A 72089-nucleotide genomic window follows, 5' to 3' on the forward strand; every position below is an offset into this window, starting at 1 on the left:
CAGTGTGTCAGTGCAGCTGCCGCCCGACATGTGTGTGAAATGTCAGACCTGTGTCAGTTTAATTTGCTCCCCCCCTCGGTGTTTTACCACCAACTTGAATTAATATGTTTAATTTGATAGATTCATATTATATATTGTGAGTAATATTGGAATTCAACATTGTGAAAATTTTCTTTTAACATACGTAATGGATGAATATTAATATGTATGAAAATATATGAATTTTCAGAATATTTGTCCAGAGCAATAATGAAATTTTTCGTTTTTGTAATATACGAGAAGCGTCGGTAATATGTCAGCTGTGTTGCGTTGACACATTGAGTTATTCAGGGCATACTTATATAGTGTGTTGACTCCATGATGGGCGAATAACTTAACATAGTTTTCATCTTACATATGGTCAGAAGAAAGGATTCTTGGGTTGTAATGAACGGGTCGCTCGTATTTCATTCGGGTATACCAAGTTATTCCCTGGTACAGTACATGTTCCTTAACTTGTAATACCATTATACTAGAGCATAACAAACATGTACAAATTTAAAGCAGGTGTGTCAGTTTATACTTAATGCACAGGCGGGGTGACTAGTCTCTACATATATCTTCGGAATATCACTAACAAACTGAACTTACATTTTACCATCATTTAATTATCCACTTCAGAGTTTTATGAGTTTTCCTTCTTATATTTATTTTGATAATAGAGACTATTCACTCACACACAGTCAATGAATGTCTCTATACACCAATTAATGTTGGATTATCAGTGAAATTTGAAGAGTCATGTTGCATTAGCTCCAAAAGATACTAACAAACAATTTCCATTTGTGTTTCATGTGGATCAACTTTTAGGAAAATGCAATATACTGGACAGTCATGCTTATGGGACTCAATTTCAATATCATGCTGACCCTGTTAATAAAGGTCAAAAGGCGGGGTGCAAAATACTGGTTAGACTGTGAGAGATGAGAATCGGTTTGTTGCTTCTAGTACCGTTTACATAATTTTTATTTTTAATGTGTTCGAATAAACAAAATATACTCTGTGAGAATTTTTTAAGATGATCACTATGTTATCAAAAAGTTAATCTGTATTTTGTTGTCAGTCAAGTATAAAGAACAAAGTTTACTCCAGAAAATCACCACTAAAAGAGCAGCACTAGATTGTAAGATAACCCTGGCTGTGTAGTCTCCTGGAGGTTAACATTACCCTTTATAGCTATAGTGACACAGCTGTTCTCATATAAGGTGAGGTAAAGGCGCACAGTCTGCCGCCAGTGTTTTATCCTTACTCACATCTCCGATATTATCTTCATGTCATCGAAACTTCTCCGTATTTACTCCATCTAATAAGTTACTTCACTTCATACAGCAGGATGGTTGTGCAGCATCACCTCTCAAAGACACAGTCACCAAGTCTCTGAACTCTCAATATTATTCTCTGTTTTTCATAATGTTGGTACAAGGAAGATGTGCAATACTTAACCGGTGTTTACTGAACCTGTCTACTCTGTTATTAACAAACTCGTCTGCATTCTTTTGTGAGTCAGTCAAGTTCGAGGTGCAGTGGCTTGTTGCGCGGCTTTTCCTTCTGGGTACAAGTTAGAAAATGAAAAAGGGAATAATAAGTAGACTATTAGATGCAAGAAAATAATTATTAATTTTATTTTTAACTAGAGTGGAGGATTGGGTTTCCCCATTGTACTCTAGCTCATATTCACTCAACAATAAGTGGATATAATATTGAACACGCTTAATGATGAAACAGCCCTTCGGTGAACTTATATCCGACCAAACAACCAGGGCTTTAGGTAGTCAAATGAAGTTTGAGGCAGACTAATGGAAGCAAACAGTATTGGAGGTAATTACTGTTTTAGGCAGCCAGTGTTGTATATTGACAGTGTTGAAAGCAGACAGTGTTGGAAGTATCCAGTGTTGGAGTAAGACATTGCTGGATGCACCCAGGAATGGAGGCAGACAACGTTAGATTCAGCCAATATTGGAAGTAAGCAGTGTAACAGGCACAATTTATTAGATGTAGAGTCTTGGAGGCAAACAATGCTGGAACTAGTATTGGAGGTAGAAAGTCTTAGAGAAAGACTGTATTGATGAAGACTTTTGGAGTTAAGCAGATTTGAAGGCAGGCAGTGTTGGAAGCATGCAAAGTTGCAGGTAGATACTGTTGGAGACACACAGGGATTGAAGAAGCCAGCATTAGAAGTGACCGAAGTATCATGCAGCCATTGTTGGAGGTAGTCCATGTTGAATGCAGCCAATTATGAAGGTAGTCACTGTCAGATGCGGTCAGTGTTGGAGCAGACTTTTAAATCCATTCCGTCTTAGAGAGACATCCAGTGTTGGGGGCAGCCACATTGCTAAACAGTCTCTGTGGGAGTCGTTCGGTGTTGGAGGCAGTCACTTTTGGAACAGCTGGTGTTGGAAGCAACTAGTGTTGGAAGCATCCAGTGTTGGAAGAAGCCACAATAATAAAAAAATCTTTGCGGGAGACAGTCAATGTTGGAGGCAGATGGTGTTGGAGGCAGCCACTGTTAGAGGCAGCCAGTATTGGTAGCAGCCACATTTATAAACAATCTTTGCTAGAGACAGTCAGTGTTAGGGGCAGCTGGTGTTGGAAGCAGCAGGTGTTGGAGGCAGCAGCGATGGAAGCAGCTACATTGCTAAACAATCTTTGCTGGAGACAGTCAGTGATGGAGACAGCCAGTGTTGGAGGCAGGTGTCCCAAGGGACGTCATTAAAGCCAACTACCAGACCTGAACGACAGTTGGGAAGTGGGCGTTAAAAATGTTATGAGAGGTTCACCTTGTGAGACTTGACTTAAATACTTAATGAACGAGCCGGTCTGCCAGTCGTCCTCCCCCAGCATCCATCTAGTTCTTACCTTGTGTGTGGAATGAAAAAAGAAACAATTCATTCTTGCTTTGTAGGTTATAGTGTCGAGACTACTAAGTCTCAGACCGAGAACGAGATCTGACTGGCGAGACCGAGCCCATTTTAGTATTTATAGATCGTATGAGTCTTCAATATTGACGACTTAAGCACCCAAATAATGCGCGCAATAGACTCTTTCCCTATTCTTCATATTGTACAGTATACTCAGTGGCTTGGCTGGAATCCATCATTCATATGATGGGTGCAGGTACATTCTTTTGTATTTTATAGGTATGCTATTTTAATCTTATGGTGCGTTCTTTTATGTTGATATTGAAGTTCAAGAGGGATAAACAGGGTGGTTGATCTTCAGTTAAGTTAGACTAAGCGAACAGCTAGAATCGATTGTGTGAGGAAGATCAAGTGGAAAGTAATGAGATAAATTTTACTGAGAACAATTATTCATTTTAGATATGAGAAACTGTCTCAGCGAATGCCAACTCTAAAACAACTTTGAAATGGTGTTGTGTAAGATTTTTAAAGCTAGGACCAATTGTGCTGGAACAGTCAGGTAATTGTAGTAATATTCGAACACTGCTTCAGGATTCTTCTGAAAGTGAGGGAGGTAATAGTGGTGCTTATGTGAAATAACTATGAACTGAGTTTCTTTTGGCAATTTAAGTTGATTACTGATGGAAAATAATTGGGTAGTTATTTTATTTTACCGGGAATATTCAGGTAGAAATAATATGATCAATAACTGTGGAATCTGTATTTGTCGTTTCTCTTGTACAAGAACTATTCAGGTAGAAGTAATTTTATCTTAAATAATTATGGAATCTGTATCATTGTAGGGGTTGTCCTTGCAGGGGTTAACTTAGCCCCATCTAGTGTAAATGCTCCGTATGATTTAATAAGAAATGTAGCGGCCGAGTAGATGCATCACTCGCTTCCTGTGCTTAGAGTAGCATATTTAGCCATGGGCACACCCACTTCATTTATTTTATGCTTGGGGAAGTGAAGGTGGTCGAGTGCAGTGCCGGCTACACTGCCTTCTGTGTGTACCGAAAAAGGCTTTCTGCATCAGTCTGCTGTTTCTCTATTGCTCATTACTAGTCGTCAGGCTTATGGAAACTTATAATTTTTTAATCGCAAAATATTACCAACAAACTTTTTGGTGGCGTTTCTGCTCATAACTTGAGTGAACATTATAGTCCCGCTTGAGTGATCAATTCCTGGTCACAGTTGTTTAGCTACATTATACATCGATGGTATTGGCTACAAGTCCTGGGGTGTGTTATATATGAGTGTGTGTTTGATGGATTGTTGAGCTCAACACAAACCAAACTTTTCCCTGCATGACTGATACAAGCTGGTTGTTGGTACAGTAGCTGGAAAACTGTAAAGTTTGTAAGGGGTAAAAAGTTAACCAGAATGAAGCACTTACCTCTTGAGAACAGGCTATGGCTGGTGGTAAATCACAACACTCTCCCGGCCTTTCAGATATGTGCGGATTTCGTTCTTCTTTTGTATTATATACAGGTATTTTTTATAATTTCGTATCGTTGGTGCACAAACTAAAAGAGTATTTTCTTCTGTAGGTCGAGCTGATCACTTATTTGGCCTTTATTGGTGGACCTGATGGTCACAGCGCTGCCTCATACTGACACTCAACTGCTTTGAGGAAAAATATATCTATAGCATGTACCAATAGATGTTGCTGTTTATCTTAAGGGTTAATTAACAAATCAGAGATTGTGAAGATGCGTATTTATGAGAAAAGTGTTAAGAGAAGGGAGGGCCTGAAGGAAAAGAGGAGAGAGAGAGAGAGAGAGAGAGAGAGAGAGAGAGAGTGTGTGTGTGTGTGTGTGTGTGTGTGTGTGTGTGTGTGTGTGTGTGTGTGTGTTCGTGTTCTTGTGGAAAGCGGGAGCGAACAGTTGGTGAAGAAGTCTTGAAAAATGTTGACAGGGTCGTGAGGGCGAGGGGGAAGACTAGTGTGGGAGAAAGGTGTGTGGGGGAGAGGTGTTAGGGAGTTGAGAGTTTTTCTGCGGTGAGGAAAGGCAGTGCGGTGACAGAAGGGAGTTTTTGGGTGTGGAGACGGGCGTGTACGGGAGGACGTATGCTGGACTTGAGTGCACAGGAGTTGGGTGTGTAGGACGACAGAGTGAGTGTTGGAAGAGAATTGTGTTATGTCATGTTTGTGTAGGTTCAGCTATTGTGTAAATATTCCTGAAGTGGTGTCGCGTTATCAGTAGTTGTTTATTTAGTTTACGATCTTAATGGTGTAAACAGAATTTCGTGAATTTTGAATTAAAATAATATAATTGAGTATTTTCCTTCACCAAAGCAATTCCTTATGGTAATAGCATTAGAACTGTGGCCATGTTTCAATTGCTTAATTATGTATGATGAGGGAGAGAGAGAGAGAGAGAATCTGCATAACTCATTCCAGGCACTGAGCCACACACTGTTATTCTATTATTGACTCACACAGTCAGCATAAGCCTCACACCAACCTACACATATTCAGCCTCACACTGACCTACAAACTGTAAGCCTAACAGTGAGCCGTATTGACTCACACATTGTCAGCTTTACATCGGCCACTCTGTCAGCAACACAGTTACCCTCACTCTTTCAGCTTCATACTAGCGCCGTGAGAACCGCCACAATCCTCGACATAGGCTATATTTTAGACTTACCAAGCGTTCGTTCGCCAGTAAAAGCATTACAGGAAAATAACGAGTCTCTGAACCATTTACTGTAATTCAAAGGATGTATCACGCAAGATGGTACTGGGATGACCTGGTACCGTAGAATAATGTATACAGTACAGTCTAGGTCAAGAGGTCGGAGAACTTGCCAGTCTCTGAAACATAAGATAAGGCATTGATCGAGTCCTGGGTTTGTGTACCTCGGGAAGAATCCTTCTTTTTTCGTCTCGCTACCGTTTAATAACTTGTGTTTCTCTCTAGCTTAGATATATAAATACACTCAATCGTTTTAATTTGTAAAGCGCTCATAACTGGCAGGGTCATTTGTTAGCCCGAAAAAAAGTAAAATTTACTTGTTTGGTTTTCGATGCTTCCATTGTGCGAAAATATTCCTTTAAAAACTGTTGTGAATGAATTTAACAGGGACATTTTTCACAACGTTTTACCATAATGGTACTCGCACATTAGTTATTATTTTTCGAATATAACCAACAAACTGATAACACTTCTCAACAACTAATGTTCAACCACGGATAATGTCGCTTACGTTTTAAATTTTATATAAAATTTTCGTGAACACTTTGTTTTATATCGAGTACTTACCACTTTACAAACTACAGTATGTCAAGCTGCACCGCCAACCATTATTCTTACTCATCTTTTATACATAACATTCTGCCACCTGTGTTAAGCTACATCATTCTTACACACTGGTTCACACACCATCAAATATCATTCTTACACATTTTTATCAACACCGGTAGGAATCAGTCAATCATATTTCCCTCGTAACAGCCTGACATACCGAGTCGACTCACCACATATTTTTACTACACCAAGTTATATTTATACAAGTACACGTAAAAAATTGGAAATGGAGCTCAAATATAACAAACCTTTCTTATGAATTTAGATCGTGTTAAGTTTAGTCATTATTATTTCATGTGAATTTAATTTACTGACAGGGCTTTTAAAACTTTTATAGCACTTGATTTGAAACACTAGTATTGTGAGAGTATATATATTTTTATTTGGAATAATTTTATTATTTTTTATTCCAGTTATCACTGATGTGGTTTAACCAAATGTGAAATTAATCTGTGAATTGTAACACTGTTATTATAATACAGGCATTCACGCGATCTCCACGAAAATCTGTAAGGCAGTATGTCTATGGTACACTTTTTTTCTTGAGATGCAGTTCCCTGCATTTGTAAAATTTGGTCCAAATGGTTAATTTCGTCAGTCTATTAATACATCTTGCTGTAAAAAAAAATATTAAGTGAATTGTTACGAATGAAGTTCCTACGTGATCAAACAACATATATCTAATAATGGTAATGGTTTTATCCATGGAATTACATCATTAGTAAAGAAGTTTGAAGACATCAATGTTAGCCATGGCTGCAAGAGGATATTAGAACTTGGTAAGATAGTGACACAAGTCATGGTTCTGAACCGGTTACGATTAGTTTAGAGAAAAGGGCGCAGTTGTTTACACTCATTACCTCTTTATCTTCATCTTTAAATCAATAATTAAATGGATTACTTAGTACGATGAAATGAAATCAAATTAATTTCCCAAACATCGTCTTGACGGTAAATTAGAACAACACAAGGGATCAATATTTCCTCTTTGGCTATTTCTTTTAGTAAACCAAATTTCATTTTTAGTGGAGGCTATTGTCGAAGTTTAGGGCATAATCTGTAAAAGTTAAGGTAATATGTCTTAAGGAACTGTTTACAAACTCGAAGTCTTTTAACAAGGATCATACAAAGTTTGGTATTACTGTAAGTTCTTAAACAGTATCTCAAATATTGGGAAAATATCGATAAAAAAGTTTTGATTCTAGGGAAAAAAGTTGAAATATATATATATATATATATATATATAACTGGTTATTCCAGATAGAAGTAGTTATCAAGAGAGTAATTCACTAGCATTATAAAACTAATCTTCAAAGTATACATTTATGCACTTGGATTGTGAAACAAGAAAATCTTACCAACTATTTTGTAGATGTATGGTATTTACAACTATACCCTGAGCTTCATCACTACCCTCACTATCGGTGTACTTGATAATCCATTCTGATAAGGGTAATGTCACTATTCTGTTTCACCGCCAGTATGACATTTGTAAAAAGAATGGCTTATTACCTGGTCGTTCTAAATTAAGAAAAAAATAACATTAATTTCTTTTCTGGATTTGGAGACATCAGTGACATTTTCGTGATCTGCCTTTTAACCTTGAACGGCGGGCAAATCAATGTGAATTAGATGGGGGGTTGACGGCCATCAAAAGTGTACGCTTTACGTTCCTTGCGTGTTCCATTCTGCGCATATAGGGGCGGAGTAGGGAATCCTTAGCCGCAGGTTGAAGCAAATTACTGTACTGTACTTGTATTTAGGAGTCATTTATAGTCTAGCCAAGGAATATACCGTCAACTATTGTCAACATCTTATCTTACCTTCTCTTGACACATCCAATTTAGATATTGATATTTTTTATTCTCGTTCTGTCTCTTATTACTAAAAACGGTATAACGTGGAGGGTTTATTCGTTTGTAATAAAGGGTTTGTTTAAATATGAATGTCCTATTAGGCCAGGTTTATGACTTTTGGCAGCTGCTAACTTGATTTTCGTCTTAACTTGGATGAAACCACCGAGTTACATAAATGGATTATTTGTTCCATTCGAACTTCATTTGGATACAGTCAACAAAAAATAAAAAAATACTGATGATTTTTACAACCATTAACTGTTTGTTGATTGATAATAAAAAGCTTAAAAAAACGTACGTACGGCGTTAAGTGGTTCGTTATTCTTGACGTTAAACGCATTTAATATCACGAACATTATGTTTTCAACGCTGTTAAATCGTTGAATTACAATATGTTAACGAGACGTTTGTTTACTTAAACATTTCTCTTATGTAAATTTGCAGCATAAGCACGTTAGATTTACAGCGGAACAGGAGAAAAATTAAAAGATATCGTTCCTAGATAACAGGCAATTCTTTTGCTACGGCCATTCATCGTATACCCATTTCACAGAACTGTTAACTAAATTTTGACATTCCAAAATTAATATTTTTCTTACTTTGTTACGCTGGCAAACTACATTTATTCAGATTTCTATAATTAGGAACAGGAGTTGTAAGTTATTTAAGAAAACAAATTTATCCAATGGTTTCCCCAATATAATTTTCTGCTCTGTGCAGTGGCAAACGATGAACTGACTCACAACAGCAACAGACAGCTCCCAAAGTCGGGAGTACAGGTACAGGTATCTAGGCTTGGCGTGATATAAATAAAATGATTTAATAAAGTGATTTATATCAGCAATTTTTGGCACCAAAAATTTTCATAAATTAATGTTTTCATATTACATACATTTTAACTGTTCTTCAAATGAACATTATGGGAAAGCAAGGAATATATATATATATATATATATATATATATATATATATATATATATATATATATATATATATATATATATATATATATATATATATATATATATATAATATATATGTGTGTGTGTGTGTGTGTTTACCGGTCTTTTTTAACGTTTAGTGAATCTCGTCAACGACAGGCTCCTTGGTGGTAAATATAAATCATTATACCATGAAGAAAATGGAAAACTGTCAGCCTTAACAATTGTTAAATAAATACTACATTGTTCTGCAGATAGGGTCCATACGGTAGTAGTTTATTAAAAGTATCTTAGTCTCGATTAGTCTCCCGGGTCAGTCTGCCGTGGTAAGACGTGTGGTAGATATTGCTGGCAGACTCTGGTCTTCCCTGAGTGCCTCTGTTGGCAGCATCTCGCGAGCGTAACAAACTTTATCTCTCTCCAACATGAAATATTCACGACAACAAACTCGGCTGGCCAGGTCCACGTCTCAGTTGGATTGTGTTATGGTGAGAGAGACCGCTGTCCACTGCCGCCCCCCCCCCCACTCTCTCTCTCTCTCTCTCTCTCTCTCTCTCTTTCTTTCATGTGCACGAGCGAAACTATAAAGTCAATGGTCAGTTTAAAGCAGAAAAATTGCAGTTATGAATCTCATATATTGGTATTTTGTGGATAACAGTACCGATATTGAATTAATATATCATAAAATGCGGTGAAAAAATAGATTTCAGGAATCCACGTCGTTATCCCTTTGTTATTGGAAACCCCGTATCGGATTCATTGTAGAAAATTGGCTAAAATCCACAACAAATATTCATAGTTTTTTAAAGAAATCCTCTTATGAATTTGTGTGCCTGTGTTTATTATTTTTTATATTTTTGTTTAAGTGTTTTCCTTCGATTTTCTAGTAAGTTGCTGGTACATAAGTAGAACAGTTTAAGGGTACAGTACCAGTTAGTAGATTATACGTCCCTTACTTAAAATGTCAACATAAATACATTTCTTTTGTCTACCAATGGCGTTTTGTTAATGTTTTATGGAGTCTGTATTAACTAATGTGGCAGTCTCTTGATAATTTGTGGGTCACAATATAGTACAGTATGAATGTATTTGCTTGTTCATTAACAATTTAACTAATCCCTTCATAACCTTTCGCAAGGTTGAATATTTTCATTGTCATTATTTAAATCCATCAGAATATTCATTACAATTTATTCAAAGTTTTATATCTAATTTGTTACATATTTTTCTAATTATTTTATTTTTTTACTTGCATAATAAAGATCTCCAGTGATGTAAGTCTCCTGCAATTCGTAAACATATTGTGTACAAAAGTTGTTTTACTATCTACACTTTCCATCTGTTGCGTTCATTTGTTGCTTCAGTAACCTTTTGTCAATTTGAATCAAAGGGTCGAGTTAGCTGGCGATAGAGCAGCAGCCAACTCTCTTACCTTCTGGGCTCTCTCATATGTACACTCTGTATCAGCTACTCTTTGATTCCTTAACTCCACCACCTGTCAGCTTCGCCTCCTAAATTTACTTCCTCTCCGGTTGACAAGTTCTGGGGTTCTGATGTTCCTCCACACTCCACGGCCATTAGGTCGGTTTCGACATCCTAGGGTCCCGTCATTCTCGACTCCACGGTCCTCGTTGCATTTCAACTTGGACTTGCTGACTGATGTCAACACCACTCAACTCTTCGGTCACCATTCTCGACTTTCTCGACTCACTTCCCTCTCCCAGGGGTGAGTTACGCTGCACATAAGTCCCCCAATAGGACGATTTTACCTTCAACCTTACCGACCTGAAGGTGACCGTGCCATTCTCCACCACCAGCACCACGTATTTATCTCGAGGTTTTCAGACTAAGAATACACTTTATTGGTGAAATGGTTATTGCAGTGTTGTAATGGTAAGAACATTACCAACAACCGCGATACCCGATTCTCTCATTAACAGTGATGACAGAATTGTAACTATATGAACACCACCAGCACCTGTTATACTCGTACCTGGCTCTTCATTAACAGAATTGAGGATGTTGTAACAATGTAACTGTAGGAACACTGCAACTAAACAATTCTTGATGCCTTGCTATTGTGCTCTCTGAAATATTAATGAATCATGTTATGTCAAGGTAACATAACATATATTGTTTAAAATTACACTTAGCAGATATAATTTATACATTTTACTGAACAAGGGTCTAAAGTTAATTGAGTAATTTTAAAATTGGTTACGTGAGCAGGCAGTAACTATAGGGATGTTAAGCAGGAAAAATAACGGAAATCAAATTAAATATAATGATTTGAAAACAGGAACTACATCAAAACAGTAGTTAAGTACATGTATTTTACTTCAATATATTTCTTCTTTGCAAATTGAAGACAATATCGTTGTTGCATAAAAAAATATCAAAGTTTCCAAACTAATTTCCATCAGATAAAATATCCTTAATTACTGTGAAGCTTCATAGAATAAGTTTTTAACTTTTGAAGACAACTTTGCCAGTCATTTATTTCTGCTGATGGAGTACGGCTCATCATTCATGGGCCATTATTTTCATTATAGTTGGAACTTTAATGATCTTCTCATTCCTACTGCTGAATGAGTTTATATGTAAAAAAAATATAATCTTTTTGACATTTCACTGTGTTTTATAATACACAGTTTTGCATGATTTTTACGTAATTAAGAGTTGTTATAATATAAAATCTTAAGTATCATTTTAGCTTTGCCAGAAGTTTAAAGATTTTTTTCTATAGGCGTCGCTCTTCTCCAGCTGGTTATGGAGGTGACGTCAGGGCACTGCCAAACCTGAGGTCACAGCAAGACCCGCAATCGTAAATAAATAGCTTCACTGTGTAATATTACCAAACACCTACGTGTCGATCCTCAAATATCGTCTAAATTTAGCAATTTAAAATATTGAAATAGATTTACAAATTAAGTGGAAGTGTTTTGATGCTAAACGTTAATACGATTTATTAAATAATTTGTGAGAAAATATGTTCAAGGAGACATTTACGGAAGATGTGTTTGTTACACTTGGGTGATATTTCTGGATAATTCCTTTAAAGTTTTTGGGACGATTCCGGTTCCTCACCTGCTCGACTGCAAGTGTAATATATAGAGGCTATGTGATGCATTTAAATAAGAATTTCAAGTGTAAACAAAACCAACACAGTTTGCTTCATTAATTTATAGTTTACTACGTACAAACTGAAATACTGGTGTGATGAATAAGGAAAAAAAACAATGGTTCGAGTTGTATATAACGAACGTCCCGCCACAACATGCCATGAACAAAATATGTACAATACTAGTCAAAACAAAACAATAATAATACGAGGTTTTTAACACAGAACTTGTTCAGTTTGTGTACAAATTTTGGTTTCTTAGATTAAAAACTGCCTCAGATTTGACCAAGAAAAAACTTTAGGGTTGCACCTATAGGTATTTCTTTATGCTAAATAGTTCAGGTAAACACAAAGTGCAGCTGGGTCAGAATGGTGAGACTGGACCACAGTGTGGCAACGGCAACGTCTGCCATTATAGTATTCGATGATACACTTACTGACAGGTTCACTTGGTGTTACCTGGTTGCTTTTTCTCTTGGAGATTCAGTCAAATCATTTAGGGTGTAGGTCCTGCGGCCTCTTCCACTTGGAATAATATCCTCGGGAGGCCTAACAGAGGTCTTGTTAGGATGAGGTGAATGTTATAGTTACCTTGACGTATGAAAGATCTCCACCTCCAAGTATGATGTCACTGTTGACGTGAGATTCCTGTTCTGGATGAGTGTTAGGCTGTGGTCAGAGGGACGCAGTAGGCTGTGTTACCAGCTGTCACTTCTATACAAACTTATTTCGAAACATGTGATGAACAAGAGCAGCTCAATAATCATGTTAGTACTGAACCTTGAGGCGTAGGAGACCTGATAAAAAACCCTGCCTAAGAGCTGCGTACCAGCTGCTTACGAGCTGATGTCGCAGCCACACATAAGGGGTTATCTGGGGAAGGTGGGTGACTGTGTTACCTGGGGAATATTAGGTTACCTAGGGAAGATTGGACTACGTGGGTGGGAACTGGGATGAAGAAAAAAATCTGTGTTACCTGGCTAAGACGGGGTTATCATAGGTCACTGGGTTACCCGTGACGACTTACCTAACAAGTGTTGGCAGTTGCCTCGCTCAAACTATATTTAAGCTTTGTTAAGCGAGCCTCGTGTTAGAGCCGTGACAAAGTAGTTGTGCAAGTAAACAAATGATATTTGCATCATCCAAGTATTTTACTGTGAATTTTAGTGAACAAAAGACGTTGACGGCGACAGTGCTGATGTTGTTAGAGTCAAGATAAACTCCGTGCTACTCAACTGATAGTGTAGTCCGCGCGTCTCTCGGCCACCTCGTTGTCTGACCGACTCACAAGAGAGATCAGGGAGGCCGGAAAACACACCTGTGAAGAAACAAAGACATGTATGACGACACTGATTAAGGTGTGTTGAGGGATGGTGGGGTGTGTTGAAGGAGGGTGGGGTGTGTTGAAGGAGGGTGAGTGAGTGTGGTGAAGGAGGGTGGGTTACTGTGAAGGAGGGTGAGTGAGTGTGGTGAAGGAGGGTGGGTTACTGTGAAGGAGGGTGAGTGAGTGTGGTGAAGGAGGTTACGTTGGTGTGTTGAAGGAGGTTACGTTGGTGTGTTGAAAAAAGTTGTGCGAGTATGGTGATGATAATATTATGTAGGTGTGGTGAGGGATGATAGGTGGGTGGATTTAGTGATGGATGCTAGAGCGGTGGATGTAAAACGGTATACACTGCAGCCACCGCCGACAAAATCGTTATGTAGTCTTATCTCAGAAGAAAACTCAAAGAACAAGGGATTAGTGGGCTCATTTTATTAATTTCCTTAATGACTGATGTGGATCTAGTCCAAGTCTTAATTACTACCTGAGCTGACTAATATTTTATGTTGAGAGAGAGAGAGATTCAAACTAGCTCAGTGGCTAGAGCGCTCACACCTTCAGCGAATGGCCACATCATCGATTCTCGACCGGAGTGGAGGATTGGGTTCCCTCCTTGTGTACTCAGCAATTAATGAGTACACGATCGGGTGCGCTTCCCGATGGTTCAACAACCCTCCTCTGGACCGAGATACTGCCAAGGGGGGTAGAGTAAACCCATAAGGTGATGAATTCTGAGAATCAGGAGAGCAGGACACCTGGTCCACAGCTAGTTTGTATTAATGAAGGATATATGTATGTTTATATGCATGTATGTATGTATGTATGTATGTATGTATGTATGTATGTATGTATGTACAGTATGTATGTACACTAAATTTTTTACGTGTGGTGAGCTATAAGTACCTCTACAGTCAACTTAAGTGTGTGGTGAGTTATAAGTGCCTGTACAGTAAACTTAAGTGTGTGGTGAGTTATAAGTACCTCTACAGTCAACTTAAGTGTGTGGTGAGTTATAAGTACCTCTACAGTAAACTTAAGTGTGTGGTGAGTTATAAATACCTCTTCAGTCAACTTAAGTGTGTGGTGTGTTATCAAGGGAATTTCTTAGTTACACAGAATAAATACTTCATCGAGATGACGTTGACGGTATGATTATCAAACATTCCGAAAAGTTGAGGTAATTAGCTCATACGTAGTCTTGTTTAAACACCTAACACAGGAAGAAGAATCGGCGCGTTACTGTGAACACGACTACATATCTCGCCAGCAGACAAGATCGGTCTAATTAACACCGCCCATCTCTATAATTAAGCCCGTCAGAATTTTCCAGGTAGTCCCTTCTATGTGCAATATCCTGCCAATGATCGTCATAATTAGTCACTTGGATGCGCGCTAAGAACAGATCTAATGAGGCTCGAGGGTTGATTAACCAAGTGGGACAAGATAAGGGTATCCAACGAGATTGAAACTAAGGTCGAATAATAGTGTGAACGTTGAGGGGAATTTCACACCTATAGAAGTTTAATTATGTAAAGTTCATTAAGATTTTAAGTGTGCTCCTGTGGGTATGTCGGTGTACCTACTGCGACCAACCACTGAGATCTGCTGTTTATAGTACCTCGTTGTTATTGTATTTTGTGTCATATAATAATAATATTTCATACTAGAACACGCCTCGCCGTCTCTGTTTAAGTGTGTGTGTGTGTGTGTGTGTGTGTGTGTGTGTGTGTGTGTGTGTGTGTGTGTGTGTGTGTGCGCGCGCGCGCGTTTACTGATGCCACACCTTGAGCCCCGCAGTGATCACGCGATGGTCCTCAGTGTGGTTTTGACAATACGAGGGAGTTGTATTTAAGGTGGACTATATAAAACGTTGAACTCTAACCAGTATTGATCCACTTCGATAAACGTCCTGAGAAAAATTCTTCAATCATGCCAAAGTATCAACAACCAATGTGTATAGTTACTGAGAGGGAATTCTGACACAAACTGAAAGAGGAGAAGAGATATGTGAGAAATAAATCGCTAAATGGACACGGAAGCTTATATCAGATAGCACCAAACTGTTAACGCCGTAACATTAGAGCGAGCGTGATTTTTAACATGCTGAACTGAACCCGTCGTCGCTAGGCTGAGGGCAATAAATAAATCGAATATGATCGTGATTTTTTTTAAACTATATTTTTATTTTATAAATTTGTGAAGTTCACGACTCTTAACTGATTGTGTATTATAAGGCGATATTATACTACTGAGACTCACTGTTGTGTAGTAAATATAGGTTAGAGTATGGAAAATAAAAGGAAGGAGAACTGAAGCACGGAACTGAAATAGCGTTACGGGAGTCCTTCCGCTCCTCCAGTGTGTGAATTTTCTTTATTTGTTTCTCTGTGTGTTGGAATATATTGCTCTGTGAGTAAACAAGTGAATTTAAACTGAAGGGTCTTGTTGTGATAGTTTGTTGACAGGAATTTGAATTACCAAAGAGGATGATATCAAAATTGTATAAAAAAAATTCTAGAGACTGTTAGTATACCCAACACTCTTTCGTTTACTTACGGACTTGCAACAATTCAAATTTTCTCTTTTAACTATACTGTAGCGAGCAATGTATTTACAGTATGGCCTACACACCTGGGGTATATATATACTGTATATATATAAATATATATATATATATATATATATATATATATATATATATATATATATATATATATATATATATATATATATATATATATATATATATATATATATATCAGCAGTGGTTGTTGTACAAGATCACTCACTTCGTAATGATGTTATTGTACGTTTAAATTAATTTACTTCAACTTCATTTTTATACTAGCTCAAAAGTTCTTAAAAATTCTGATATGAACACATTTAAAGGGAGGTTCAAGATGTTTTTTTCTCTTTCTCTGTATAGTAGCGGAACAACGAGAGTCCGAGTCTGTTTTCTTTCAACTCCAGAAGCAAATGGAGATGAGTAGCCTTTGTTGCTCGGGACAAAGAGATTTGTTCCTCCTTAAACTACTTGGAAGGAAGGGGAGATCACAGTGTTTGGTTTACGGCAGAGGATCCGGGGAGTGTTTGCGTCTTCCCCTCGCTTGTTATTTCACTCATCCTTACCTGACTGGGTTTACCATTAACATGTTCCCTGGGGTTGTCTTAAGCCTTTTCAGGAGCTGTAAACCTTTGCTGTAACGTTTCATGACTGACCACGCCATTAACACATCACCTTTGGTTGTAAGTCTTTAGTGTGACTCGTGTGTTTGACCACGTTTAGAAGCACATCCTTTTTATTGTCATATTATATTACACCACACCAGTGATTGATTATATTACAGAAGGACCTCCTTTTAATGTCTCTCTCAGGGTCATAGCTGTTCTTGAGCGTGACTTAAAGACCATCAATTCCTTCAATACTTTTGGTACTGCTTCATTTTAGCCAAGAAGTACCGCGGCCGGATTAAGTTTTTTAAGCTTAATCGAGCGATAATCCCAATCTTATTTAGCGTGACTTGAAGATCTCAAGGACAGTGTAACAATAATACTGTAACTCGAAAATGCTAAACATGTTAGGCGTTATCTGGCTGGGTTATAAATTGGTGAGTCTCATCTACAGGAGGGTGAGAAGAATATTATTATTGTTTTGTTTTGTGTGTGTGTGTCTGTTTGTGTCTGAGTCATACATTGGCGTACTGATTCTGGTGAAGGTTGGACAGGTAAGTTGGTCGAGGTCGTGTGCTGAAGTAATTATGGAGGAAGTAATCAGAGGTCAAGGTAGAGGGAAGGTTACGGGTCGTGTGGTACAAAGGTGTTTAATATGGTGTAAGTTGGGCAGTGTAGGTTAGGTTAGGGCCAAGACCTAACACTGATTAAAGCTATTTCTAGTGATGAAGTAATCATATTTTAGAGATTTAATATTTTTTTTTTGCTCACAATTAAAGAGACGAAAAAGTTTTCAAGTAACAAGAGGAACGGGAGTAAGAAAAATCTACCCGGAGAAGGACTAGTCAGGTTGACCTTCTCAATTCCTATGATAAAGCGAGGAGATTTCACTCCATCAGCTCAAAGGTTTCGATGTCTTCCCCTGTTCCCTGTTCCCTGGGGAGAGCGGCAGTGACATAGTGTATCACTTTGCGACGTCTGTCAAAAGTCTCAGCTGAAAGACGTGGCTGAAAAAAAAAGTAGTGTATAGAGGGTGTCTTAACTCCTGACTTAACTCCTGCGTGATTACTTGCCATGACTCACCATTATTGGGCACTGTTTATGACCTAATTTGGGGGAATTCGCCAATAACAACTTCACTAAAAACTATAAAATAACAATATATAAACATTTGCACAGTGTAAGATAATAGTAATTATTATTTTTCAGTGTTAACGACAACTCAAAAACAGAACACCATTTTCACCAATTAACATAAGTACTTTAATTTTTGAGTGGGTCCGACATCGACGTACTGTACATGAGGTGTTGTCATTGTCCTGCCTTCATTATGTTGCCTTGGTCCAGCGGCTTTATGTCCTTGTTTAATTAATACTATAAACTTACGTCCCCGCACATATTACACTACAGGCACAAGCATACACGTTTGATGTAATATATGTGTTTGCTTTTGTTAGAGTGTGTTAGCGCGTGCTTGTGTGTGTGTGTGTGTGTGTTTCTCGTACACGTTCGTCTCTAATATATTTCAAGAAATGGTTCTCGGAACTGAAACATAGGATTAGTTACTTAAAAATATCAAGACATATTTATGATTTTTTTTTTCTGGGGGGCTCACGATGACACAGACCCAAGTTTGCACATTTACCGTCACACACCTTTAGTACCTAAAGCTCATCACCTCAGAGAGAGACGGATCACGTGTTCCCCAACAACATTTTATCAACATCTATTGTTTACACTTACCTGCTGCCACCGACTTTCTTCACTGTTATTACAGATTCTTCAGTAAATTTATGACTGAAAAAGATTGTTTAAGGTGAACACGGCTCCTCGATCTCCACTATTAAAAAATGAAGGTTCCTCACCCACAACAACACTCGTGACTTATTCCTATTTATCTCGTGACCACAATCGGCGGTGCTGTAATGGTGATGGTGATTTGGTGGAAGCCTGTGACTCTCTCTCCCCTGTCGCAGTATTTACCATTTTCATTTATACAGTATCTCTTGATCCTGTCTACCCCTCCATCTTCCTACATCTTCATCTGTTCATTCCTAAGGCTCGTCACCCTACCGTACACAGCTTTCATTCTCCAGCTCTTCATATCCAATCACTTTCCCCTGTGCCTTCACTCACTTCATTTCCTTCTCTCATCTGTCGTTCCATTCCCTCTCCCCTGCTCCTGTGTTCTGCTTCTCCCGCTCTTTCAGGACCTCTGTGGCTCACATGATAGAGTCCTTCAGGGAGGCCGCTGAGGTTACAAGCGTGAAGGAATATTAAGGACAACGACCAGGGGAAGGAGGGAAGTAAGGGGGTGAAGGAGTGGTGGTGGACGAGGATGAGGGTGGGAAGAGAGGGGTGGATTACGGTCGGGGGAAGGAGTGACTGGTGGCGGACGAGGGTCAGGAAAGGAAGAGAGGGGTAGATTAACGTCAGGGAGGGAAGAGAAGGATGGATTAGGGTCAGGTAGGGAAGAGAGGGGTGGACTAGGGTCAGGGACGGAAAGGAGGAAGGAGGGATTGATGTACGAGGATTAGTGAGAGGCTGTCCAGGTGATCACGAATGAATAGTTGTTGACGACACTTTAATTAAGACTTAGATGGTGATGGAGTCTTTTCTCTAACCTACAAGACTCTGTCAAGGGTGGGCGGCCCAACTATCATATATACATACACACACATCGGCACGAAGTTACTCAGGCATGTTGAAACAAAAGAAACAAACGGACAGAAAAATAACATGAAAAATGTTGGGAGATGAGACAGGTAAATAGTGATACAGAAGGACATGTATGAAGAAAGACGAGAGACGAAACAACAGAGCAAACATAAATAAATGGAGGTGGGAGGAGACATGAGCATAACACGTCAGTCAGAAGGTGAAGTAATAACCTGGTGTCACAATAACGCTGTGGCAGCTGACTGACAGCTGTAATATTACTCCCATGACTTTACTATTAATTACCTTTGTACACACGTTTTTATGGATTATATAATAAGAAAAAAAGCTGTTAAATTGCCAGGTTTAATTGGATCATTCTTATAATCGAGGTTGGCCGAGGAACTGGGGAAACAATTATCCTTACTGAGGTTGAGTTAATATGTAAACTCTTTAAGGACAGACTAATCATTCCGCGCCACCCAAGGAACCGCTTCAGAAATAAAATTATACCAACAAAGCAACAATCGAAACAATTCATTAACAGCACATTTTGGTTTATATTTGAGTTGTATTTTCTTCCATTTATATTTTGAACAAAGTCAAATAGTTTCATTTAGGTGGAAAATAAAAGGTAGACATGATTCATGTATTATAAACTAACATAGAAAACGTGAATTTTTAATGTACATTATCATAATATCAGTTACGGAACGTTACTCTTAATAAAGAGTTTTTTTTATATAAATTTGTTCGTTCACATAAACATTGACTTTTAAAGAGCAAAATATTCGTTCATAAACTGTGGACGCCGCAGTTTTACGCTGTCCTCATGAATAACAAATTATTCTGATGTGGACAATTTTTTGGGGGGGCTAAAACATTATTAGTTCCCCGTCTACTGCCACTAACGGACAAAGGGGCCGACCAAATGTTTTATTTAAACCCGTTTTGAAGTGAGTTTTTCCGATTTTTATATCTGAACAAGTTATCAGGACCATTGACCACTGACTACTGCCCCCCTACAACTGCAACATTCGTGGCATAGGTTCCTGTACTCTGCTGCCTCTTGGTTTTCCCTTGAGGTTCCTGTCCTGCTTTCTCCAAATGCACTGTGGGTAGAGGGGAGGGGGGGTTAAGTAGGCACCAAGGTGGAAGCACAGGTGTGGTCCCACAACAGATGTTTACCATCTTTAGAGTTGGGTCAAAACTTCCTTTATGTCTTGCATGCCAACCCCGAGACGAGAGTGTGCCTGCCATAGCGTGTTGGTCTGCCCACTCTTTAATGCCGATACACTTGTAATAGAGACCTCAAGAGTAACACAAAGGGCATGGGGATAGGCGGCGAATGCCTAAGGCGGAGTTTGGTGTGGCCAGTAGAAAGTCCTCGGTATGAGGAGCACTCACTGCCTACAAACAAGCTCATTCCAGGTTATTTGATGTCCTTTCAAGCACTTCTGAGGCAGTTATTTCAATGATACATTTATTTAGATACGTAGGTGATGTAAATATGACTTTGGCCATATTGTGAGAACTCAAAAATTCTTCCACCACTACTGAACGACTTAGCCCCCTCCATCAAATTCACTGTGGAATTTGAAAGTGACTATAAATTGTCATTTCTAGACTGTTTGATCCACAGAGTAAGTTACACATTAAATTCAGTGTTTATAGGAAACCTACTAATGTGTGTTCATATGTTCATTATTATTTAGCCCACCATAAGAGAGCCAAACAGTCAGTATTTTCATCAATATTTTATGTGTTCTACGAATATGCAATCCGGAATTCAGTGATAAGGAATTTTAATATATCTGTAATATTGGATTGAGCTTAAAGTACCCTAGACTTTCATAGACAAATATCTTAACATGGCTTAAAAAAACTGATCCTGCACCTCTTCATGGCAATAAGAATCTCTTCTTAGTTTTGCCATTTAACAAAAAAAGAAAAGAATGGAATGTAAATTAACTGTTCTTAGCTCTCTTAATCTGGGAATGTTAGGAAGGTAATTAAAACAACAACTGACATTCAGTTTTTCCTTGGGAAAGGGATTTTTCACGTGTATGTATCAGAAATATTGAAGAATAATGAGACGCAATAGATAATGTTTGTGGTCTGAGATTATAGGGAAATATATTGTATTATGAAAACCAGTTGATCAGTAAGAAAACAGGTTTCGCCAACTGTGATAACGAAGTAAGACTATAAGCCATAACAGTATGAGAAGTCGTTCAGGCAAGCTGTCGTGAACGCATGAAATTTCCTCATTTATCCCAGATAGACTTTGCCATTAATGGTGTCAATAAGCGAGTATTAGTGCTTACGTTTCGGTTATGAGTCTGGGTTCAACTTACTCAGACTTTTAATCCACTCGGAATGTAAGTTTAGTGGGAAAATTTGCATGGGATGATGGCTATTGAAATTTTTTTCAGACCGAGTCACTTTGTGTGATACTCGTTACAGCCAGATTTTTTTCTTATTGTTGTATAAAAATATCAGTATAAAATAAAAAAAATTCATTGTTTTACATTTGCCTGTGTAAGAGTATTTCTGTACTAATAAAATAATCGTGATGGGCTAAATTCTTGATATATTCTGGGCTTATGAAAATGTAGAATTCTCCAGACATTTCATGGGTTCAATTACACGTCAATCATGTCATATAAGTTTGAAGCTTCTGCATGTTACCTATCATGTTAGCAAGACAGCATTATACTCCCTGACCGAAGGAACGGAGACTGAGGTGTTTAAGTGACATTATCAATAGATATATATTACTAATGTACACCTTTGTTAAAAATTTAAAAATATACTCGAGTTGTGTTGATAGGAAATAATTATGATTTTTTTTTTACCTCAGGACAATTATTCCTATACTCCTAAGAGGGTGGTATTTTTTCTTCGTCTTTTCTTCCTTTCACTCGTGTTTGTTGGCGGTGTCATGACGTCCTCTCACACAAAGGTAAACTTTGTTGTTCCGTGAGAGAGCTTCCTCAGGCAGAGACCAGAGAGTGGATTCTCAAAAGATTTTTGCTTTATTTCTTTTTCTTAACAAGAGAAGAAACGACACATCTTGTTACGGTCCATTCTAGGTTTAATTTCGACGTTTGCTTGGAATACAATTTTCTTTTACATAAATAATCAATGAGCCAGCTGGTGATGTTCTTATTTCACCAGTACAGGAGAACGCTCATATACGGGTCTTTGGTAATTGGTGGCCAGATTTATCTCCATGAAGAGTGGTGACCCCAGATTTTCCCCCTGATGATATGTTTATATTTTGGTAATTAATCAGTGTTAACCCCCTGGAGGTTTGTCTGATTGTTTGCTATTATTCAGACTCCCTGTGGCGTTATTTTTTTTATTTTTTTTACCTTGACGGTCTAAGCTGAGATGGGGAGTCTTAATAATCTTAGTTTGACAGCTTAGTGAAGTCCATCGTAACAAACGGTGATGACCTTTATGATGCCATGTTGTTGTCTTGAAATATTCGATAATTCTCTTAATGCTAATCATAAAATGGTTAAAGGATTGAGTCGTGTATGTCTGGATTAGGTGTCAAAGAAATGGAGGATGAAGATAAAGTCTTTACGATAGAGCTGAAACACACACACACACACACACACACACACACACACACACAAGATTAAATAGCGAAATATAAATACAATGCAGATAAGTGGACAGAAATACCTGTGATTATACCATAAAACTCCGTAATCATGTAAGGCCCATATAAATCATACTTGATTATATACATATTGTTAATCCTGGTCCGGTCATATCTTTACTTTTACATTTTCTTTATAAGAGTTCAATTATGTAAGAAATATTTCCTCACAGATGAATATTTTTACTCTTCAATTTTCACTCGTTCATATCGTTCACTGTTTGGTTTATAAATTTTTGGTATTTTCTACATTCTTGGACTCCGGGACAAAACCAGTCCTTTTCCCGGGATCCTGGGATTTTCCGGTTTGAATAAATAAGGATACTTATGAGCGAATATTAACATATCCTGTATAGTTTTATTGAAGAAAAAAACACCCACCATAGGACGGCATAATGTTTATATATTTGTGTTATAATCATGTAATTACAACAAAAAAGTATTCTCATGAAGTTGAAGACAAAATATTATTATAGCTCTTGGACTCCGGGTAAACTAAATGTACCTACATTGGTAAGATAGCCCATTGATTTCATTGTTACTGTAATACATTCAGTAGCATGTTCTTGATTATCTATGTCGATAACAATATAATGGTTACAAATACAGTTCAGTACTTTACTTCTATCTCTGTATGAGTCGACTCGTTGTATTAGACTACTTCACTGAATCACTACATCCACATATCTTTATGCAATTTGTGTTATTGTATAATTAATATGTAAATATGCCTCCATATAATGTCAATTTTATTATTATGTATTATTTCATGATAAAATTATGGCTAATACAAACTAAATAATAGATTTCAAAACATGAGGCGGATCTACTCGTTTACTTCGGACCGAGAAAAAAGTATGAAACGGCAGCACTGTGATGAAACGCGGGTTATGTGACTCAACAACAGACGTGATGTGAACATGTATTTTTCTTGATTGTGTTCTGTAAGAGTTAACGGGTGTGAAAGAGAAAATATTGCACCAGAAATACAGTAGGCTATTCTATTAAAAAAATAATGTCTTCACTGCTTGCAAACACTAGGAAATCCCGGGGCTTTTGGTATTTGTCCTGGGAAATAATGTATCAGTTCATCCTCCGGGATCCCGGGAGAGAAACCCTAACAACTTTACTGTATGATTGATTTATATTACGTTAAGTACAACGCTTCAAAGGCTGGACCACGTCATGAAGCCAGATGGTGTTATTCACTCAGTTCTTTAAATAGAACATCTCAGGTAGTGACATTCAGCAGCTAAGAAAAGCCAGTGATCGTCATCCTCTGTGAGCTCTTGAATGGTGTTGTCTCTGGTAGGCTCTTTGAGAGTTGTGGAACCCTAGAACATTCTGTAAAAGCCTTGAGAACCACTGGGAACTAAGGTATATCTCTGCAAGGCTCTAAAGCCCCAAGGTAACCACTGAAGAACTCTGGCACCTACTGAAGTTATAAATTAATCTGAGAAATTCTATTACATGAGAGTTAAGCAAAGCCTGTGAGAGGTTTTGAAAACTTCTGAAATCATTTAAAAGCCACTAGACGTATATATAAGCTAGCAGGAGCTTCTGAAATCCTCTGAACTCACCGAGAACATACTGGGGCAATTGGAAACTTGTACAAGACTCGGGTAATTACCAAGAGCCTAACCCTCTCAGTAGCGTAATGGTTAGCTCGTTGGTGTGATGCTCTACTGGCCTGTGTTCTATTTCATGGCACATTAAGCGGTTCTCACAGCGATTACAGTCAAAAGAAGGGGCAGGAAAACATGATCCATATGACCCTACATGAAATTGACTGTTATCTAGCCTACGTAAGGGCAACGTTAAGCCTCGAGGAACTGTTGAAAGCCTCTGGAAGCCTATAGGATCCCTTGAGAACCACTGACCACTGGGAGCCACTGGACATCACTGAGAGTGTCTGACGGCGACTGGAGAACTCTTTGATCTTCCTGGATCGATTGGGCCTCTTAGAAACTGCAGAAACTGAGGAGCTACTGGGAGCATCAAGACTCACACACACACACACCTACATATTATATATAAGGGCAAACTTACAACGACGCAAACAAACCAAAATATACTTGGGCACACTCACACATACAAACAAAAACACACTTACATAATGACAGTATTCATAAACAAATATACATTAACTTGGAACAGGAGAAGTAATATCATCAGACAAGGTCGAGATCGCTCTGCCATCGTCCTTTCTGAGATTAATGAAAGTCGGTCATGTGTATTGTCTTAATGGCTGGCGAACTTAATCCCCTATATCAGAGAGCTGAGGCGACCAACTAGGGCGAAGGGGGATAGGGATAGTGATGGTAATGGCTACAAGGATTAGGATAATGTAGTTGTCGTTAGGTGGATGGGAATGGTACTGGTATTACTATAGTTAGGATTACGAAGATACTGGTAGCAGCTGGGAGCATTGGTATCATTCTGGTTAGGAAGAAAGTGAAAAGATACCAAAGAAATGAAAGTGGAATTAAAATTGGAAAGACAAGAGAAAGCCCGAGTTGGTTGGATTGAAAGACAAGGGAAAAATGCAGTGGAAAGACGCAGCTTGATTAAGACAATTTGAGAAGACTGTAGAGAGAACGATTGTGGGAGGGGGGAAAAACCCGAAGAAAACATTACGAGGAGCAGGAGTAAAAATAGAGATTTTAATTGCTTCAAAGGGAGGGGAGCAAAGATAAACTCAAGCGAGAACTCCCGAAGCTGGTGTGAGGGAGGGAAGAACCTTGATGATTATATATAAGGAAAAGAGAGGATCATTAGTGTAAAGTGAACATCGTGAGCATTAATTTATGGACAGGTGGACAGAGGGAATGATGGACAGGTGCACACGGGGAATAATGGGCAGGTGGACGCAGTGAATGATAGGTGGACACGGGGAATGATGGATTGGTGGACGCAGTGAATGATAGGTGGACACAGGGAATGATGGACAGGTGGACGCAGTGAATGATGGTCAGGTGGTCATAGGGAGTAATACACAGGTGGAAACAGGGAATGATGGACAGGTGGACACAGGGAATGATAGACAGGTGGACACAGGGAATGATGGACAGGTGGACAGTTAAACAAAGGGGAAGGAGAAAAGACATGAAGATGAAATAGATAAAATAAAGACTAAAGTAGTAAAATGGAATGTGGAAGTGGACAAAGACGGTGAGTGAACATTGAGTAAATCGGGTGATGGATAAGTCAATAAGGGAATTACTCAGAATTAGACGAAGACGATGATTAAAAAGGAGGAGGGGGAGGATGTGGCAGATGACAACCAAGGATGTTACACAGACTGAGAGAAGGTAGAGGTGGCGGATAACGAAGAGGATTGACTCGGTAATAAAGTAAGGGGTAAAGGATGACTGAGGGTGGATGAACAAAAGGGATGGCATAAATTTAAGCTAAACCTTTATGAACGTTTGTTGGGGTTTTGTTCTCTGGTGGCAGAAATGAAAAACTGATGATGACGTCATTCCAAATGGCATCGTTCGCTAAAATCCCGCATGTCATCATTTACAAGATACTCGGTTATTCGTACAAATTTTACTAAAGAAGTAGTAAGCAGAGTTTGGTGTGCTCTCCTCCCTCACACACTACTTCGGTCCTAAGGAAAAACTTGGATATATGTAAATTTAATTTGTCGAGCAGCCAGACCAACAGCAATGAGCTGGTTGTGTTTGTGAGAGCCGCTCCACAACACAGGCTTCTGTTTCTTCTATTTTGGTAAGGCTGTGTCATGTTGGCTGTCTTAAATGATGTGAAACTTTGTACTGTAGCGGAAATGCTGGAACATATATATATATATATATATATATATATATATATATATATATATTTGTGTGTGTAAGTATTTCTCCTTGTACATAACCAAGAAGAAAGAAGACACAACAAATACTAAAATGTTATCAGTAATAATTGACGTGACCAGCCTGGCGCACCACGTCTAAGGAGGCTCGCATGTTTGGTGTCGTCTCCACTTTTATGGACGTGGGTGGTGGACCTCCAGCCCGGTAATCTTCACCTTAAAATGTTGTCGAGCTTCAGGGCGACAATTCCCAGGACTCTTTATGTTCCTTTAATAGACTTTTTTTTCCGGGAGGACATATTGATATCATTTGAGTGGTCAGGCCACTAAACTTGCGGACTAAATGTGCTGACTGTTGTCACTTACTGGTCTTATGGGACAATTGACTAGAGTTGACCAGAGGGAATATAGAAATATGAAACGAAAATCTTGTCGATTTCTGCTTCTTGACAGAAGGGTTTTTTCAGGCTCTCACTTTAAGCTCACCTGTATTTCTTAGTAAATTAATTATTTTTTTATGAACAATGTACACCAGTTTGATACCCTACTCCTGCAGTACAAACAAATAAGAGAAACATAATTCTATAGTAACATTTTCAGACATTGTTTATCCAAAATCGTGTCTTAACATGTAAAGAGGTCAGTATCATCATATACAGTATATTTGTGTATAATTCAACAACCAAGTATAGTATATGATATAGTTTGCAGAGAATAATCATACATACTCTAATAGTTTATTAGTTTATAGTACAGTATTTAAATGGCCGTGTTTATCGTCATATTTCAACGTCTAGTTTTACTCGTAGTGCTGCAAGATGAACAATTTACGTAACAAACGTTCACTACTGTTACAAGGTAGCGTCATTTACATCCACGACTCATAATCTTCTAATGCCAGGTAGAGTTACAAGATTTGCTGGTTACGTCCATGAGTTATATCTTTATGTCTGTGTGTATGTATGTGATGACAGATGATGAATATTGGGATTAAGAGTGTCAGTCAACCGCTCCAGCATATGCAGTAAATACTTTAACTTACTGTGTAACCTTTGTGTTTAGTCAATGTAATACGACTTACAAATTCCCTTGAATATTACTTAACCTAATTGCACCTGAAGATTCTAAATGATATTACTCTCATGTAATCTGAAACTTCCCAAGTTTTTATTGTAGCTCAGAAAAATATCGGTGGATTTTAACTCTTGACTATTGAGTTATATCCAACGTTCGTCTCGCCTCACCGTGAAACAACACATAAACTAGATACTCTGTGCTCCTACAACTGTACACCATCCTGTTACCTGTACTTTACGACGCACTAAAAACACCCGTAAAATACAATTAACAAGAATATACCTTGTCTTGACACTGCCAGGGGGGGTCACTGCGTGTACAGTCATTATGGTTCACCAGGCCCTCACGTAACACAAGGTCGTCTCCCCCGCGCTTCACTTCCCACCTCTCTGATGCCTCTTCCTCTCCCCGCGCCTCATCTTCCCACGCCTCTGATACCGCTTCCTCTTCCCGTACCTCATCTTCCCACGCCTCTGATACCTCTTCCTCTTCCCGTACCTCACCTTCCCACGCCTCTGATACTCTTATTTTCACACGACAACAATATATTATTTTTCCCCGTATCGCTAATTCCTAAAACTTCTTCCCCACATCATGACACCTGGGTATGTTTAATATACTCCCATGGGTCCGTCCGTGTGTCTGAGCGTCCGTACGTCCGTGTGTGAGCGTGTCCGTTTGTCTGAATTGTGAACGACGTATCTCAGGAAAATAGTGAACAAGTGTCTCGATTAGTATTTTTTCAGCTTCATTTTGGTGAGTGACTAACTACTTAATACCTAAATTGTGAAGGAAGTCAGAGCATGATTCAGTTGCTCAGTTGGTTATGTTCTTGGGCAACCATTCAATGTATCCATTTGGGACCTGGATGTACTGGGCTGTGTGTGTGATTCTGGGTGTAAATTCTTATTAACTGTGTAGAATACAATGCGATAGTGGTCACTTTGTTCGTATATAGTGGAAATTAAGAACGCTGGTTGAAAGAGAAGACACACAAAAGTTCAAAGAAACGAACAGACAAAATTATATTTTGTTTTGCTTCTGTGGAATTTGTTCAGTCGAAATGAAAGTCAAGCTGTTTTTTGTAGTTAGAATGATGAAGAAGAGAGAGAGAGAGAGAGAGAGAGAGATTAAAACGGAGATGAACAAAATAAACATGAACTGAACTTGTGATAATTCTACAATAACGATCACATTTTATCATCATCAAGCTCACCTGTTCAATACTATGTTAACTGCTACGGGATCATGCCTTGTGGAGACGACCAAGTCAGAGGCGGTGTGACGCAGGGATTAGCTCCTCTCTCTAAATTTTCTCCTGTAGTGAACGGCTACCTCATCCTCCTGCTGTTGTTGGTACGAGTGTCACCGTTGCTGTTGCTAATGCCGTTGACTACTGTTCCTGCAATAAATACTGTCGCCATCGTTCTGTTATTTCCGTTGTTTTTATTAGTGTGGTTGCTTCAGCTGTTGCCTTTTTTCTTTTTTACTGTATATGACTTCATGTAACTTAATGGTTTAATGTTTACTGTTATCTAATAATGTGGGGGCGTTCATGGATTGGCGCTCCTATCGCTGATTGGCTGAACCAGATCACGTGGACAATCAATGGTGAAATCAACACCAGGGGGAACCTGTCACTCAAGCACCGCTCAGTGAGGAATACAGGTATCGAACATTGGGGCTGCTGAAACTCCTCTGTGTGACACCAGAGGGTAATAGTGATGATTCAAGTTCGCGCCACAAGGGTTATCGATTAGACACGCTGACGAGACCACTGATTAATTCAGTCCAGGCTGTCTATCACAACTGTTGATACCAAATACATTACTGTATGTTTCCCTGGCTGAGTCCTCGCCCTCATCCCTCTCTTTCCTTACTGGTACCTTCTCTTACTGAAGACACCCATGGTCCTTCTCATTTTTCTCGCCTTTTTCAACCCTTTAGGCCTTGTACGTCCTCCCGTTGTGTCCTCCCACCACTGAAGACTCCCCCCTGGCTCTCCATGTCTTCCTTGCTGCTTCTCCGTCACCCTGAGAACCCCTTCGTCTTACATCGTCTACTTTACTGGGTACCCGCACCCTTCTTCCCCCCATGCCCTCCTGGATCGTATTTTTGGTTTCTGCTCTCCATAATATCCCATAAGAACCTAATACACTCATCTCGTGTGTGTGTGTGTGTGTGTGTGTGTGTGTGTGTGTGTGTGTGTGTGTGTGTGTGTGTGTGTGTGTGTGTGTGTGTGTGTGTGTGTGTGTGTGTGTGTGTGTGTGTGTGTGTGTGTGTGTGTGTGTGTGTGTGTGTGTGTGTGTGTGTGTGTGTGTGTGTGTGTGTGTGTGTGTGTGTGTATGTGTGTGTGTGTGTGTGTGTGTGTGTGTGTGTGTGTGTGTGTGTGTGTGTGTGTGTGTGTTAGTTACTAATCACATAAAACTATTTATTAAAATTATATGACTCAAGTTATTGAGAGTTTATCGACGTCACATACGCTAGTATTCTCGACAGTGAGTCAGTCACTCGGTGTACTGTACTATTGTGAACCAGCCGTGTCACCGTGTTGATGAGAAAGCGGGATGCTTCAATAAGATTATTTTTTTATATCTGCACAAAATATTTTTATAATCTGACTAAGTTGTTTATCTTCTTTCTTTACAGCCGAAAGAGTAACTCCTCTTCTGCCCGGACTATCAGGTAGGTCGCTACACCCAGTACCTCCTCTGCCTGCACCTCTTGCTTGGATCTTCTTGTTAAGTTCTTTTGTTTTACTGGAACTACCGAGTTTATTTGACTTTGTATTTATGTTGTTTGTTAAGTGTGTTGGCGGACGACGCCCGGCCACTGGGTCTAGAAATTGTTCAATTTTCTGAAGCAAAGACGAAACAGTCCGTAAACTATACTATTTTATACACGCGCCTGGCTCACACTTCTCGCCAGTTCCGAAGGTGGAGTTAAGAAGTGAGATTTGCAAATATTAAACCTGTGTTGTCTTAAGCGTGCGCTAATCAATTACATATTTATACGAATCTTCATCGAGAAAATTACCACACAATATAAGAGGGCCGATAGATATTTGTCACAAGCATAAGCATGATGTCCCTTTAATTTGGTCTTTATCACAACTGTCTGAGGCTGGAGGTTGAGTGTCACTGTCTGAGGCTGGAGGTTGAGTGTCACTGTCTGAAGCTGGAGGTTGAGTGTCACTGTCTGAAGCTGGAGGTTGAGTGTCACTGTCTGAAGCTGGAGTTTGAGTGTCACTGTCTGAAGCTGGAGGTTGAGTGTCACTGTCTGAAGCTGGAGGTTGAGTGTCACTTGCAGTATTTAATGTAGAGTTATACAATTAAATATGAGTTGACAGTCACTTAGCGTTCTCATGAAATGTAAATGTGCACTGCAATAAGCCTCACTATTATTGACCGATTCTAATATAAGTGAGTTCACATTATGACTTTCTGATACACTAATAAACCTCATCTGCGGACACAGCATATGTTGGGGGTTGCAGTATCTCCATCTGGTTAATTTCATTCCCACCTGTGTCGCCACATTTGGTCTCTGCTGGGTAAAGCACCTGGTGACTGTTTACATTAGGCTAACTAGGTCTTCATGAATGTATCAGTAATATTTTGGTGTACATGTTCAACCAACTAGTATAAACGGTATATATTGTGAGAGCAACGTAGATTGTGTATGATGAACCCAGTTTAAAATGGAGTTCATATGTTTTTTGCAGGCAGGGGAAACAGTGTTTATATTGCTTTGTTTTCTCTCGTTCTCGTTCACTATGGTCGGGATGAATTGTAATCGACACGAATTGTTTTTCTTTTGCAGAATATTTGGACTCTTCAAATTGCATATACGAACACACACACACACACACACACACACACACACACACACACACACACACACACACACACACACACACACACACACACACACACACACACACACCTACACACCTACACCTACCTAGGCCTGGACCCATACCTCAAATATCTTATGTTAACAATTTTCTTTACTCCTACACAAAGGGACTAACACAGGTACTACCAAAGGGAGTGTTGGACATGTCTTCATTAGTTCTAAGGAGATGTATTCATGTGTCAGTTATATTCATTTGCCAGCCTTTCAATATTCACGGTTTACCAATAGCTTCCGCAGTACACAGAAACAAGTTTTCGTCATTTGGATAAATCTAAGTTAATTTGTGCCATACAACTTGGGTTACGTCCAGACACTTCCACTGCAGATCTCTTTTTCTCTCCTCATTCACATCTTTACTCTCGACAACTTTGGCGAGACTTTTCTCGTTGCTCCATATATCTCAAAAACTTTCCACAAAGTTTATCATCGGTCTTTTCTTACCCAACTTTTCTCATTTGTCCTTCCTGCTTCTCCCATCTCGTGGTTCTCTTCTTTCCTAACTTTATCATCTGTGTACTTGAAGAAAGATCATACTAACACTACCATCTCTTTTATACTGTCTCAACCCAGCGGTCTGGTCTTGTCTCATGAATGTCACTGTCAATAACCAGACCGTGTACAGACTTACATACAGGAACACTCATCACCGCATCAGTCTATTATCTCACTCTACCCCAAGTCCCTGTAGACCACGTCAGCACATAATTTTCAGCAGCCTTGACTGTCAGTTAGTCTCAGAGGTCTGCTTGTGTACTTAAGAAAGTTTAAACTTTAAATGTTGTTTCTACACTCTGAGGTCCCCGGTCTCTACCAAGTTACAGCTTTGAAGGATGTCGCCCGCCTATTTTACCCAGAGACACAACATACCAGAGAGTAAATTAGACAAATTTTCGTGAAACAATTTTATGTTCTTTATCTTAATTAAAAAATATTCGTATAAAAGTCTTCGCTAAAAACAATTTAATAAGGCAATCAAATGAACTGTAGTGTGTATTAAGGCATAGTTAGTGGCAAGTCACGACGGTCGAGTGGATACGGTACTAAGTTCTCGTCCTAAGGGTTACTGGTTCCGTGCTCAAGACACCCCTACTCCACGTAGTTGTGAATAAGAACCTCACTCTGCCTACACTGTACCCGCACAATTGGGATGTCAGGCTAATGGGACCAATCTCATTATATTTTTCACGTTTAGAGATGCAGCGGCCGAGTGCATGAAACCCTCTCCTCTTGTATGACGGTGATTCATGCCCGGTCCTCCACCAATCCACCCAAATGATAAACAGAATTAGTGTGCCAAGGTAACATTATTATCGTGCCAAGGTAACATTATTAGTGTGCCAAGGTAACATTATTAGTGTGCCAAGGTAACATTATTAGTGTGCCAAGGTAACATTATTAGTGTGCCAAGGTAACATTATTATCGTGCCAAGGTAACATTAGTGTGCCAAGGTAACATTATTAGTGTGACAAGGTAACATTATTATCGTGCCAAGGTAACATTATTAGTGTGCCAAGGTAACATTATTAGTGTGCCAAGGTAACATTATTAGTGTGCCAAGGTAACATTATTATCGTGCCAAGGTAAATATTATTAGTGTGCCAAGGCAACATTATTAGTGCCAAGGTAACATTATTATCATTATTAGTGTACCAAGGTAACATTATTAGTGTGCCAAGGTAACATTATTATCGTGCCAAGGTAACATTATTAGTGTGCCAAGGTAACATTATTATCGTGCCACACATTATTAGTGTGCCAAGGTAACATTATTATCGTGCCAAGGTAACATTATTATCGTGCCAAGGTAACATTATTATCGTGCCAAGGTAACATTATTAGTGTGCCAAGGTAACATTATTAGTGTGCCAAGGTAACATTATTAGTGTGCCAAGGTAACATTATTAGTGTGCCAAGGTTACATTTTTCGTGTATCAGTGCAACAAAGTAGCATTATTAGCGTCAAAGTATTATTGATAGTGTGCCATGGTAACATTATCTCCCTCATAAGGTAGAGTGAGGTGGCGTGTTAGTGCCAGTAACTACCTGGCTACATAATGAAGCCATAACATAAACTCAGCACAAGTCTTCCTTGGTAATTGATGACAATGTTGTCGCCGTCAATTAGGAACTGGTTTATCGATACATACACATACACGCACGCATACACACACCTGCTTGGAGATATACACGCATAGTATACATAAAATAATACTGTATAACATACAGTATTTATGTATACTTTACCTATAGGGATGATAATTCGGTAGTTTATTCATAATTTATTTAGGGGACAGTACTGAGAAATGTGCTCATATTAGGTATAGGTTTGATACTGAATGTATTTCTGTTGATGTATGAAGTTAACAAGTACGAATTTATATTAGGACATCCGTATATATGTAATACATGTACAGCCAACAGCAAAAAATCTGCAATCCTTGGTCTGATGGCTTTTGCAACGATCACTAATTAAAGCGATCTTCATTTGCTAAGGTTGGTATTGTTTAGTTATTACACAGAAATTAACAGGAATACAGTATATATAAAACCCGTGATGTTCAGAATTCTTGGTCCGGTGTGTCATATTGAATAACACCGTAGAGGAGCAGAATTTTGTTGTTGTTGACTGTACACCTATACGAGTACAGGTAGATGTTGCAAAGGTCTGCATAAAAGGAAACACTCACTACTTTTTTCTGGCCATCGTTTCAATAAATAACTGATTACATATGCACCTAAAATATCAAGAGTCCATTTCTTGCCTCTGACATTGACAACATATGGTGGTGTTTGTTGGAATAGTTCCGGCAAAACACAATTATGTATTCACGTCTCTGAGGACCATATTAAGGCTTTTATTACTCAAGGAAGCTTTGACTTTAGTTATACGTTCATGTGGGGGGGAAATGTGGATACTAAATATGTTCTTTAGTGAGAATTAAGGCACATGATAAGAAGATCAAGGCCGTGTTATTGAGATCTCTCTCATTTACATTTTCTTTAGTCAGTCTCGCTTACTTTATCTTTGGTCCACTCACTTCTATCTACCCCTCTCCTCTTTTTTGAGGCTTTACATATTTTTTTTTCTCTTCAAAGTCTAAAATATATTTCTTCTCTTCTCTCACAAAACATTTCAGGAAAAAATAAATCGTTGGTCGGTGGTAAAATATATTCTTAAATAACCTTGAAATAATATCATTGCCTGTTTTCATCCACTGCTCGATAATTATCCTGACTCTCTTGGGTCGCGAATGTCATTTTTGTTTCATCGTTCACTGTTAGAATTATATCTTAACCCAGTGAAACGTTAATTGCTTGTTTGGTATTTTGGCGATATTTTACTTTTTTGTATAATTTAATTCAAATGTCAACAAAATCACTATCGAATTCAGTGAGTAAAGTTGGGTAGTTATGTGTTTAGGTAATAAGTTCTATGTAAACATGACAGTAGGTTAGGTTAGGTTAGGTCAGATCACTTTGAACCGATAAAAACGCATGATAAAGGATCTGTAACACACACACCTATATCAATGACGACCTGTGTTTATTATGACATTCGAGGTCAGGTCAGGTTAGGTTAGGTCAGGTCAGGTCAGGTCAGGTCATATGAATAGTGAAGAGTCGTTATTATAAGAAGATTTACTACCTGCAGCATCCACGTCTTTCAATTCCACAGTCAAGATAAAGGTACTTCCCGTTCATCACGTCCGTCTTCTGGACTATCAGTAAATTACCTGTCATCTCTTAGAATTTGTTTCCGTTCTCTAAAGTGGGCTATAACCCTCTCCTACGGGTACTATAAGGCTTTTACTTCACAACAAAAATATCAGAGACTAACGGATTTATGATTCACTTTGGAGGTCATTATGATTGGTGACTTTATTCAAGATTAATTTTAGAGATCACGCTGATGTTTCTTCACGGAAATGAAGACTTATTACTACTTTATAAAATCATTTTTATTTGTTATTTTTCAACTATTTCGTCGTTTTTTGTCTCCAGAATATAAATATTACTCAGGAAGGAGCCACAAAAGCGCCGGTAATACTAGAACACAGCAACTCCATCAGGTGCGTGACCAGGTGAAAATGTGGAGGTCCTACATTGTTATAGTTTGTCTCCAGACATAAACAAAGTGGACAACCAGCGACCGTCAGGCAGATTCTGTTCCCAGGAATAGCCCGGCCAGACCAGCTGGTTATGTGGCCATCTGATGCCTTAACCAGCTGGTTATGTGGCCATCTGACGCCTGAAACAGCTGGTTATGTGGCCATCTGACCCCTGAACCAGCTGGTTATGTGGCCATCTGAAGCCTGGACCAGCTGGTTATGTGGCCATCTGAAGCCTGGACCAGCTGGTTATGTGGCCATCTGACGCCTGGACCAGCTGGTTATCTGGCCATCTGACGCCTGGACATTATAATTATATAATAATGGGTCAGTCGCTTGACACGGGACCCAAAGCGTGAAAAAAGTCTACGGTTGCAGCCAGCCACGTTTCACTTACTCGCGCTTAAAAAATATATATATAAAATATATAAAAAATATAGGTGGCGGCGGTGTTGTTCAAGGCTTCACGAGATGTCTTGGTAACAATAAAGGATTCCAGATAACCACTCGAGCTTAGGAATGTTCCCGAGTTTGTTTTCCAATAATGTTCATGGTTCACACTCAAGAGAACGGCCTCTTTTAGTGGAGTGAAAGAAGAAAATAGAAAAGAAAAAAAAACATAAGGGAGACAGTGAGAGACCAAAAGATCTTCACACATACAGATAGAGTTCAAGGCACACACAGAGTACATAGAACATTTAACAACTCCGGCTGAAGAATGTCGCTACTAAACTATTCTGGATAAACGGGGATAAGATATATAAGAAAAACTAAGAGTGTGTCCCTCTTCTACTCCCTCCAACACATTCGCCGGTAGAACCCCCCCAAGACAACGAAAAAACACTGTGTTGCGAAGAAAAAAAATCGTGGAAATATTATAGGAATATAAACTGTGGACAAGACATTCGGAAACGCTGACCCACCTAACGTGATATCAAAGGAGCCGCCGCCACCGCTTCCTGGGTCACAGGACGAGGCAGAGGCTCTGTGAAGTCAACTCGGGGCAGCAACAGTCAGAGTTCAGCAGGCAGTGCTAGATCATCCTAGGATATTGTCTGTTAATTGGTCGGGAAATGATTCGTTTACTGAGAGATTTAAGAAAATAGAAACGGAGCGAGAAACTAAAGCGAAAGTGAGAAAGAAATAACAGAAAATATAAGATAAATATATCGTGAGATAGAAAAAAAATGGAGGGAGAGAGAGAGAGAGATAGAATGTGTGAAAGAAAAAACTACGGGAGACATATTAGAAACAAACACAGGCAGTGAGTCAGGTACAGTATGTTGTCGTCACACAAACATGCACATAAAAAATCTCCAGGCAAACATCTTCCCTTCAGCCTTTTACACGAAAAACGGGTAATAACAAAGGAAAAACTAAGTCGTGAGAGACACAGTTGACAAGGTTGGTGGCAGACATGTTGTCACACTCGCTGCCAACACTCGGAACAGTTTTGGATCCCATTATGAAACTCGCTCAGCCCCCAGGATCGTTTCTCTTCTAAATTAAGAGTGATACAGAGGCGCAAGTTGGACACTAATGACACGGACCAAAATTGTGGACGTGTGTTGGTCGACACTTGTAGTGAGGAAGGTGGATAGTGACGTATACTGCTGGACCAAAACTTACAACGACACTGTTTACCTCTTACCTACCAGATGGTTGCATGACAAAAACTTCCACTTGTACCATTTACCCTGAGACACAAGATGAGGTGAGTTAAGACTTTATGAACTCGTTTATACCTTAAGACTTTGTATCTCTCAACGTGGGAAGATTGAGAGTGTTGTAATCTGTGTCTGGGTATTTATCCACGTTTCTAATAATATAAATTCTCTTGTAATGTTTATGTTGATACTGATTATTTATATTTTGCTGATAGATTGGTGAAGTTGGGTTAAGAACTGTTGTGGTGGGCAGGTGGAGTGAGAGACTGTTGTGGTGGGCAGGTGGAGTGAGAGACTGTTGTGGTGGGCAGGTGGAGTGAGAGACTGTTGTGGTGGGCGGGTGGAGTGAGAGACTGTTGTGGTGGGCGGGTGGAGTGAGAGACTGTTGTGGTTGGCAGGTGGAGGAGAGACTGTTGTGGTGGGCAGGTGGAGTGAGAGACTGTTGTGGTGGGCAGGTGGAGTGAGAGACTGTTGTGGTGGGCAGGTGGAGTGAGAGACTGTTGTGGTGGGCGGGTGGAGTGAGAGACTGTTGTGGTGGGCGGGTGGAGTGAGAGACTGTTGTGGTTGGCAGGTGGAGGATATAAATAATCTGTGAATAAGTTTTTAATTGTTCGTTCTATATCGTCATCGTGTCTCATGTTATTACCTTTGACATTAATATTATAATTTTTGACTCGTGGCTATACAGTAAACTCTGTTGTCTTTAACTCATGGCTATAATGATCGTCAGGTAATGGTGTTATGCTGATGCCTTTGGTTCAGGGTCACGTACTCTGACTAACTCTCCCTTTTATCTTAATCGGATCGCCTGAGCATTAGTCCCAAACTTAGATCACTTAATGATTAAATACCCAAATGCTATTTAAGGTGAAATAAGCTGGAGGCTAATGAGTATAACTTATTTACCGCTGATTTATTAGTTCTAGTACTGATTACCCAGGTAGTTTTTGGTTCCTACGGTTAAATGATTGCCCTACGTGTTCGAGGATGGCCGGCCCAAGGGCCACCAAGGCGTGAATTTGTTTAGGGCGTATAGAATCTCTTATTGAACAGGTTCTTCTCCCTCAACCTGTGACTACTTGTCTTGGTTCCTTTGCCCTGAACCGTGTGATTTGTTGGTTCTCCCTCCCTCAATCCTTCTCTTCCTGCCGTGGTTCACCTGCCCTTATCCTTTCCCTTCCTGCCGTGGTTCACCTACCCTCAACCCTTTCCTCCTGCCGTGGTTCACCTGCCCTCATCCTTTCCCTCCCTACCGTGGTTCACCTGCCCTCAACCCTCCCCTCCCTGCCGTGACACCACCACTCTCTCGCCACAACACACACCACGCACAATCACCTTGTATTTCTCCTTCACAGCCAGTTGTGACGCTGCCGAGCTACACCCTTACCTTCGAGTCCCCATTTACGTATTTGTCTGGTTCTCCTCAACAGCGTGTTTGTTTAACTATTATGTCAAAGTTTATTTAACGAAAGTAACTCAACAGGGGTAAATATGGCACGTTTTAGAGACACGACACAGCAGCGTTTTTCTATATAAAATACAAACTTCTTAACCCCCTTCCCGAGGCCAGTCACCCAACTGTTCAGACGGAAAGTGAGGACGATATTTGAATAACATTCGACAATTTAGGAATTTAATTATTTCACCTCTCGGCCCGTTGCAGCACAGAGAATAAAACTCATTGAACAATTGTTTCACTCTTCGAGTTGACGAGGGCAAGCACGGCGAGCTGGGGGAAACACGTTCTCTCTCTCTCTCTCTCTCTCTCTCTCTCTCTCTCTGTGTCCGGGCAACACTCATCAGCGAACAATGTTTCTTTAATATAAATTATGCTTCGTAATTCGATTATTCCTACTTATTGGTGTAGTAAATACCGTTAATGACGAAAAGAGTCGTAATAACCATATACAACTTCCTGGAAATTATCTTTTAATTTCCATCTTTTTCCATTTCCTGACCTCCTTTGTCTTCTTCATGAACATATTGCGCCCTCGTGATGAAAATTGTCTCCCTCACCACTATTATTATCTTTGTTAATCCTCAGTTGACTAACGCCTGAAACTTACCTTTGGCACAACATTAAAGGAAGCGCTCTTGAACACATACATAACCGCTAGACTGCAATCACCATCATACTGACTATATACTGATGGGTCTCTCAACGTTACATGTAGGAGACCTGTAAGCTATTACTGTGACTCAGCGTAACGGTAACGAACTAGAGAAGTAAGTCTGAATCAATAACCGGGTATGTACCTACTGTAAAAACTGAACTTGTATGTAGAAGTCACTATCACAGAGACTCTCAGCCACATTGTCTCCCTAACGTGACTATACGAGCTTCTAATACCCTCAACTCAGCGTGCCTTGGTTTTCCTTGAGGCCAGACACATATATGCCTTACTGTTGATGGTAGTAGACTAAATTTGGTGGGGATTCCTTCTCATATCGACCTCCAAGTGCATGACAAGAGTTGATGCCTTAGTTAAACTTGTTTCTGATAATGATAAACTAGTGTGCCATCTTGGACGATATTCCAGAAGCGTAAAACTTGTAATCAGAAAAGACCTTATAGGTGAATTCGAAGCAAGCACACAGGTACACACAGGCACTAGTCTATTGTCCATCGTGATGAGATGTATTAAATTATGTATGTGTATGGAGCAAGTAACAAGATCAGTAGACATCGTCATTCCTAGGTTATGTCCCCCATGCATGATAGAGTGTTTCCACATTTTGTACCAAGAAGATAGAACAGCAACTGTGTAAATTTTTTTGCCTCACTGTGCACTGAAAATTCTCCTTAAAAGTCAATGTAACAATATCTTCCTCACTAATAACGACCTTTTATGACCTCTGTTATGTTTACCGCTCACAGGATGAGTATGGGGCTGGATGATAACTTGACCGCTGTTCGTGTGGAAAAAATGCCCGTAAAACTGTTATGATGATGATGATGATTGCTAATATCATTGTTCTTTCTATGACATTTTTGTTCTTCACTTTTTGCCAATATTGTCATCTTCCTGGTATCATTGTCTTCTTTGTGACCTTTTTTTTACGTCTCATATTGTCATCCTCCTCATGTCATTGATCTCTCTATAACCATCTTTGCCTTCCTCATGATCAGCTTTGTTTTCCTCATGAATATCATTTTATTCCCCATGATCATCCTCCTCCTCTCTCCACCCCTCCCTTGAGTACTTCTTATTACCAATATATACTGAAGTTATAACTCGAAATATAGTAGAACTTCACTCAAGAAAAAGGTCATTACATTATGTCACGTGCGTGTTTCCTCAAGGGTGTGGAGGATGGAAAGATTTAATTAACCTTGGTGAGGTAATTTATGGTGGCTGTAGTGAGAGAAACTGAGGGTAATTACTGAGGAGTATTTTCATTTTCTTTTGGAATTACTGCGTAGAGAAAGTCGCGTGGAATGACCATTTTAAGCGCTGTAATTAAGGCGCGGGTATACAGTAGTGCTCTAATTACTTACTCTAATATTCCCTCTGAGCTGTGACTGACAAGGAAATAAAAATTTGGCATTATTTTTCGCATCATATCAAAGAGAGTAGGAACTGAAAAACGTTACCCATTTTTATGAAGGAAAATTTATGAATGAAGCGACGCTCTTGTGGAAAAAATCGTCTAAGTTGAGAGCTATCATGTGAGGGCAGGGTGGTCACGTGATGCTGTATCTCACCTGTAATACTTATTAAGTCCTGCATCATGGGAGACGCTCGAGTTTGACTTCTCTTGGAATAATTATATATTATATGAATAAAATTTGCATTATATTACAAAACTTTGGTGGTCTCTGAAGAGGATAAAGTTTTATCTCTTGAATAAAGGTGCAGATATTTTCACACAAAACATAAGAGGTACAATGGGATGGTGCATTTTTGTGACTTTTTTTTGAGAAATATATTAGTAAAATATAAATGAAATTGCAAAAATCACGATCAAATTGAAGATCTTTGTATAATAAAATCAAACTGAACAAGAAGTAGTTTAAGATACTCGCTTGGAGTTCACTAAAGGAGCACAGAGATCAGATACTGGGAGTGCCTTAGGTTCGAACCAGCGATCCTTAGAACAAGAGGGAATGTTGCATCCACTCGACCTCCACAATCCATTCATTATTGTACCTTTGACTTATTCATAGATACAGATTAATGTCATTAGATTATAAGTGAGAGGCTGCCACACCATGCAAGGCACACAGTTGATACTTTAATAGTATCGTGGAGTGTGACAGGAGGATATTGGCAGAGAAACATAACCTTGATTAATTTAAGACAAACAAGTAATGTAAATCAACAAACTGACTGAACTTGGTGTACTGTATGTGGTTCAGATGGAGATATAAAGTTATTAAGGATGTAAGTGAGAGACAACTCGCACGCGTGAAAGTTATTTATAGTATATTTTGATGACTTTAGAAACTAAGTTTGATTAATAGCAAACACTGCTGTGTACACAAGCCCACACGCTGGAAATTACCCAAGTACTTGAGAGTTACAGACGAAAACTACTTCCAAGTTGCCAGAGAGCGTTTTATTAGAAGAAAATTAAGAAAGAAATATATTCCTAAGAAAAATGTAAATAACGGGGCGTCTTAACCCACACTGTTTTGAACTCTTAAACAAACTGTATTATGATTACATAATACGAAAGATTTAGTGTGGCAGTGATTCATGACAGTCGACGCTCCTGACTAAGAAGAAAACAAATATATCACCAGGAAGGTAAACGTTTCTCTCATAACAAAATAATAACTCTTCCAGGTCGTGAAGAACGTGAACGTCAAATATTTCACCTGATGATAAATGACCCCCAGTATCGTGTCCGTATGATGGCTGTACTTTACACCTTATTTACGGGGCGTGGGACGTCCGTAACTCATAGTCACTATAACCAACATTACAAGAGTTTCTAGTTCATGTATTATAGAGAAAAAATTGATAATTCAGGGGAAATAAATGTTAACATGTGTGGCTATTTAATTGAAATTGAGAGAGAAGAGTTGTAACGATGGTCTATGAAAATATGTGAACAATTGCTGGTGTAAAGTTTAGCAGCATGAACTACATCCCTCAATGCAATTAGTACTTGACAAAATAATTTTCTTTTTGAAATAAGGCCCACAATTTTACCTGGATGGGAACTTACCTGTACACGACGAAAGAGTCGCCAGGAGAAAATATCATGGCAGCCTCGCCGTACATTTTGGCAGAGGCTGGCTGCAAAACAAATAAATGGTACGAATGTTCATGGCAGCTGAAGCCCCTAATACAACAGAAATGGATTTTAGAAGACATCAAAGTTTTTTTCATGAATATAATGTAAGCAGCATTCAATTTAGTCAGCTCAGAGACAACGACGTAGTGTAGTGAGTCATTATATCTTGAAAATAAATTGTAACTAAACATTATGGTAAAATCTCGATGATACTAAAAGAGCGAATCTGTATCTCCTACACGGCAACATGTTTAAAGCTGCAATAGACTAGCAATATATTGTATAGACACCGATATTAAATTTCTTCATCGTTAATCTCTATCAGACCAACACCAAGTAGATTAACCCTTGTAACCTTCTCATACAGAAATATTAAGAGTCTTGTCATTATAATTTCAATCAATACAACACAATATGGTTCGTTAGATTTATTCCTCGCATAATGGAGTGATGTTATTAGGGCGGTACTGGTAGTGTAGTGTGTCGTGTGATGAAATACTGTATATATCACACTTCCTGAGGCTCTCCATACCAGAAGTGAGACTCAGGAGCTTCTCAGTTTAGATCACCTCCCATGTTTATACCTCCTGTCATTAACACTCTCTCTCTCACTCCCCACTCTCGTCCTCTACCAAGCTTAACCTTTAAACTTACGTGGCCTATTGACCTCTGACCTAGTATCTCGTTTTTTCTCCAGTATTATGTTGTTCTTGGCCAATGATGTGTTCTCCTGGGCAGTGAGGCGGTGTTCTGGCCAGAGGTGTGGTGTTCTCCTGGCCAGTGTGTGAATAAATATAGTCATAATTATAATCTTTATCTACACACACATATAAAAACAACACGCCCATAGACGACTTACGGTCTCTATATTGCCACACACACACACACACACACACACACACACACACACACACACACACACACCTAATTAATAATGTTCTCTCTCAATCGGTAGACAATGCTCTTAACTGTACAAAGGTGACGTTACTACTTTTCAGTGGAAGTACATAATACTACTACTACTACTACTAATACTAATAATAATAATTATAGTAATAATAATAATAACAATAATAATAACAATAATAATAATAATAATAATAATAATAATAATAATAATAATAATAATAATAATAATAATAGCAATAATAATAATAATAACAATAATAATAATAATAATAATAATAATAATAATAATAATAATAATAATAATAATAATAATAACACCCTGGATACTTAAATAAAGAAGACGTTTCTGATAAAGTCCTGGCATTACTTAATGAGACATTCCAACATCCTGCCTGACAGCGAGATTCTGGTGAAATTTGTATAGCGGCTCCATTCCTCTCTCTCCTCCTTCATCAAACACGTCTGTAAAGTTTATAATATCCTCAGGTAATTAATCAGTTGCACCTGTGTAGTCGGCTCTGAGTTAATGACCCTTATAATTTTATTACCGAGTATCGATGAATCGTTTAATTTGAAGTTATATGAAATCTTTTTCACTGATATTTTTAAAATTTTGCCCAGTTTTATTGCCAAAGTGAAATACTTACATATATTGATCCTTGCCATATTCAAAATACAAAATATGGCATATATTACATTCTAATTTTATGTAATGTTTTAAAGCAGAATAAGACCATTACATTTGACGTTAATAACACTATATGCAAAATAAAACATATTTTATGATTATTAGATTCACTCATAACTTTTTTGTCCAGAAAGAATAGAATAATAAACTTGTACTGAACATGAACATTACACAAGAAACAGTTTCAGTACATAATATTGTTGACGTAACCTGAATGATTCGATATACAACACTGAAGACAAAATTGTTCTCTATTAAATAACCTCTATGTTAAAGTAAGCCTCTGATAAGGTGATGTGTTCATTCATAGCGCCCATGTTTGATTTACACTCCAATGGTTAATGTGTTTAATATCTGAAACCGAAGTTCAAATATTCTCAATTCAAAACTCTGCTCTCACACACTTACATAAGAGGAGAGTTTCGCGCGCGCGCGCGCGCGTGTGTGTGTGTGTAATAATAATAATAATAATAATAATAATAATAATAATAATGATAATAATAATAATAATAATAAACGGTTTATTAATAGAGTTGCAGCCGGTGGCTGAAAATATACAGACTTACATTTGATTTAGACATAATGATATAATATGCATTGAATACATTTACAGGGCTGTACAGTACATAAATCAGAGTTGTTTATTATTTTAACAATAGATGGGATGTTGTTCTTATATCTATCGGTGCGGGGCTCTTATGGGCTGAATTTTGTTGTAGTGGCGGACTGCGCGAGTTGGGTGGGGACTGCAGGTGGCAGGAGGTGGCGATGGCGAGGGTGGTGCAGTAGTCCACGGCCAAACCTTTCCAGTGCTTGGTGGTGGAGGTCACTGAGGGATGGCATTTCCAGGGTGGAGAGAGCGTTGGTGTAGCCGGAGTATTCTGCGCCGAGCATGATTCTGCAGGCCCTTTCTATACCTTCTCTAGCTGACGATGTGGTGTGTGCGTGTGTGTGTGTGTGTGTGTGTGTGTGTGTGTGTGTGTGTGTGTGTGTGTGTGTGTGTGTGTGTGTGTGTGTGTGTGTGTGTGTGTGTGTGTGTGTGTTCATCCTCCCCACGTCACTACATCATTGACGTAGTATTAACTAAGACACGGTGACATCAGCTTCAGTGACGTATACACACCCATGTACTCACCCTCTGCAGATATTTGTTTTGTTTTGTTTTTGTTTTGTTGGTGTCATTCTACGTAAAGTTTTTTATTACGTTTTCCTGCACTCAACCATTAAACATTTCAATATTGAATTATTTTCTTTTGTTCTCAGGTTAACGATGGGTTAAGACGGGAAATGTTTAGTCGTGGTGAAGTAATATTTTTTTGTGTCTCTTGATAATTATTACTGTGTAAACATTAGATTAATTGAAAAAGTAGGCAAAAATTAAATAACTTGTTTGTATTACCTCACCTAACCTAACCTAACCTAACCTAACCTAACCTTACCTTCTCCTGTGGTTCTGGAGGAACAACTTACTTTCTTAAAACCACGAATATACGTTGTTACAACACCATACACCTGTACCCCAACCTCTCCCAAAGAAATTTGAAGCTGCCACCACTCTTACACGACCTGGTACTGCCACCACTCTTGCGACCTGGTACTGTCACCACTCTTACACGACCTGGTACTGTCACCCTCTTACACGACCTGGGCCTGTCACCACTCTTACGACCTGGTACTGTCACCACTCTTACACGACCTGGTACTGCCACCTCTTACGACCTGAGCTGTCACCACTCTTACACGACCTGGTACTGTCACCACTCTTACACGACCTGGTACTGTCACCACTCTTACACGACCTGGTACTGTCACCACTCTTACGACCTGGTACTGTCACACCACTCTTACACGACCTGGTACTGTCACCACTCTTGCAGCCTGGTACTGTCACCACTCTTACACGACCTGGTACTGTCACCACTCTTACACGTCCTGGTACTGCCACCACTCTTACGACCTGGTACTGTCACCACTCTTACATGACCTGTTTCCACCACTCCACACGACCTGGTACTGCCACCACTCTTCCATGACCTGGTACTGCCCACCACTCTTACATGACCTGGTACTGCCACCACCCTTACACGAACTGATACTGCCACCACTCTTCACGACCTGGTACTGCCACTCTTACACGACCTGGTACTGTCACCACTCTTACACGACCTGGTACTGTCACCACTCTTACACGACCTGGTACTGTCACCACTCTTACACGACCTGGCACTGTCACCACTCTTACACGACCTGGCACTGTCACCACTCTTACACGACCTGGTACTGTCACCACTCTTACACGACCTGGTGGTGTAGCTTTTATCCTTTTCTCACACCTTCCCTCCGCTATTATGTCTTCTCCAGGTACGTTTATGTCACACGTTTCCCAGAACCATGTTTATATCACCTGTTTCCCGGAACTGTAGGGGAATATCACCTGCTTCCCGGAACTGTGGGAGAGAAACTTAATATACAACAGAGTCAAGTGGTGAGGTCAGTTACCGGAAGATGAAACGCAAAGCCAGTGGGAATAGTCGTGAGGGAGAATAGTGTTGTCTGAAGAAATGTAAAATACGTAATGACTGGGACGTTGGAAGCTACTTACAAAGGAGTGTGTAGGATACATTAAATAAATTGGAAAAGTTTATCTATAAAGGGATTTTACATCTACAGTTGTAACATTTTGATGGACGAGTAAATAAGCACTGGTAGGATCAAGTCTTCGTTTACGATTACAAAGCCATGCATATATGTAGTGCTGCCAGAAAGTGGGTGAAGATCTGGATATGAAAGCCTGGCGCCTTATTGCAGTAACATAGGAAAGTAAATATTGTAAAAGTTATATGATAAAAGCGGCTACGTATTTCTGGATTACAAAATAATTTATTAATACGCTCATTGCAACATAAACACGCTCAGTCAGGCAGACATATCATGAAGGCTGAGGGGGATACCCAGCTGGTGATTGGCTGGTGATCTGTGACTGATTGGGGATTAGGGAGCTCGGACAGGGACCATTTATACGGTCATTTACCATTCAGGGGGATGCAAACGATGACGATATTGTGTGTTGGTGAGGAAACTAACTTACTTGTTGAGTAGAGTGTAAAACATATAACTTACTTGTGGACTAAGACAACTGGTATTTGTGGACTGCAAGACAACTATTTTTGTTTTTCAAGTGTAAAACATCTTATTGCTGTAGTGTAAAACAAGTAAATATCCTTAGCACCATATTATTTTAGAAATCAGAATTTTCTTTTTCACAAACTTTCATAATTTACTTTCATCTTAAATGCTTTAAAAATAAAATACTTAGACATCTTTGAACACGAACAACGACTTTCGAGAAATAAAGACATGTAAGTGATAGTTTCTCTAACATTAGCAGACACATTGATGGTATAAAATCATATTGTAAATAAACACAGCGAACTGAAGTTGTTATTAGAATATACCTCTTAAGCTTTAAGTAACAGTTATTGGGGAATTCTTGAAGATCCAGAGGAAATGACACAGACAAACTTTTTCCGTCCAATATTTTCTTGTTGATTAAAACTTGAAGAATCGTTTTCACAGCTTACGGAAGACAACTGAAGAAGCTTAAGTCGAACTTCTTACCCTGAAGGAGTATATCTTGAGTCTTTTTCTGTATTATACTACCTCCTACAGACCACCCAGCAAGAACCATTGAGTATGCGAAAGACACACATACACTATTATTATATTTCTAGAGATTAAAGTAATGTAATCTTCGCTGGTTATGATTCTACTGTCACGTTGGGCACTCAGTAAGACGCACTTATAGAAACCAGACACTCAGTAAGACGCACTTATAGAAACCAGACACTCAGTAAGACGCACTTATAGAAACCAGACACTCAGTAAGACGCACTTATAGAAACCAGACACTCAGTAAGACGCTCTTATAGAAACCAGACACTCAATCTTATAGAAACCAGACACTCAGTAAGACGCACTTATAGAAACCAGACACTCAGTAAGACGCACTTATACAAACCAGACACTCAGTAAGACGCTTTATACAAACCAGACACTCAGTAAGACGCTCTTATAGAAACCAGACACTCAGTAAGACGCACTTATAGAAACCAGACACTCAGTAAGACGCACTTATAGAAACCAGACACTTAATACGATACAATAATTCACACCAGACACTTAGATACACTTACAACACACCAAACATTCAACACGACCCACTTATATACACCAGCAACTTAAATAAGACCCACATGGCATCAAAAAAATTGTGACCAAGTTCCAGGTTGCTGATCTGACTTTCTGCCTCATTTACACACAATTGCAGGGTCTCAATTGTTTCTCTTACTATTGACAACACAACATACTGTACATATATTGTTTCTCACTCTTGATTTTTATTTTTATTTTTGCATTTCTTTATGGTTCTTTATTATTATTATAATTATTGTTATCATTATTATTTTATTTGTAATTTTGTATTTTTATTACTGTATAATTTAATTTACTATGAATTATTATTATTATTACTATTACATTTCCCCCCCCAGGCCCCGATGTGGGTCAGTGACCTGTGCCCGGGTTGGCTAATCCCCGTAAAAAAGAAAAAAAAAATGAGTCATTCAACTAGTACTATACTTGTCCTCATAAGTAACTCACCAAAATCCACTTTGACACAATGTAACTCAAACACAAACACTTATGCACAACAGCCACTCAACAAGACCCACATGGACACAGCAGTAACTCAACAATGCTCCTCGAGGTGTAGAAATAGTGTCCGTCTCTCATTGCTAGGCCGTGTAGCTAGGCCTGGTTCCCCTAATGATGTTTACATTGTATACATGATGAATGCTTCGTGTTGTAGAGTCTCCCTGTGGCTTACACTGATAATTGGTAGGAGAGAGAGAGAGAGAGAGAGAGAGAGTCCTTTCTAATTGCTCAGTGTTGTAAAGCAGTTAAGGTGCATCGTCAGAATGAAAGTTTTAAGTTTGGGGCCTTTGTCTGTGTGTCTTTGTATATGGGTAACAATGTTCTCTATATTTTGTTTTTATATCCGCCTTTTTTATCCGAAAAAGCTATTTGACCGTATAAACACATTCGGCTAGTCTAGGCCTTACACACACACACACACATTACTACTACTACTACTACTTTGCTGTCAACCGGAATCGAGTATGACGATCATCCAGCTGTGATACAATGATATGAATTATTAGGGTTATCACCTTCATTGCTGAGTTCTGAGGTGACTAAAGAGGCCGATACAGGACCGGCAGAGTCGTTCACAGATGTTGCACATGTGGAGGGCTACATCGAGTGCGGGAGGGCGGTGGCAGCGTCTTTCCGGCGTTAGCGCTTGTCTGCCTCAGTTTGCAGTCGGGCATACACGAAAGTATTGACACCTTCTCGTGTGGTGCTCCTCCAAGCTTTTCGAAGTGGAGTATTCGTCTTCTAGGTGAGGGGGTCGATTTGGCACTTTTTCAGGTTTGTCTTAAGACTATCCTTATACCTTTTCAGTTGCCCGCCGGCGTTACGTTTACTATTCGTTGGTTGACTGTAATGTAGCTGCCTTGGCAGTTTACTGTCGTCCATGCTGGTAACATGGCCAGTCCAACGTAGCTGTTTATGGATAATGGTAGCTCCTACAGTTGGTGTCAGCGAGAATATTGGCATTTGTTCTTTTGTCTTCCCAGCGAACTCGGAGGATGGAACGTAGACTACATTGGTGAAAGTTTTCAAGTGCCTTGAGGTGCCTCCTGTATGTGACCCATGTCTCACTGCCATATAGCAGGGTGGGGAGGACCACTGCTCGATATACGTGGAAATTTACAGATAATTTCAGCTCCCTACAGCTGAAGACACGGTTGCGGAGTCTCCCATAGGCTTGAGATGCACATCTGATCCGATGCTGAATCTCTTCATCGATGTCCGCGGTGGTGGACAGGTGGGAGCCGAGATACCGAAAATGGGCAACATTAGAGAGGGTAGTACGGTACTACACACACACACAAAGATATATATTCTAAGACCTTGTTTATTATATATATATATATATATATATATATATATATATATATATATATAAATACATATATATAATGTATGTATGTATCATCATGCATGTGTGTGTGTGTGACAGCAGTTTTATTATCACGAATTACTCTTCATCATTTAAGTAATTTTTCGATAGTAGCCATTAAGAACATTACTAAAAAAGTTTCTTTAAACCAGTAATTAATTTCACATTGGAGAATGATTGTGGACCCGTCCTCGAAGTTTTAATTTATCTATATTTGGGGGCCTCTTAATTTTAATTGGTGGGACTTTAATTAGCATAATAACAAAGAGTTAATGATGACACCGTGTGCTGCCAACTTGAATTTTATTACTCTGAAAAAAATATTGTCCCAAGAGTCTATGTTCACTTCGTTCATCGTGATACATTAAGAACACGTTATATGTTGTTTTACAGTTCATGATGTTGATGTATGAAGAACATAACAAGAGGAAACTCGATAGATATACAGTATGTCTGATGATCCTAAAATACATTATTCACACTACCAATAATGATTACTCTAATACTTTTTTTTTATACGGGGCTTAGCCCACCTGGGCACAGGTCACTGACCCACATCGGGGCCTGGGGGGTGAAAATGTAATAATAACAATAATAATAATAATAATAATAATAATAATAATAATAATAATAAAAGAAACATAAAGAAATACCAAAAAAAAATCAAGAGTGAGAAACAATTGAGACCTGCAATTGTGTGTAAATGAGGCAGAAAGTCAGATCAGCAACCTGGGACTTGGTCACAATTTTCCTTATGCCATATGGCAGCAGGGTCTACCATTAGACAACACATTATGCTTCCAATATCTTCCCAGGCAGTAGTACCTCCCTGTTTGGAAGCTGCCTACTACCTACTACTAATAATTGAAGTAGTAACATACAAATATAAACGTCTGAGTAAAAATTAACTTAAAGAAAACTAAATTATTTCCCTTGAATGTAATGTTTAACCTAACCTAACCACGAGGAAGTGTAACCAATAAATATGTGTAAATTTGAATGGTTAAATATTTTAGTTTTTTACTGAAAACTCTCTCCCTATAACACTCTTATTATTAGAAGTGAAGATAAACTATTCTTGCCGTGACTTGATCTTTACCGCAGTTAACCTAAGCAAAAAACTTATTTGCTTCACATACATTTGTCAGCTCCAACAGTTTGTGCACATTGACGAAATACAAAAGTCTCACTCGAAATTTTAATAACTGAATGTGTGCTTAAAATAGTTGTTTGCCATGAGACCATACTAGTGGAAGCACTCATAACCCCCACATGAACGTCACTCGTATAAAGCAATCTTAGTTCTATAAAGGCTTCCATAAATCATTCCTTCAGAGGTTCACTCGTCTCTCAGTAGGCCTCCCACCCCATCAGGTGTACCTCCCCCCCCCACGCCAAGAGTGTTACCATACTGCCTTTACCTTAGATCAACACCAACAATAAAGTACAAATCGTTAAAGTGTATACTCGATATTCTGGTCATGGACAGTTTGTTGGCCACGTGTTTAATATATTGTATAAATAATGTCTCATACGTCACCTTGAGCTTCCGTGATCCAGCCATCAATCGGGATATCAAACGTGTGTTAAAAGCTTCACGTTATGACTTATGGCCACTTGTGTAATACGACCATAAATCTTGGAGATGGCGTCTACCACCACCGAGTACGTCACAGCTGGACCACGTTTATCAAAACCTCGTAATCGACCAAACTTTCATGTTAAGCCATTCATCTTTCTCTCTCAATCATGGCGACAATGTTCACTCAATACATCGGACACGACATCCTAAACAACCTCCACAAACCTTCCATTAACAGTGTCCATATCAATACCAGACCAGCCTGGCGCTCTTGTTGTATTGTTCCTCACAATACCCAACACACAGTACTCAGGGTGAGAGAGTGTGTTACTGAAGACTGATACAGATTCAGCGAATATTTGAATGGAAAAATGGAAGCATAAATAAATGTGACGCCACGTATAACAAGGTATAATAATTTCCAATTACAGCTCTCCCTAATTTGCTAAGATAGTAGTAGATTCAAAAGGCAGAGGATCGACTCCTTTGTAATCACATGAAAGGTGTGACCACATTGTGCAATTGTCTCTCCAGCTTGCGCTGTGCATGCAACTCTCCTACGTTGGCTGCAGATTAGGTTTTATACATTTTTACTGCCATTTAAGTAAATTTGTTATCAACCCTAATAACGGTCAAATACTCTTATTATATAGTTAATGTCAATCAGATGAACTTTTTCAGGATTTATGACCCTAGATCATAACACTTTACAACGAGGTGTTTCACAGTTTGCCAACACAAGTACCTGCAGAGTTTCTTAAGGTAAACAAGGGTAAAAAGAGAATAATTTGTATTCCATTTGTGTGCTTCAATTTTGTTTGGGGCTGTAACGTAAATATTGTAAGAGTAAACGTCTCCTTTGGGAGGAAAGTTTGGAAAGGGTTTTGTGCCTGGAGAAGAATACATTTATTGTCAGTTATATCATGGAGGAACATGACGAAGGTGGGCATTATTGTGGCGATTTTCACACCATGTTGGACTTTTGCTCCTACACCACAACCTCATCTTTAACTCCAACTCATTCTGTAATTTAATTTCAGTTTTACTAGTGTTTCATCTTTTTATTCTGGCATTAGCGCTTTTTATTTTTTTATTTAATTTTTTTTTAATATTTAGGTTATACTTCTTCATATAATTCAGTTTCATGTATGCAATGACCTGGGGAGTTGTAGGCTGATGATATGTATGATAAACCATCTCACTTACGTTGCATCACGAAAATAATTAAGTGATCCCTGGAGCGTCATCACATTAATGTTTATCTAGGAACTATTTGTTGACTCGTGGACCTCAAATTATAATCTGTGTGTGTGTGTGTGTGTGTGTGTGTGTGTGTGTGTGTGTGTGTGTGTGTGTGTGTGTGTGTGTGTGTGTGTGTGTGTGTGTGTGGCAGTGAGAGAGAACATAATCTAGGGGTTGCTCCACCACAGCCACTAGCAACACTGACCCAAGATTTAGTACAACCATCCCTCTTCCTCCCCGCCACTATATTGTGTGCCGTAACTTGTAGTAGCAACTCGCGCTTCTCCCACCTGGCAACTCTCACGTTACACCTGGCAACACTCAATGTCTGCATGGCAACTCATTCCTTCTACCTGTTAGCAACTCACCCTCCACCTGTCAACTTATTCCTTCTACCTGCTAGCAACTCACCCTCCACCTGGCAACTCATTCCTTCCACCTGCTAGCAACTCACCCTCCACCTGGCAACTCATTCCATCCATCTACTAGGTTTATACATACACTGGGGAAGCTAAGAAGGCGATTACATTTAATTTCAGTGGATGGTCAGCGCTGCACTAAGTACTGACTACATGTGATCCCTCGTATGGGCGACAGCAGCGTCTTGAATCCCAGGGACTTGATCTACTTGTTCCAGCTGTGTTTTATTCGAGGGCCTGTAGTTCTTCCAAGCTCCACTATTATCATCTGGGAGATTTAGTTTTGATCAGTAATTCAATGAGTTTTTTATTTCGTGTTTTTTAATTGACAAAATCAAGACAGCTACAGGAAGCAGCGGTATGCGTCAATTTCATGAGAGCTCGACATGGAATGATTTTTGGGGGAATGTTTGGTTGTGTGAACCCTGTAGTTATATCGGAAGTTGTTGTGAGATAGGAACACCCCACGAGAATACATGCTGCAGTATACAACAATGACAGCGAATGGGAGGAGAGTCTGTATTTGTCCCTGAATCTGTCTACCCCAGAATTTAGCGGAAAAGGGGTTGAAAGAGTTCCAATTAAGCTTTAAAAGGCAACTGATGTTTTTGCCAAGTAGGGATAACTTTTTCTCGTTATTGCTACACCGTAATGGTAGTTAATTCGTATATGGAAAAAAATGCTCCGCTCCATTTAAGGCTTCCTGAGTCCTTTACCATCACATGACAGCAAAAATATATAAAACAAGTAGGTTAGGTATAAGGTTAGGTTTGACTGAGTTAGGTTAAGTTAGGTTAGGTTAAGACAGATTAGGGTAGGTTTTATAATTTGAAACTAGCCATTTATATGTACCGGGTTTAGTATTATGATCATCTATATGATCGTCTGTGGCCAGTCAGAAGTTTCCAAAACAATAAAATACATAAATGTTGTTATTAGGCATTTATCCTTATTTAGTGTATGTGCAACTCTAAAAGTATTGGGTATATGAAATCAAAAGCTTGAGTACAGCGCATTGTACCGTACTCTACCGTACTCTACTGTACTCTACTGTACTCTACTGTACTGTGCTGTTCTGTTCTGTACTGTACTGTACTGTACTGCACCGGATAATGAAGTATTTTATCGCAATATTGCATACATGTATTTTATATTTCCCCCTCGGGCAGAATGACGGGGAAATTTTATTTGGTTAATAATTTTCCATATTTTTTTAGGCATAATATGTTTTTCATGTATTACGATGACCGGAAATAAATAACTAAAAAGCGAAATTAAATTGACATCTATATATTATTATCATGTTTTTTAGGAAATTCATTTATGGGGAGGTGTAGGCAACCGGATGTAATTGTTGACTATTTTATATAACAGATGTAAAAAAAATATATATTAACTGAATAAAATAGATAGATGGAAAATGTTATACAAATACATATCGGTGAAATGAATAACTACTGTAGATAGAAGTAATTGAAAGAGTTGTCGTGACTAGTCTCTGTATACAGTAAATTATTGTGCGAATTAGAGCGGTGAGGGAGAGAGCTGGTGGGGGGAGGGAGAGAGCTGGTGGAGGGAGGGAGAGTTGGGAGGATGAGGGAGAGTTGGTAGGGTGACAGAGACAGCTGTTAGAGTGAGGGAGAGCTGGGAGGATGAGGGAGAGTTGGTAGGGCGAGGGAGAAAGCTGGTGGGGTGAGGGAGAGAGCTGGTAGCGTGAGGGATAAAGCTGATAGGGTGAGGGAGAAAGTTGGTGGGGTGAGGGAGAGGGTAGAGCCTGGTATTTGGTGGGGTGAGGGAGAGAGCTGGTGGTGAGGGAGAGCAGGGTGAGGGAGAGCTGGTGGGTGGAGGAGGCTGGTGGGGGGGAGAGAGCTGGTAGGATGAGGAGAGAGGGGTGAGGGAGAGAGCTAGTAGGGTGAGGGAGAAACCTGGTGGGGTGAGGGAGAGAGCTGGTAGGGTGAGGGAGAGAGCTAGTAGGGTGAGGGAGAGAGCTGGTGGGATGAGGGAGAGAGCTGGTAATACTCTTATATGACGAAGATTCTGGTAATACTCCAAAGCGCATTTATTCCTCGGTCTAGCTCTCTGTGGCACTCCCTACCCTAGAGAGTTTTTTCTATGTCAGGTAACGTCAATTAGTTCATATCATTCATCGTCACATTACTTCAGTCCTTGGCAAGGGGACACCTGGTGAAAATGAATATGATAACGACACGTGTGATCTCTCTCTCTCTCTCTCTCTCTCTCTCTCTCTCTCTCTCTCTCTCTCTCTCTCTCTCTCTCTCTCTCTCCGGTTTTCACTTGTTAAAATATGTAATCGATGTTTTGGTAAAACTGTTTAATGCTAGATGCTCTGGCAGTACTCTTAAGTGACCGTGACCAAGGATCCAGCACTGCTGGGAGGTGCTAGCGGTTCTGGTAATAGTCTTTAAGCGTCTGAGGCTTTGGCAATATTATGTGGCTTTAGAGGATTATTCTCTGGGAGGTGCGAGGATCACCTTGTGCTTAGGGAAACACAGTAACTTTTTCTTCTATTTTTATCAGAAAGTTTAGTCTGACTAACATTGTTTTTTTTTCTTTGTCGTTATTTTTCATCTTTACGTTACACGCAAGATACCAAGAAATATATTTCAGACAGTCATGGAAAATATATTTTAATATTAAACCAAAACGTGGATTCAGGAGATGGAATGTGTAATGTGTGTATGTGGTAAATTGTGAAACTCCGCTACAGTGAATGAGATGACCCAACGCTTTCCTCTGTCAGATAAAAGTACCCCAGGGAAGGAAGTGGTCAAGGTCTCATAAAGCCTTCACATATCCTCACAATTCCTTGTATTTCGTCATCATGGCCGCCTGTGGGTGTGTCCGTCTTACATGCATCACGCCGCCCCGCCACACTACGTCATCAGGAAACATTCAAGCAAAAATGGTTGGGAGTTTTGGAGACTTGTCAGTGCACCATTCAGCCTCCCGCAGGTTGTCCTCTCAGGAGCTGCCTCACTTGCTGACGTGACTCACCAAGTTAAATATGGAAGCTCGAGGACCAACACGACCCATGTTCACCTCCACAAGTACCTGACCTCCCTCACCTAGTACCAAGGTGATGCACGGCACATATTTTCACCTTGGTATACTACGAAAGTTATAACAGCTGACTTTTTATACTAAACATTTGTACTCCAAAGTCGATAAAAAATCACTCAAAATAAAGGGATATTAAATATTGTGGTAAACGTGGATTAATGTCGGGTTTTTTATCGTGTAATTAATGTCAGACTATCAGGTGAAAAACATAAGTCATTGTACAGGTGTTGGCACGGTTGACACACACAGTCCGTACGGTGGCGCATATCCTACTTGTCGCCTTACATCAAAGATTAAGCTCAATACATTAGCATTGGAATTTCGAAATTTATTCCAATAATGAATTATTCTGGCAATAAATTAATTTCATATTGCATTTAGTGATGTTTAAGCCATATCATATCAAAGAGACTAATGAAAGCTTGTATTAAAGACAGGTCTCGAAATTTACCCTCGTGCTACATTGATTTGTGTTATCATGAATATAAATTAATGAATGTGTGAATATTTTGATGATTCTAAGTTCTGTTTCGATTTAGTGTGTAAAAACAGTGCTATACACCCTTGGCCTCCTCCTCTAAGGGTCATTAGTTAGTTGGAGGTCGAGTGCAATACCGACCAAACTTCCTCCTTGTTTATACCGAAATCTTAGTAAACAGTGTGGCGTCTGCCGCCTCTCCCTACCGAGCCATCAGACCAGAGGGACCCACTTTCAAAATAGATCATACTTAACATAATTATCTGGTTAAACAACACTCAATATTAGAACACAATTATTGGTGAAATAAACTCAATTGTCATCCGCCCTAAAGAAAGATGTGCAGTGAACATTTTTTGTGTTTTAAGCCCAAGTCAAAAGAAGTGTGTGTGTGTGTGTGTGTGTGTGACAATAAAGTGTCATGTTAAGGAAAAAAGTTGTAGTTCACAATCTCGTCTTCATTAAGAGAATCTTTTTGTCCTTTTAGTCAACAAATCCACAATACTTACCCCATTCAACTACCCGCACACCACTCTCTCCACTCCCACACACTCATTTTTTCAACCCCCCCACCCCTCCCCTTCCTCTCTCTCTCTCTCTACCCAGTCCACGCTGACAGTCCCACACAGGGGTCTTTCTTCCCGCACACAGCCCCTAAATCTTCCATTCCCCAGCACAACATTTCCCCATTCGCTACTACACACCTCTACCTCTTCCCCAACACCACAATCTGTCTACCCTCCCGTGGCTGTTAGTACAGCCACGCCTTCCCCACACTTTATCATTGTCCCCCATATACAATTCTTGCTCCAATCTCACACACACTTTAATGTTATTCCCAGCATATTCTCCTCTTCTCTTATATAAATACTTCTTTATTTACCCTCACTCTTTCATTCAACTCGACCACTCCTCTCGGCAGTAATGTACACACCCCCCTCACCCCCTAAAAAGTCCTGTCAGTCCTGTCTCCCTTCCATGAACCCTGTGAACCCGAGACGTCACACATTGTTGGACGCTTAGATGGTGCACTATGTGATGTCTCGGATTCACAGGTTCATGATTCACAAGGTTCATGGATGGAAGACAGGGCTGATAGGATTTTTTATTATTATTATTTTTTTGGGTGGGTGCACTGTACACCACACTCAATATCTTTCTCTTTTACTTCATTCTCACTATCACATACCATTCTTTCTATGTCCGCCCATTCTTCTTTACATTCCGAACTTATTCCCATAAACTGGCTAAAGTGTCACATTCACCTTACTAACATCACCCCTAAAAATGTAACAACATGTCAACGGATAAAACTAATGTTATAAAAAACAATTGACGACAATGACCCGAGGTGCGTGTACACATATGCCATATACAAAGAAATATCCGTTCACGCTGTGTGTGTGTGTGGATATCAATTCACTAGAGTCGGTGCAGCGAAGAGTGCCGAAAATTATTCCGGGACTTAGAAACCTTCCCTATCAAGCTGGGTTCAAAAAACTAAACTTGCATTCCCTAGAAAGATGAGGAGTGCGGGGAGGTATGATAGGAGTATTTAAGTGGGTGAAAGGAATCAATAAAGGAGATATAGAGAAAGTTCTTATAATATCCGAGCAGGATAGGACTCGTAACCGCGGATTTAAGTTGGATAAGTTTAGGTTTAGGAGGGAGATAGGAAGAAACTGGTTCACCAATAGGGTGGTGGACGAGTGGAACAAGCTTAGCAACTTTGTAGTAAGTGCTGAGATGCTGGGAAGTTTTAAAAGGGGGCTAGATAGATTCATGGACGATGGAGGGTGGTTGTAAATCCTGACGGGAGCTGTCATGCACAGGCCAACCGGCCTATTGCAGACTCCTTATTTCCTTGTGTTGTGTTTATATCTCTCTCACAAAAGCACTGGATGTTGAGGTGTGGATGAAAGTTATCTGTATTGACCGATGAAATTGAGACCATAAAGGTAAATATAAATAAGTTTAGTTTTCTGTGTAATCTGAATATGGAAGCATATTTCATTTCAATCCTGCACGGACGGCCATGAAAGGCAACACCATATTTCGTATTTGATGTTGTTATATGTAGCAAGGGGCTACAGATAAATGGTTTATACTCTCCAAGGTAATTTTTTGGATAAACTAGTTCCTGCATAACTTTCTATGCCCCGGTTAAAGGAGTAAGATGTGTATAACCAGTCCTTATCTTTACTTATGTAGAAATTGTTGATGATGATACAGTATAATTGATTATGACTTTGGTTTATCATCATTATATTAAAGCCATTGACTGTATGTTATATATGGTATATGTAAAATAGAATTAACGACACAAAGATTTATAGTTTTTAATCCTGTTGTTACTAAAAGGAAGTGAATTATGCGGTAAATCCAGGCCAAATAGCCCTCCCCCCCCCACCCTCCCTACCCCAGCCATCACAGAGGTGTGTATCACATACTTCTAAAGCAGAGTTAATGTAAGAGTTGATACATATTATAGAAAGGTTCCCTTCACACACACACACACACACACACACACACACACACACACACACGCACACACACACACACACACACACACACACACACACACACACACACACACACACACACACACACACACACACACACACACACACACACTTATAACAAACAGTTTTAAAGATGCACCAAATAAACCACTCGTCTTGTATAGTGAGAGTGTATGTGTGTTGTTAATGGTCAATGACGGTCATTGATTGGCGCGTGAAGCAACACCAGTTCACCAAATGCCTCCTTATGGTATATGGACCGAATATGTATACCTGGGCAGTGATGCAAAAGCAAAAAAATCATTGTGAAACGAGAAATTTCGATAGAAAAATAGTAATATAGTTTTATTTTTGTCGTTACTTAGTTCAACAGGAGCAAAGGATCAATTTTATGTTAACGCTAATCGGTAGAGGGAATTATTTGGGATGAGTAAAACAATAATAGTCACATATTCTTTGAAGGTCCAGTGTTCTGTATCACTGATAGCACTAACGAGGAACAAGACAAAGTTGACAGCGGGGTTTAGAGACTTCTTTTAATTTTGATAAAGTTCAAAGTTAAACAAATGAAAAGAGGAGATTTTTTATTTGTGAGAAATATTACAATAGTTGTGTTGTGGGATTTATTTAGCCTTGGACGCAGTAGTGTACAAGTTGTGTAACGGAGACTAGGCAGCTCAACACTGGATGATGAATATTTATTAGTGCTTAAAACTGCCTCATTTTTCATGCAGTTTCCTCTGGTCCCAAATGATATGTAATAATCCCTGCAATATATGTTAACAATGATGTTTGATTTACTAATTAGTTAAAAGCAGGATTTAACTGTGAGACTGCTTTTAAACGCTTATTACTGAGGCACATATAGAATGTGTCATGAAGCAAACGTTAAAATCATCATTTCGGTTTCAAGTGACAAAAATAACGGATGCAGCTCTAAATTATTGTTTCAGCTTTAGCACATACTATATGTATTAAAAAAAAAAAAAAAAAAAAAAATATATATATATATATATATATATATATATATATATATATATATATATATATATATATATATATATATATATATATATATATATATATATATATATATTGTATATATATATATATATATATATATATATATATATATATTACTACATAGAGAATCTTCTTTTTTAATAAGAAACTAAAGAGGGTTGAGGGCAAGGTCACACGCGTGGTAAGATATAGACAAATAAATATGAGATGTGTGTAAGTTCCCAGACACACACACACACACACACACACACACACACGTAAAGTAAGCTTTCATCCTGCCGGTGTACACCGAGATTATCCTGTATAAAATTTCACTAAAAGTTGGTACAAAGACCAACGGAGGCTTGTTTACAAAATGCCGTTTTCCATCTCATGAAAAATTCACAAATTTTTTATATTAAAATAACTCCCTAGAGAGAGAGAGAGAGAGAGAGAGAGAGAGAGAGAGAGATCGTGGTGGATCTCTGTAGGATGATGCGAGGAAGGGGCTGGGTGCGGTAGGGAGATGTATATCATTTATTTGTTCTCATTGTTTACTCTATCCAGATTGTTATAATGAATAAATCCGGTAAACTAATATCCATACAATACTACGAAAAAGTTTATTCTTAAAGTTGACGCTAGAAGAGAGCTTCAGTAAGTGAGAGAACCTGCAGTAGGTGGCAGGACAATGAGGAGGACACTTGGTATAATAAGCTGAGTGAAGGCGGAGTTCATATTCTTGAGTTACCGTGATTCTCCATGTTGTAATATTATTATTTAAAATGTCCAGAAACATCAAGTAAGCTTACTAACCTCTACTGGATTATACCTCCTGAGCAACAAGAAATATTCTGTCGACAAAAGCATAAGTAATATCTTAATAAGTAGTATTAAATCTCAGGTAACAAGTTCATGTTTATCAACTCAGATACGGATGTGTGAGTGTTTAGGATAAGTTAGTCATGGTATTCGCCTGATCTAGTGTACACAGCGAAAAACCAAGCTTGTGCACCAAATTTGTTGTACAGCCTAGTTAAGCTTACTCCTACTTAAAGGAGAATATGCTTTTTACTGTATTACACCATGACGACTGAGCCATTTATCTGGCACAACTAAGGCAGCACAAAAGACCTCCTGGAGGGGGACAAATAAATCTTGGCCACCGGAGGTTTGTGTAGTTCTTGGCTGCACGCAAAACACATCACCGCGCCACGCACACCCTATATGGTCCATCACCCACTTATGTGCGTGTTAGCTGTATTTCATAGGCGGGTGAACCAGCCCTGGGGGTGGGGGGGTGCTTCCCTCCCCACATATTTTTAGACAAGCTCCACATAAGAGGTCAAGTGCCGAGGCAAACTTTTGATTGACTGCAACTTTCTTTAGCCTTAAGGAGTTGTGTTGTTTTAATAAGAACTGTTTCTTTTACTCTGAAAATCACGAAAATGGTCAACCCCCCCATCTCACCACTACTCGAAACTTATTCACTTTACTCACAAACCTCCAACTAGAGTAGTGTTATCCGCTAAAAGCAGCTGACTCGCCTCGTATTTTCCAAACTTGTGGCTCTCCATTCCTCTTCTTTCACCTCTCTTACTAACCAGTTCTTGAAATTACTAAATACACGTTCAGCTACTTCTCGTGTGTGTGTGTGTGTGTGTGTGTGTGTGTGTGTGTGTGTGTGTGTGTGTGTGTGTGTGTGTGTGTGTGTGTGTGTGTGTTTCCTTCCTCCTGACATCCCACCGCTGCCACCATTGTAATGAGTCGTTTTCACAAGAAGATTACATATATAGAAAGAATATTTATAGTAAGAGGATGTAAAGAGAGGAAGAATTTGGTAGCGTGGCCGTGTTAGTTATTTACACTGTCAATGCACTTATCATATACGTCAACACACATCTATTACGTTCTTAAAACATAAGAACATAAGAAAATAAGGAGTCTGCAATAGGCCAGTTGGCCTGTGCATGGCAGCTCCTGTCATCCATGAATCTATGTAGCCTCCTTTTGAAACTTTCCAGAGTTCCCGCACTTACTACAAAGTTGGTAAGCTTGTTCCACTCGTCCACCACCCTATTTGTGAACCAGTTTCTTCCTATCTCCCTCCTAAACCTAAACTTATCCAACTTGAATCCGTTGCTCCGAGTCCTATCCTGCTCGGATATTATAAGAACTTTATCTATATCCCCTTTATTGATTCCGTTCACCCACTTAAACACTTCTATCATATCTCCCCGCACTCTTCGTCTTTCTAGGGAATGCAAGTTAAGTTTCTTTAACCTATCCTGATATGGAAGGTTTCTAAGTCCCGGAATCATTTTTGTCATTCTTCGCTGCACCGACTCTAGTGAATTTATATCCATTCTATAACAAGGGCACCAGAACTGAACCGCATAATCGAGGTGCGGCCTGACTTGCGCAAGATATAATTGCAATAAGACCTCTGCACTCTTGTTACCTACACTTCTAGATATAAAACCCAATACTCTGTTTGCCTTATTTCGAACATTAACGCACTGTTTTCTAGGCCGTAGGTCCGGGCTTACAAGTACCCCTAGGTCTCTTTCACAAGTCGACTTCTCTAGGTTGATGTTGTTAAGGCTGTATACATTATAAGTATTTGTTCTTCCAATATTAAGTACGCTGCACTTGCTGGTGTTGAATTTCATTTGCCATTTTTCAGACCACCCCTGCAGTTTATTTAGATCCTCCTGTAATGCATTTGCATCCCGCCCTGAATTAATTTGCCGCCCTATTTTGGTGTCATCCGCAAACTTGCTTATGTCACTGCTGATCCCAATATCTAGATCGTTTATGTAGATTATGAACAAGAGTGGGCCTAGTACTGACCCCTGGGGAACCCCACTGGTTACACGGCTCCACTCAGATTTAACACCATCTACGCTGACCCTCTGCGTTCTATCGGTTAGCCATGATTTTATCCAATTTAAAACTTTCCCCTCGATACCGTGAGCCTTAATTTTTCTCAGAAGCCTCTGATGCGGTACTCTGTCAAATGCTTTGCTAAACGACTTCTCAAACACCGCTTCGTTACAACTGTTTATTAATTACGACAATGACATGGACACATTAATACACCTTCTATCGAAGTTACTAGGACATTATATTTACGTTACTAGGACATCATATTACGTTACTAGACACTGATTCTCGGACACAACATGAAATGAATACACTTCCCACGTAAGCAACTCATCCCATGGATAGCTCTGACAAAAACTCACCTGACCTGGGGGAGGCCTAGCAGGTGGTCCTGGGTTGTCTCTATGGGAGACTGCTTAGCTGGGCACCGGAGGGAAGTCGGGAGGAAAGTCTTGCGTGACTCTCGTCCCGTGAGCGGGACTCGGCTGTCGTGGACCTCCTCCTCTGATCCCTCTGTGTCGTTTCTCCCCGACTCTGTCTCCTGAGGGAGGGCTACGACGTCCTATATATTGGGAGACGAGCCGTCAGGTTGAGCTGATCGGGTGGAGGGGGGGGGGCGGCGAAGGGTCTCCTTACATTTGACCTCGCTAATGTCGGGTCAGGTCTGGACTTTTTCTGAGACGTAGGTTGTTGTGTATATTGGGAGAGAGTCAGTTGGTGGGGCCGTGTGACCGTGATTTGGCCCCTTGACCTGGGCTGCGAGGGGTCCTTTTTTCATTTGACCTCGCTAATGCAAGGTCAGGTCTGGACTTCTTCTGAGATGTAAGCTGTGGTCTGACAACCCATCACTACAGTGTGTGTGTGTGTATGTGTGTGTGTGTGTGTGTGTGTGTGTGTGTGTGTGTGTGTGTGTGTGTGTGTGTGTGTTTGTTTTAACTACAAATAAATACACAGCATAATGATATGTTTGGCAAAACTTTGTATTGTATTTCATTACAATGATGGTGTGTGAAAGTTCATAAGGAAAGTAATGAAGAACGTTGAAAAAGAAAGAATCGTAAAGAGATAAGAAGAAACATGGAGAAGTGAAAAGAATTATGTTGTAGTGTGACGCCATAGCCAATTGAAAACGTCTAACTCTAACATATATAATACGACAATACCTACAGTACGCAAATGTATTTCCTTCATACCTTTTCACCGACTTTTCACCTTTGTCCAGATAACATAATTGTAGTGTTACCAATTTCATGAAAGACAGATGTACTCGTATACCCCCCAGCCTCTCAATTTTCTTACAGGTCAATTATTAAACAAACTGATGTCGAACGCATTAATTGATTTATTTTTTTAGTTTTTTTTTTTTTTTATTTATCGACATGTTAGTGAAGTCAGAAAATATGAATACTGTTGTACCTAAACTGTTGACAAATCAGTAAACATTACAGATCAGCCAGGGTAAGTGCATTATATAAAGGACATAAGAGAAAGAGGCAGCCTAGGAGACACAGGTATTGTCTTGGTCCACCTGAGAGTCTTCTTATCTGCTGGTGTTATTATGGACTTGGCTTCCTCTTGCTGGACGGTGAGTCCTTCGTCAGATAACACTTTTGTTCCCCCTGCTCCTCAGAAGTATGGTCATACAGGTTCTTTCACTTCTGTTGTTTGGAGCGTTTAGTCTTCAACAGTGTAGTAAACAGCTTGTACTTTAAAACAACTACACATTAGGCTCAGTTAGATACTGTGCTTAGTACAGTGGATCCTACACGTTGTATTACAGTAAGAGACGGTCGTCAGTACAGTGGATCCTACACGTTGTATTACAGTAAGAGACGGTCGTCAGTACAGTGGATCCTACACGTTGTATTACAGTAAGAGACGGTCGTCAGTACAGTGGATCCTACACGTTGTATTACAGTAAGAGACGGTCGTCAGTACAGTGGATCCTACTCGTTGTATTTCAGTAAGAGACGGTCGTCAGTACAGTGGATCCTACTCGTTGTATTACAGTAAGAGACGGTCGTCAGTACAGTGGATCCTACTCGTTGTATTACAGTAAGAGATGGTCTTCAGTACAGTGGATCCTACTCGTTGTATTACAGTAAGAAACGGTCGTCAGTACAGTGGATCCTACTCGTTGTATTACAGTAAGAGACGGTCGTCAGTACAGTGGATCCTACTCGTTGTATTACAGTAAGAGGCGGTCGTCAGTACAGTGGATCCTACTCGTTGTATTACAGTAAGAGACGGTCTTCAGTACAGTGGAATCTACTCGTATTACAGTAAGTACAGTGGATCCTACTTGTTGTATTACGTCAGTACAGTGGATCCTACTCGTTGTATTGCAGTAAGAGACGGTCGTCAGTACAGTGGATCCTACTCGTTGTATTACAGTAAGAGACGGTCATCAGTACAGTGGATCCTACTTGTTGTATTACAGGAAGAGATGGTCTTCAGTACAGTGGATCCTACTCGTTGTATTACAGTAAGAGACGGTCGTCAGTACAGTGGATCCTACTCGTGTTCTTGGCAGTGCACACAGGGAGACGTGTGACAGTATAGTAATGGTTCTCTCAAGAGTCTGCGAAAGACTTAAGACAAATTTATACACTCAGATCATGGCCAGCAGCGTCCCCTCCCTTGTAGCAGGACTCGGGGAGGTGGAACACGGCAAGACTCTTGTAGGTTCTACGACGTGAAACATTATTATATAGGAATTTGAGACAAATAAATCTGATTTATTTAGATAAATGCAAGCTTTTTGAGCGAAATATGAGTAGCTGTACAACATGTTATATCCCAAATCGTATTTCCTGTGTTGCGAAATTCAAGCTGAATAGTCCATGAATGATTGTGTGTGTGTGGGGGGGTATGTTTACATTTGTATTTGCGTTTGCATATTTGTTTTTATGTTGGTGTGTTTGCATATAAATTTTAATTAGAAACATTAAATGTTGTGTATATATTATTGATGTGAGTAAACTATCTATGTAGTATACATAATATTCCGCTGTTTTTATATGTATGGATTACCACACAACATTTATTGAAAATATATATAACTTGTGTCAAATTATTTAGGACAGATATACACATATTATGCTTAAATAGATGATCAAGGGACAAAATCCCATTAATATGATATTCAGAACGCTGATATTTCTTATAGGCCATAGCTATATATACTTTAAGTTCTTACACACTACGCTTCTAAGATTTTCTCCAAGTTTAGCCTTGACTACCTGAGTGTACAATCTCCCAAAAAGTATCGGCCCCTTTTCTCATCGACACAATATGTCACAATGGATGAATATTTCCGATCACTAATTGTGATTCCTGCATTATGTTGGTAGGTTTGCCTTCCTAGTATCTGTGAGGTTGCCAGTTATTATTTCTGGAATTTGTTGTAATTATGGTGAATCACCGTGCTCCATCTTTAGTGGAATAATATAATGATTTTAATGTAGCGAAAATATATCAACGGCAGTCAAATACTGGGTGTTTTCTGCTGGAAATCCCTGACCAACACTAGTACCCGAGACTCATTTGAAAATACAGCTTGCACCGACAGACATATAGAAATGTCACTTTCCAAATAAGAGTATAGCTATAAATCAATGTTTTTTAGCTATATATATATATATATATATATATATATATATATATATATATATATATATATATATATATATATATATATATATATATATATATATATATATATATATACACAGTATTAAAGAGCTGGAACGGAGAAGTTATTCAGTAAACCGAACAAGGTGTTTGATGGTCAATTCCCGACGAATTGTGCGTTCTTGAGACATACGTAACCACATAAGGAAAACGAAAATAGAAAGAAATATCTTCATATTCTTATGAAAAATATGCTCCGTCTAATTATTTGTGTTTTATTACCACTATGGTGACATCTTGAGTATTGTATACCGTGTAAGAGAACAGTTACACCAGCCAAGACCTTGAGTGTTGTATACCGTGTAAGAGAACAGTTACACCAGCCAAGACCTTGAGTGTTGTATACCGTGTAAGAGAACAGCTATACCAGCCAAGACCTTGAGTGTTGTATACCGTGTAAGAGAACAGCTATACCAGCCAAGACCTTGAGTGTTGTATACCGTGTAAGAGAACAGCTATACCAGCCAAGACCTTGAGTGTTATATACCGTGTAAGAGAACAGTTATACCAGTCAATACCTTGAGTGTTGTATACCGTGTAAGAGAACAGTTATACCAGTCAAGACCTTGAGTGTTATATACCGTGTAAGAGAACAGTTATACCAGTCAAGACCTTGAGTGTTATATACCGTGTAAGAGAACAGTTATACCAGTCAAGACCTTGAGTGTTATATACCGTGTAAGAGAACAGTTATACCAGTCAAGACCTTGAGTGTTGTATACCGTGTAAGAGAACAGCTATACCAGCCAAGACCTTGAGTGTTATATACCGTGTAAGAGAACAGTTATACCAGCCAAGACCTTGAGTGTTATATACCGTGTAAGAGAACAGTTATACCAGTCAAGACCTTGAGTGTTGTATACCGTGTAAGAGAACAGTTACACCAGCCAAGACCTTGAGTGTTGTATACCGTGTAAGAGAACAGCTATACCAGCCAAGACCTTGAGTGTTGTATACCGTGTAAGAGAACAGTTACACCAGCCAAGACCTTGAGTGTTGTATACCGTGTAAGAGAACAGCTATACCAGCCAAGACCTTGAGTGTTGTATACCGTGTAAGAGAACAGCTACACCAGCCAAGACCTTGAGTGTTGTATACCGTGTAAGTTAGCACCAGCCAAGACCTTGAGTGTTGTATACCGTGTAAGAGAACAGTTACACCAGCCAAGACCTTGAGTGTTGTATACCGTGTAAGAGTATAGCTATACCAGCCAAGACCTTGAGTGTTGTATACCGTGTAAGAGAACAGTATACCAGCCAAGACCTTGAGTGTTGTATACCGTGTAAGAGAACAGTTATACCAGCCAAGACCTTGAGTGTTGTATACCGTGTAAGTATACCAGCCAAGACCCGTGTAAGAGAACAGTTACACCAGCCAAGACCTTGAGTGTTGTATACCGTGTAAGAGAACAGCTATACCAGCCAAGACCTTGAGTGTTGTATACCGTGTAAGAGAACAGTTACACCAGCCAAGACCTTGAGTGTTGTATACCGTGTAAGAGAACAGTTACACCAGCCAAGACCTTGCGTGTTGTATACCGTGTAAGAGAACAGTTACACCAGCCAAGACCTTGAGTGTTATATACCGTGTAAGAGAACAGTTACACCAGCCAAGACCTTGAGTGTTATATACCGTGTAAGAGAACAGTTACACCAGCCAAGACCTTGAGTGTTGTATACCGTGTAAGAGAACAGCTATACCAGCCAAGTATAAGTGACACGTCCATTACCTCTCTCGCTTGTCATTCTCTTGTCAGTTAATGTCTAGTAAAGGAATCTTTGCACAACTCCTTGGTTTTGTGGTAGTTTCATTTGTTATGATTATAATTGTCATATTGTTGAGGTTTTGAACACCTAGACTATGAATAATGACAAAAATCTATTAACGTTTATGAGTGAGAGTAATGAATGTAAATTTATACCATGAGCTTTGAGTTCACTGCAGTAAAGAAAGTCCAGAACTGTATATTCATCAGCCAAACCATTATAGAACGCCTGCATTATTCATGTGTGCGAACACCAGTGGAAATTTCGAGTGAGATTATGTATCAATCATGCTCAAAGCAAGTAGTCTATCATCTCAGTCATGTAAAGGATCTAACCACCTGAGTCACTGCTTCTTATTCACTCACTGACTGGGGAGAAAGAATCGAATGTTAAATTTTAACCTCTTACACTATCTTTTGAAAACTTAGACGTATGATACTAATTCCTAGTTAGTATTGATTTTTTTGGTTAATATTGATCCATGTCTCTCCACTGTTTCAAGGTGGTCTGATATCAAATGTTAAGAACTACATAATTTTCAATAATGTGTTTTCATATTTTTATTTTAGTCTGGTACAAATATACTTGTTCTACCTCGTGAAGGGAAGATTTGATACTGTGGTGGTGGAAAGTAATATCATAACGCAATTATCATTTGCGTACATATAAGAATAATGGCGGGATAAAAACACAAATAATTAATTTGCTTTGCTTTTCACAGCTTTTAAACAGACTGACGTCGAACAGCTGAAAAAAAAAAATATGATACTGAGATAATAAGCGCACTCGTATGAACCCTCAATTTATTGATGGACAAAACAAAAGGGTTTATATTGTTCCACCAAAGAAAAAAAGACATTGGCAGTCGCTCTTTCACCCGACCACTATTGACGATATATTTAACTTTACTTTAGCTAATATCTCATTCAAAAGTGTAAATCACTGAGTCACTGGAAACCCACCGACTGGGAAATTGACCTGACACTTATAGACATCGTTCTGCTATCCTCCTTAAATATTCGGTTGTGTTGAGGATATAAAAAAAATCAACTGAGTATACACATTGATACGATCCGGAGAAATAGTGAACCAAATGTTAGTTCTTGAATAATCATCTTCATCTTCGCTCATGGTAAGATAGTGAAATGTTAACATTCAAGTGGACTTATTTTCTCTGCTCTGTGAATTCCTTAGAAAGTTTATGCCACAAATGTCTCTGCTCTGAGGATGTTACCGTCGTCCAAGTCCAGGTGAATGTATAAACCCGCGTGGAACTCCGTTAGTGCCCTGGGCATGGCGTCGTAGACCAGGGGCACACGTTTTTGGAGTGCGACTTCACAAATTGCTTTTGCTTGACGAGGCCTGGGAGGCATCGCTAGTGACGCTGTAAAGGATCGGAACGCCGCCAGCTTCGCCAGGGTCGGAGAGAACGAATGCCTGGCCCTGAGGGGGCGGCGACTGCCTTCCCGCTGGACAACTCCACCTTACCTAGGTGGGCCACGCCGTCATAAACCCTCCCGAATTCCTCCCTCAGGGTGATGTTCTCCCAATAAATTCTAGGGAGATGGCTGCCATTAGGGATGTGAGAGGTGGAACATCTGTTGCTGCTGATTGAGCTGCTGTGAAGTAAGAAATTTCGGAAAAATTCAGCGGTGCTGATGAAGTGGTTATACACGACGCTCGCTCTGTTGCTATACCGCCCGCTCTGTTTACCTTAACAACTTAACCAATTTGCTTACCTGGCGAGGTAGCAATATTTATGCCTGCTTCTTTGAAGAACCTATCGATGACGTGAGCTTGTTTCGAATTCCGGATTATTACTCGATGGTACGCTCTCTCCACCATTTTCTCCACTCATCTCCATTATTCTTCTGGCCTTATTCCTTAGTTTCAGGAGTAACTCTTTGGCGTAAGTAATTTCCATGATTTATGTTTCTTCTAAGTATAAATATTTCTGACTGCATATTCTTACGGGTTTCAAGTTGTCATGTTGTACAATCAAGTTGATGTGTGGTCCTAGCCTGGCGTTGTATGGTATGGTATATACAGTGCTATTATATTGATTATTTGGTGCTATCGTTTACTGTATATATTGTGTTCCGGTGTATTGTTTTGCATTCTTATGTGACAACTGTGCGTTTCTTTTACCATCTTCATCAGCATTAAATTATTGGTGGGGAGCATCATTGCTTTAGAGGAAGACGTTAACGTATCGCAAGTATTGTCTGTCTCCTGACGAAGCTTCATGAGTGGAAACGGCGACCTTGGATCTGATGGTTGCTGCTTACTACCACTTCTACTACTTTTTTTTTTTTTTTAACGTGGCCTCAGCCTCCCCAATAACCACACCTTCGCCACCATTTATTTACCTTAATATTAAATACTACTACTACTACTACTACTACTACTACTACTACTACTACTACTACTACTACTACTACTACTACTACTACTACTACTACTACTACTACTACTACTACTTTTTTTTTTTTTTTAAACGTGGCCTCCAGCCTCCCCCAATAGCCACACCTTCGCCACCATTTATTTACCTTAATATTAAATATCCTAATACATAAGCAACTATCCTATCTGTGTTAAATTAGTTGAGCCGCAGATCGATGCGGCATTCGGTGACTGTAGCCTCATAGTCGATATCTGCAGCAGTTGACGGAGTAGGGGCAGAAGCTCTCGTTCCCCTGAGGCAGAGCAAAGCCGACCGAAGGAGAGAGAAGGACAGTCGACATCTCATCCAGGCTGTGACATAACTTCTGGGCTGCTGCTTCTGTTCGGAGATCAGCTCCGCGAGTCTGGCGTAGAAACATCTTGCGCTTGGGCCCATCCCACCAGAGGTTGTGAACACTAGCGGAGTGAAGTTGCCTTGATCGACATTTTGAATTCTCTCCCCATATGCCCTTCTCTTG

This window comes from Homarus americanus, unplaced genomic scaffold (genome assembly GCF_018991925.1).
Source record: "Homarus americanus isolate GMGI-L3 unplaced genomic scaffold, GMGI_Hamer_2.0 scaffold35091, whole genome shotgun sequence".
Taxonomy (NCBI): Eukaryota; Metazoa; Arthropoda; class Malacostraca; order Decapoda; family Nephropidae; genus Homarus; species Homarus americanus.